This window comes from Miscanthus floridulus, unplaced genomic scaffold (assembly GCF_019320115.1).
Source record: "Miscanthus floridulus cultivar M001 unplaced genomic scaffold, ASM1932011v1 fs_190_2_3, whole genome shotgun sequence".
In the NCBI taxonomy this organism is placed as follows: domain Eukaryota; kingdom Viridiplantae; phylum Streptophyta; class Magnoliopsida; order Poales; family Poaceae; genus Miscanthus; species Miscanthus floridulus.
In genome coordinates, this window is record NW_027096358.1 from 1 (window position 1) to 60000 (window position 60000).

Here is a 60000-nt window from a genome sequence, read left to right on the forward strand (position 1 = left end):
GTCAGGGTGCTGCGACACCGTCTTTTGGTCCGTTGGACCGTGTATCGTGTTTGGGCCCATTAGGGGGCGCGTCCAGGGGGGTGACGTCCAAGACTCTATGAATACCAGCCGTCGCTCTCCTTAGGGTTTAGGTTTAGTTTAGTTCTTGATTTCCTCATGAAACAGACATCGTTTTGCTGCAACTGTCGCCGCCAAGGCCGTTTGCTGTGAACCAGGGCCCCAGTTCTTGATCTTGTTCGCCTATGGCGATTAGTCCTTTTGAATAAAGACTTAAACTCTTTCTCGTTATTATAAGCCTCATATTTATTTGCAATTTCAGATTGCGTTCATCTCGTTCTTGCTTGCGTTCTCGATTCGCTTGCAGGAAAGCCTTCTCGGCGAGGTCAATCGCGTTTGCGTGGTTGATAACCAACGGAGCAGCGGTATAATGGTTGCGGGGGTCTGAATCAGTCTTGGTTCGAAGCCTAGATCATGAACGTCGAGTCTCCACCAATCGACGCTATCATACCTATCGGAAGATCGGGCCTAGTCTACATCAAAACCCGATTGGTCTCAAGTTTCAGCCGATCAGGGAAAAGGGAGACAACCTTTTTGTCGCATAATTTGGATGTGCTGGTGATCTGGAGAGGGTGTTATCCGGGTCGCCATGGATGGTGGGGAGATATGCAATTCTACTGCAGAATTATGATGAAAAAACTCAGCGCGTCCGAGATTGCCTTTGATCGCCTGGAACTTTGGGTACGTATCCTCAATCTACCCTTGGACTGGATGAACCAGACGAGAGGTTCTCGGGCCATGGGTTTGATTGGGAGTGTGATCAAGATGGATGTGGATGCGGATGGGACGAAGGCCAGCAGGGCTTACTTGCGTGCTCGTGTGGCCATCAAGATCGACAAGCCTATGAGGCGTGGGGTGCTTCTCCTGATGAGCAAAACGGAGGAACCACACTGGTTTCAGGCGCAATATGAGAGGCTACCCTACTACTATTTTGCGTGTGGCTTGATCGGCCACTCGGAGGTGGAACGCCCAATTCCAGTGGCGCATGATGAGTATGGGAAGCTACCGTATGCTGTTGAACTCCGGGCTCCTAAAGATCGAAGGAGACGTTTACAGACCTTTGTGGGAGCTGCTGTGGAGCCTTTTGGCAGTGGTTCCTCATCCAGTTTCAGGGCTCAGAAGCAACATAGCAGGTCGGATGATAACTGATCTTCAAAGAATGATGATGTGTCGCGCTATTCGGCGAGTGTTGTTGGTGATTTAGATGACCCAGAGGACCAGTCCCCTCTCAAGCATCTGGGGGAGACTGCTCCCCTGGGGGAGGCAGTGGATGGCTTCGGGGTGAGTAGGAAGCTGGACTTGCAGGATGAGGGGTGCCGACAAAAGCTCCCTCGGAAGCGCAAGTCGAAGGGGGCCACCCCGGCCACCCAGAAGCTGGACCTGAACATCCCGGTCGATGGGTTAATGCCATTGTCCTAGCTGGCTTGGTGACTTCAAGAGTGAATCAATTGGACACCAGTGCGGACAGCGGCGGGATCAGTATGATTAAGAGGATGAAGAAGAGAAAGAGAGGTACCAACCAAAATGTAAGATTGGCGGCGACTGCGATGGACAGCCCCTGCTGGGCACAATGAATCTCCTAAGTGTGAACTGCCGGGGCTGTGGACTCCGCCAGTTGGTGGAGGAGAAAAGGCCCGCGGTGGACAAGGATGGGAGAAGAGCGTGCCCTTGGTTTGAAATAGAACCTTGGCTTTCCTAACACCATAGTTGTCAAGTCAGAGGGGCTGAGTGGAGGCCTGATGCTACTTTGGTGTCGGGATGTGGTGGTCACGGAGTTGACCAAATCAAGGTCACATATTGATGTTCATATGTCATGTGATAGCTTGAGGATCTCGCAGTTGCGGCTAACGGGCTTCTATGGGGGAGCCTAGAAGGGAGAGGCGCAAAGAAAGTTGGTACCTGATGAGGTTCCTAAGAGCGCAGTCAGCTCACCCTTGGCTGTGCGTAGGGGACTTCAACGAGGTGTTGTCGGCGGAGGAACAAATTGGTGGAAAGGAACGTGAACCATGGAAAGTGGCTGCGTTCTAAGATGTTGTGAATGATTGTCGGTTATCTGACCTTGGCTACCATGGTCTCCCATACACACTGCTGGATACAGGAGATTTGCCGAGTGCCGGGGGCACTCGGCGAAGTCCCAAAAACACTCGGCAAACGACACTCGGCAAACTTGTTAATGGCAAACGCTAGTTTGCCGAGTGTTTTCTGTCGGGCACTCGGCAAAGAAGTTGCCGAGTGCCAAAAAAACACTCGGCAAACTTTTTTTTCAAAAAAAAATAAAAAGGCACGCCGACACCACGCCCGCACCACCAGCACCGCCACCACCATCCACGTCGCCGCCACCACGCCGGGGAAGAAGGGAGGGCCCCACCACGCCGCACCACCACCACGCCGCGCCACCACGCCCAGGCCGCCGCAACAGCCACGCCCGCCACCACCACCACGCCCGTCGCCGCCGGATCTGGAGAGGGAGGGCCGAGAGGGGGGCGGTGCCGCCGGATCCGGGAGAGGGAGGAGGGGAGGGAGGGGCCGCGTCGGAGAGGGAGAAGGAGGGGGGCACGCCAGATCCGGGAGAGGGAGGAGAGGAGGGGGCGCCGGATCTGGGAGAGGGAGGAGGGAGGGGCCATGCCGGATCCGGGAGAGGGAGGAGGAGGGGGGCGCGCCCGATCCGGGAGAGGGAGGAGGAGGGGGCACCGGAGAGGGAGGAGGGGAGGGCGGGGCCACGCCGGCGCCGGAGAGGGAGGAGGGGAGGGAGGGCAGGGGGCGCGGGATCCAGGAAAGAGAGGGATAGGAGGGGGCGGCCACGCCGGATCCGAGAAAGAGAGAGGGAGAGGATGGCGAGGGGCGGGCGGCCGGCGGGGGAAGAAGGGAGGGGAGGGGGTGGGCCGACGGCGGGGGAAGAAGGGGAGTGGGCGGGCCGCCTGCGGGGGAATCAAGAAGGGGGAGGGGGAGGGGCGTCCACTGGGGCCGGTTAAAAATGATTTTTTTTCTAGTGTCCTAGATCTGGGCATTCGGCAAAGTTTTTTTTTATTTTTTTTCTTCTCCTTTCCCAGAAAAAAGATTTTTTTTCCTTTGCCGAGTGTCCTAGATCTGGGCACTCGGCAAAGTTTTTTTTATTTTTTTTTCTTCTCCTTCTTTCTCAGAAAAAAAGTTTTTTTTCTTTACCGAGTGTCCTAGATCTGGGCACTCGGCAAAGTTTTTTTTCATTTTTTTTCTTCTCCTTCTTTCCCAGAAAAAAAGATTTTATTGATTTGCCGAGTGTCAAAAAAAATACTCGGTAAACCCTCTCTTTGCCGAGTATTTTTTTTGACACTCGGTAAACATCCTCTTTACCGAGTGTTTTTAGCGCAGTACTCAACAAAGAACTTATTTGCTGAGTGTTCAAAAAAATACACTCAGCAAACATAAAAACACTTTCCGATAGTGACACTCGGTAGGTGTTCCATATCCGGTTGGCAGAGTCGGATCATTGTGGGCTGTTGGTGGAGGTGAGGAGAGGGTACTGGCGAGTCGGAGGCGTGGCCGCCGGAAATCTAAGCCCTTCCGCTATGAAAACATGTGGAAAAGTCATGGGGACTACATGGAATTTGTTACCAGAACTTGGTACCAGGTCGGGCGCCCTTGACCTATCTGCTGCCTCTCGGCTCTGATGTCTCTCCAAAGCTCTTTGAAGACCTAGGACAGGGAAGTGTTCGGGTCCGTTAAGCAGCATGTGAAGGATTTGCGGGGGGAGCTGGAGGCGGAGAGGAGCAGTACCTTGTACCGGGGTCCGACGGACAAGGAACGGAGTGTGGTGGCCAAGCTCGCTGATGTGCTGGCCAGGGAAGAGACGATGGAGAGACAGCGGTCGAGGATTTCTTGGCTCAGGGATGGTGATCGTAACACGGAGTTTTTCCAAGCAAAGGCTCGTGCGAGGCATCGCACAAATAGAATCAAGGTCCTCAGCGATGATGCGGGTAACGTGTTCACGGATCAGGAGGACCTTGAACGTTTAGCTTGTGAGTTCTATCACAAACTGTTCATGGCACAGGAAGGTCTACAGCCAGACTTGATTTGCCGCTATGTACTGAGGAAGGTTACAGCTGCTATTGGTGCTATGCTTGAAAGGCCGTTCACAGAGGAGGATGTGGAGTCGGCGCTTTTCCAAATGGCGCCGAACAAAGCTCCTGGAGTGGATGGTTTCAACGCTGGTTTTTTTCAAACACATTGGCAGCTGATTAAGCCGTGTGTGGTGAGTGCAGTCCTGGGGTTTTTGAATGGAGGTGAAATTCCTGAAGACGTGAATAAGACCCTCTAGGTGCTCATTCCGAAGGTTGACAACCCGCAGGATCTATATTAGTGTATCCACTACCTGCGGAATAAGAAGGGGAAGACTGGTGGACGTGACATCAAACTTGACATGGCAATGGCTTATGATCGGGTTGAGTGGGAGTACCTGAATGCTATTATGCAGGCGTTGGCAGTGGCGGATGCACGATGCGGGATAAGGGGGGGCTAAAACAATGGAGATATTGATTTGCATGAAGATTTAAGGGTGAAATCAAGCTTTTGCTACAGTGATTAAGCTTGAAATCAAGAAATTAGGGGGGGCTGGAGCCCCCCAGCCCCCCCTGTGAATCCGCCGCTGGGCGTTGGGCTTCCTAGCTTCTTGGTGCTCACTGGTGATGAAGTGCATCTCATCGGTGTCTTTCTCTGTCAGAGTTAACGGGGTTTTCTCGGACAATTTTAAGCCGACTCGTGGAATCAGACAGGGCGACCCTATTTCGCCATATCTGTTCCTTTTATGCTCTGAAGGCCTCTCATGCATGGTGAATAATATCGGACCTCTTTATGTTTCAAGAGGGGTGCGGGTCAGCAGGCATGCACCATGGATTTCTCACCTCCTGTTTGCGGATGACTGCCTGATCTTTACTCAAGCGTCAAAGAAGGGGGCTGATCGGGTGGCTGCAATTCTTGATGATTACAATAGGGGCTCGGGACAGCTGGTTAATAAAAATAAGTCCGCAGTCTTCTTTAGCCCAAATTGTCAGCGAGATTGCAAGGAGGAAGTGCACTCGAGTTTGCAAATTCCCAATGAGGCCCTAGGGGAGCGGTACCTGGATCTCCCCACTACAGCTGAGCGAGGCGTGGCTGATGCGTTCAGCTATGCCGGCTCGAATCAGAGGTTTTGTGGGTGTGGGGGGGGGGGGGGGGGGGGGGGTTTGGGTTGGGCAGAAAAGAATTTGAGCTGTGCGGCTCGGGAAGTGTTGTTGAAGGCAAACGCTCAATCAGTGCCAACTTACCTAATGTCGTGCTTCAAGTTATCGCCGACGGTGTGCCGCAAGCTAACCTCGGCGGTATCCAACTATTGGTGGGGGAGCTCTTTGGACAATCACAAAATTCATTGGTTGCGGTGGGAGAAACTAACCCGGCCAAAGATTCAAGGTGGCATTGGGTTCAGAGATTTCTCGCTGTTTAATCAGGCTACGTTGGGGAAACAAGGTTGGAGATTGCTTATGCGGCCGGACTCGCTATGTGCCAAGGTTCTGAAGGGGAAGTATTATCCATTGGGCGATTTCCTTTCATCATCTAAAAAGAGGCGAAGCTCGGCGACGTGGAGGTCAATCCTGCAAGGACGAGATGTGCTGAAACATGGTCTTATCAACCGTGTCGGCCCGGGCGAGATCAACGTGTGGGAAGACAATTGGATCCCAGGGTCTCGATCGGTCCCTTAGACCATTTGTAAGAAGGCTGACTGCTGTTGTTGTGATGGTGCGCGACCTGTTTGTCCCTGGCACGCGTGTGTGGGATGAAGAAGCCGTGCGCAAATCGTTCATGGCATTGGATGCGGTGGAAGTGTTGAAGATCAAGCAAGTAATCGACAGGAGAATGATGTACTTGTAGTAGAACCATCCGAAATAACACGTTTTTGGAGGTGCTCGTCTTTTACTGGACACTAAACACCCTGAAAGTTAGCTACATCGGATAGTTCTGTCGAGCACACCCCACGGGAGAACTCGAAACAATCCACGTTTTACATCCAGAATCTAATATTAAGTACGAGCTTACAATACTTAGTTCATTTCATACGACAAGAGTTCTTGCAAATTATTTATTACAATACCATGGTTCAGAGTGCGATAATTAAACAGCGGAATGAAAATAAACATCTAGCGGAAACGATATAAGGATCCGTCTGTGTCCACCATAAGAATCCTCCACACAAGAGCTACTCCTCAAGCTGCACCTGCAACAGGGTAAAATAAACCCTGAGTACACAATATACTCGCAAGACTTACCCGCCTAGTGGGAATAGTTTCCCGACTCTAAGAGGTATGATAGGCAATATGGATTTGTTGTTTTCTTTTTGTTTGCGAAAAACATTACTAGAAGTACGTCCTTAAGATCAAGTTCAATTAGCAGTCATAATTACTTCATTAGCTAACCATTCTAGATAAGCACATGTTCTACTTTCAAGCAAAGGTTGAGCAATCAGAACCAATTTATCATCTTTCATATTCTAGTTCTTACTACAGTACTAGACCATAGCCAAGTCGTACCGTCTCAGGAAAACGGTGATTCGCGAAACAATGTATCCCAGCTGGGTACCCCAAAACACATGCCCCGTTTGTACCCCAGTCACAAACAAGACCAACCCATTCTAATTCTGTCACGGGGTCTAGGTCCCTGTCTAAACTTGGACTCTAAGCCCCCACACTTGAGACCTGGTCTCAATATGGTGCTTAGACCTCCACATTTCCCCGCCTCCAATCAGTCGGTCTAGAAAGAGCCGGAATCCACGACAAGAGCGTAACAAGCCTTCCCGCTCCCATAGGCAAGTATGTGCTTAGGATAAAAAGTCTATGATCGAACTACCATCCACAACAACGGACGGTCCTAATCGATACAGACAGGGAAAACAGTGTAACCAAGCTAAGCCCCGTGGCCACGGGACACAACTCGTCACACCCACTATAACCCATATCATATCTCTGCCCGGTCTTCATTTTCCTTTCATCATTTTTATCATGAGAGTAATTATAATAATCACCTATTGTGAGTAACGATAGGTTACTCACGCTACCGAAAACCTAAATATAGCAGCTACTCGAACCTGTACTAGTAGGACTCATATGACAGTTATTTCTATGCAGGTGATTTTCATAACATTCATGTAACATAAATACATATAACATATATATACAATGATTATAAAAAATAAGGGGTTATGCCCCGGGGCTTGCCTTGGGCAAACGTGGTGTCAACTGCGTCAATCAGTGGCTCCGGGGCCTCCTCCTGCACGAGAATCTCCTCCTCGTACTCCTCGACGATCTTCTCGAACTCGCGATCGTCTGTGGTCTCTATGTCCACCAATTTGTTCTCTATATGCATGCGATGACGATGCAATACTTAGCATTTAGGCAACAGCAACTCTTAAAATGAGAATACACATATTAAGCTACTAAGCTAGCTCTAATGACTACGGTACTAAGCTAACTACCATCTTCATCAAGCAAAGTGTTGGGTTCAACTAACAAACCCTTAGCTTGGCAATTTAAGGATATATCTTTATTTCTACTACTGATTTAATGTATATTGAAACAGAGTGCATCTAACTATTCTAAAGCTTAGTCTATTCTAAGGCTACAAAAATTATAGTGAACACATAATAATACAATGAAACTACCAACAAATAGATATTGAGCACATAATATTTCCTACAATATTTAACTTAATAATATTGAGCACTCTCAAATAATTTCATAGCCCCTAGTATCAATATATATATGTATACATTAATTACACCAACAGATAGATCACAATTATAGGAACCTAACAAAATTTGTTTCACAATTTGTGGGCATCTACAAGATTTTATATTAATTAAACAAAACTGGCTCTCGAATAAAAATATAAAGCTATTTCTAATTCTTTACAAAAAAAAGAGAAACTGAACTGGCCTAGCGTGCCCACGGCGAGGAAAGCGGCCCACAACATGGAACCCCCCGCGCGCTGGCGTTTTAGCAAAAAAGCCCCCGCGCTTCCTGCTATTAACGCGGCCACTATGCGTCATATTCCTTTAGTCAGCGATTATGCGCGAACGCCCCCGAAAAGACTCATCTTCGTATCGGGGAGGTCCCCGAAGGCCTCGCGCTCGCCGGTGCAGCGTTGGCAGGCACGGAGCCACTATGCCAACCAACTGGGACCTACGCAGACCTAGCTAGGGGGTCAATGCTCACCTACAGACCGACGCGAACGCTGGGCATCGGTTAGAAGGCCGGAGATGAAGTAGGGCGACTTCTCCACGTCGGCGGGCAACCTGCGGTGGCAACGACAATGTTCCGGTGAGCCACGGCGCTAAGGGAGAAGTAGAGGTAGCAAGCGAGCATTAGCGACTCACCAAGGACCTGGCTGAGGCGATGGTTCGGGCAGCAGGGGCGGGGGCAAGCCCTCATGCGCACAGCGATGAGACGAGCAACAACACGGCGCAGTACTAGCAGCGGCGGCATCATAGCAGAGCGGCAGGTATAGCGAAGCAGCGGCGGGGTGACCAGCAACGCAGCATGGCGAGCGGCGACCAGGGCGCAGGGCCTGCGGTGGCAGCAGCACCGTATAGCTAGGGCAGGCGGCCAACCGTGGACAGCCACGCCTAGCCATGGCCAAGCCAGGAGCAGGCCTAATCGGCATGGCCTCGGCAACACGCGCGATGCCAAGCTTCGGAAGGGGCGGTGATCGCGGCCCTCGGCCAGACAGCCCAAGGCCGTTCATGTGCACGAATTTTAAAGCATCAACCACGACTAAACCAACTCGATTGAGTCACAACCACCTAGACCATACCAAAGAGGGTACATTGGACTACCATTAGGAGCAATAACATAGCACTGGCCTTTAGCTATGTTTTTCAGAATTAATTCCCCAATATGGCACTGCCATTCTATTTTTAGACTTAGGAAATTTGCTAAGTCTAGGGCTGATTTTTATTTCAACATCAATTTCCAAGCTACTAAAAATACTAGCCAGCAATTTTATTTTTCTCTAGCAAGAGTTGCTTTGTTATCTACAAAGTTTGTATTTTAAACTTTATTTAAGTGACACAAGTATGTTTTATAATGTTTTTGCCCAATAAAAATCAGTTTTGAACCTCACTTGATACAACATGAACTATTGGATCAACTTTCCTTTAACACTTTTATCAACCATTTTAGGTTACAAGCAATTCATTTACACTCTTTATCACATGCAATGTCATATAAACATGATGCTCATGACATGATTTAGCAGGTTGTTTAGGGTGTAACACCGAGGGTGTTACAGCTCTCCCCCCTTAAACAAACCTGAGATTTTGTGTGAGTGCCTAGTGTGGGAAAAGGGAAAAGAAATAAATTTCAATCTACATAATTACCTTGGTGAACTAGAAAGGAGATGGGGTTACTGTTCTAGAATATAATTCTCCTGCTCCCAAGTTGCTTCGTCCTCCGAATGATTTTGCCACTGGACTTTATAAAATTTTACCACTTTGTTCCTAGTGACTCTCTCTTTTTCATCCAAGATTTTGGCGGGATGCTCAATATAAGAAAGATCAGGTTTGAGAGGAAGCCCTTCAATTTCCACCGCTTCCTCAGGAACTCGCAAACACTTTTTCAGTTGAGAAACATGGAACACATTGTGGACTGCTGACAAGATCTCCCGTAGCTGGATACAGTAAGCAACAGGACCACACCGTTCCAAGAATTTGTACGGTCCAACATAGCGAGGAGCTAATTTATCATGGACCTCAAACCAATGCACACCTCTCATTGGAGATACCGTTAAATACACATAGTCACCAGCTTCAAATTGCAAAGGTCTTCTCCTCTTGTCCGCATAAGTTTTCTGACGATTCTGAGCTGCTTTCAAATGACTCTGAATAACACTGACTTGTTCTCTTGCTTCTTTGATAAAATTAGGCCTGAAGTAACCATGGTCACCCACTTCCACCCAATTAAGTGGTGTTCTACACTTCTTGCCATATAGAGCCTCAAAAGGTGCCATTCGAATGCTTTCTTGATAACTATTGTTATAAGAAAACTCAGCTAAAGTCAAGCATTCATCCTACTTTTCTAGAAAAGAAATGACACAAGCTCTCAACATATCCTCAAGTACTTGGTTAACTCTTTCTGTCTGACCATCAGTTTCCGGATGATAAGCTAAACTTCTGAGGAGGTGAGTACCAAGGCATTTCTGGAGTTGCTCCTAGAAATGAGAGACAAAGACTGACCCTCTATCGGAAACAATGGTAAGAGGAACTCTATGTAGGGTCACAACCTGATCAAAATACAACTTGGCACACTTTTTGGCTGAATACCTTCTATCCACCGGGAGGAAATGAGTGGACTTGGTAAGGCGATCCACAATGACCTAAATAGAGTCATACCCCTTTTGCCGTGTGGGGCAAACCCACAACAAAGTCCTTGAAAATATCCTCCCATTTCCAAATAGGGATAGGCAAGGGCTGTAGAAATCTAGCGTACGCATATGGTCCGCCTTAACCCTTCCACAAATGTCACATTCTGAGATGTATTTAGCAATGTCATGTTTCATATTTGGCCACCAATACAAGTGACGCAAATCATGATACATCTTGTTACTTTCCGGATGAATGGATAATTTGGAGTTGTGAGCTTCATCCAAAAATTTTCTCCTAAGCTCTTCACTTGAGGGAACCACCAATCGGTTCTTGAACTTCTAAGTTATATTCTTTGATTAGCTCAAGCCACCTCCATTGTCCCATGTTCAGCTCGGATTGAGTGAAAATATATTTGAGACTCTTGTGATCCATGTAGATATGCACTTTATTTCCCAACAGGTAATATCTCCAAATTTTTAGAGTGTGCACAACTGTAGCCAGCTCTAAATCATAGGTGGGATAATTCAACTCGTGTTTTTTCAGTTGACGTGAAGCATAAGCTATTACACGTCCATCTTGCATAAGCACGCAACCCAATCCAGTCCTAGAGGCATCACAATACACATCAAATGGTCTTTCAATATCTGGTTGAGCAACAACAGGAGCAAAGGTAAGAAACTTTTTCAGGGCTTGGAAAGCTTCTTCACAAGCCGGACTCCATATAAACTTGACATCCTTCTAGAGCAACTTGGTCATTGGTTGAGCTATTTTGGAAAACTCAGGGATGAAGCATCGATAATAACCAGCAAGACTAAGGAACTGATGAATCTGATGCACTGATTTTGGAGATCTCCAATTTAACACATCCTGCACCTTGCCAGGATCCATAGAGATGCCTTCGGGGGTTAGGACATGCCCTAAAACTACACTTGATCCAACCAAAACTCACACTTGCTGAATTTGGCATATAGCTTGTGTTCCCGCAATCGAGTCAGGACTATGCGAAGTTGTTGTGCATGCTCTTCATTATTCTTGGAATATATCAATATGTCATCAATGAATACCACTACAAACTTGTCTAACTCTGGCATGAAGACTGAATTCATGAGATACATAAAGAATGCAGAAGCATTGGTGAGACCAAAAGACATGACTAGGTATTCATAAAGGCCATACCTAGTTGAGAAAGTTGTCTTTGGTATATCTTGTGGCCAGATCTTAATTTGGTGATACCCAGAACGAAGATTAATCATTGAAAACACCTTGGCATCAGCCAACTGATCGAACAAAGTATTAATACGAGGTAAAGGATACTTGTTCTTAATGGTTACCATGTTGAGAGGGCGATAATCCACACACATCCAAAGAGTGTCGTCCTTCTTCTTCATGAAAATAGCTAGACAACCACATGGTGAAGAACTAGGGCGGATAAATCCCTTCTCCAATAATTCTTCTAACTGTTTCTTCATCTAAGCCAGTTCCTTTGGAGCCATGTGGTAAGGACGCCATGAAATAGGAGCAGTACCAGGTTCTAACTCAATGGCAAACTCTGCATCCCTATCCGGTGGTAACCCAGGTAGATCCTTGGGGAAGACATCTAGAAACTCATAGACCACAGGAATAGAAGCAAGATCAGGAGAAGCTTCAGCATGAGCAACAACTGGCAAGGCGGGGGCTGAAGGCATAAGGAGAGACATTCGATCCTCAGAAGAAGGAAGCTTCAACTCAACAATTCTTTGCCTAAGGTTCAAGACTACCCTATAGTTTTTCAACCAGTTCATTCCCAGAATTACATCTATGTCTTACCCAGGCAGCACCATGAACTGGAGACGATAAGAGTGAGTTGCTAGCACTAGTCTCACTATGTCCGTCCGAGTGTTAACGCATAATTGCGCACCTAGGGTTCTGATTCTATAGGCAATAGAAATAGCCATAGTAGATATATTGTGCTTTTGTGCAAGCCCTATACTCATGAATGAATGTGATACACTAGAATCAAATAATACATATGCTAGGTGGGAATCAATGGTGAACATACTAGCCATCACAGGCTCTCCCTGCGGGATCTCCTCAGCCTCAGTGAAGTTAACCTATCCTGAGCGGCTCATGGGCACCTTCTTTCTGATGATAGTCCTCTTGACTAGATGAGAGTTGGCTGAAGGCTGAGAAGACTGACCAAGATGGTTCTAGGGGCACTCACGAGCATAGTGGACTTCCTTGACACACTTGAAACAAGCACCCAGCTTGTTCCCCTATCCTTGATGAGACGGAACTTGCTGTCCCTGAGGCTGCTACACCTGCTGAGTAGGTGTACGGTATTGAGTGGAAGGTGTCTGGTGAGTCTGCTGAGTCTGGCGAGAGACTGTCCACCCGGAGAGTGATAGGACACCCTTCTCACAATCTATACCTTCTGAGACTATAGGTGACTAGAAGACCCAGTGATCACCCTCTTGCGCTTCCACTCAGCCTGAGAGTCATGTTGAAGTCCCTCCATAGCAATGGCAGCATTCATTAAAGCACCAAAGGTCTGATAGCCCCCTATATATAGCTTCTCTTACAAGATGCAAGAGAGACCACGATTGAAACAGTCCATCTTCTTCTCATCAATATCCACATGAGTCCCAGTATACTGTGCAAGGTGGTTGAACTTGTTCACATATTCCATCACAGTCATGTTTCCTTGCTTCAGCTCCAGAAACTCGAACAACTTCCTATTTAGCAAACCAGCAGGAATATAGTATTGGCGGAAAGCAGTGATAAACTCCCGCCAAGTCACATGGTGGTCCATGGGTTGCATGGCATTGAAAGTGTCCCACCAAACACTGGTAGATCCCAGAAGCTGCTATGCAGCAAAGTGCACCTTCTGCTCATCAGTCACAGTGAGTAGCTAAAACTTCTACTCCATAATACGAAGCCAATGCTCTACGTCCAGAGGCTCAGCAGTCGGCGTGAACATGGGCGGGTGTGTCCCCATGAAGTCCTGAAAGGAACAAGGCCTCTCAGGACCGCGGGCACCACCCCCGTTCTCGCCGTTGCCACCAGGGCATCCACGGGCAAAGCCACCAATAGCCTATGCCAGCATCTCCAGGGCACGGGCTGACTCACGATGAGCAGCCATCATCTCTACATGGGTCATCAGAGGTGGTGGTGGCGGCGGAGGAGGAGGACCAAGGAGTGGGGCCTCGTGGCTCTCCCCGTTGGCATTGCCATGATCATCGCCACGACCATTTTCGCCTTGGTCTTCACCAAGACCATGGCCCATCCCAGGACTAGTGCTCCCTTGACCAAACCTCAGGTTCATCTGTAAACAGATAGGAACCCACCGTTGGGGACCAGGCCTCCATACTTAGAAACAAACGGCTAGAGAGATGACAAGGCCCAATAAATGGTTACAAGCAAGAACTTTTCCTTAAGAGTTAAAGCATTTCTCTTATTTATTAACCTATCATATTAACTACCCAAAAATTATATGTGAAGGGGAGTTTAGCTTAAACAAGATTCTCTTTTCATGATGCTTGGATCGACCTATTCGTTCGCTCAAGCCAGAATATAGCGGCATTCGCATATAATTTTTGGCACAGTGCACACTCACTTCCCGTACGCTAAACGATTCTTACACAACATAAGTTAGTGTACCTACAGAAGATTGATTAGATAAAACTAGTGCCACTATCCTAGATAGACCATATTAGGGCTTATACTTACTTACGTAATTTATCAGCATCCTACTTTTCGTCAAAACTTTTGTTGTTCAAATTTTAGGTTTTGAAAAGAATTTTTAAACTCGTAGACTCATTATTGGCTCTGATACCACCTGTGGCAAAACCACATGAAATAACACACTTTCGAAGGCGCTCGTCTTTCACTAGACATTAAGCACCCCAAAAGTTAGCTATATCGGACAGTTCCATCGAGCACACCCCACGGGAGAACTCGAAATAATTCACGTTTTACATCTAGAATCCAATAATGAGTACGAGCTTACAATACTTAGTCTATTTATACAACAAGAGTCTTACAAATTATTTATTACAGTACCAGGGTTCAGAGTGTGATAATTAAACAACGGAATAAAAATAAACATCTAGCGAAAATGATACAAGGATCCGTCTGTGCCCACCAGAAGCACTCCTCCACACAAGAGCTACTCCTCAAGCTACACCTGACAACAGGGTAAAATAAACCCTGAGTACACAATGTACTTGCAAGACTTACCCGACTAGTGGGAATAGTTTCACGACTCCAAGGGGTATGATAGGCAATATGGGTTTGTTGTTTTTTTTTTGCGAAAAGCATTACTAGAAGTACGTCCTTAAGATTAAGTTTAATTAGCAGTCATGATTACTTCATTAGCTAACCATTCTTGGTAAGCACATGTTCTACTTTCAAGCAAGGGTTGAGCAATCAGAACTAATTTATCATCTTTCACCTTTCAGTTCTTACTACGATGCTAGACCATAGCCAAGTCATACCGTCTCATAGAAATGGCGATTCGCGAACCAATGTATCCCAGTTGGGGTACCCTGAAACACACGCCCCGTTTGTACCCCAGGCACAAAGAAGACCAACCCATTCCACTCCTATCACGGGGTCCAGGTCCCCATCCAAACTTGGACTCCAGGCCCCCACACTTGAGACTCGGTCTCAATATGGTGCTTAGACCTCCACGTTTTCCCACCTCCAATCAGTCAGTCCGGAAAGAGCCGGAACCCACGATAAGAGCGTAATGAGCCTTCCTGCTCCCATAAGCAAGTATGTGCTCAGGATAATAAGTCTATGACCAGACTACCATCCATAGCAACGGACGGTCCTCAATCGACACGGACAGGGAAAATAGTATAACCAAGCTAAGCCCCGTGGCCGCGGGACACAACTCGTTACACCTACCAATACCCATACCATATCCCTGCCCGGTCTCTATTTTCCTTTCATCATTTTTATCATTAGAGTAATTATAATAATCACCTATCGTGAGTAACAGCAGGTTACTCACGCTACCAAAAACCTAAGCATCGCAGCTACTCGAATATATATATGCATGTAGTTTCCATAAAATTTCTATAACGTAAATGCACATCACATATATACATATAGTGATTATAAAAAATAAGGGTTATGCACCGGGGCTTGCCTTGGGCAGGCGCGGTGTTAGCCGAATCAGTCGATGGTGGCTCCGGGACTTCCTCCCTTACGAGGACCTCCTCCTCGTATTCCTCGATGATCTCCTCGAGCTCATGATCTTCTGTGGTCACTATCCCCACCAGCTCGTTCTCTACATGCATGCGATGATGATGCAACATTTAGCATCTAAGCAACAACAACTCTTAAAATAAGATTACGCATATAAAGCTGCTAAGCTAGCTCTAATGTCTAAGGTACTAAGCTAACTACCACCTTTACCAAGCAAGGTGTTGGGTTCACTAATCGATGTTTAGCTTAGCAAACTAAGGATATATATCTATTTCTACTAATGATTTAAAGTATATTGAAACAAGGAGCATTTAACTACCCTAGTGCTTAGTCTATCCTAAGGCTGCAAAATTTACAGTGAGCACATAGTAATACAATGAATCTACCATAAAAATTTCAGAACTAAAGCTATCACCAATTTACCATAAAAATTCCTACACTGATTAACTTAATAATATGAAGTACTTTCAAATGATTTAATAGCTCCTAGTGTCAACACATACAAACTTGAACTAAATATACCAACAGATAGATCACAATTTTAAGAACCTAACAAAATTTGTTTCACAATTTTTGGACACCTACATGATTTTATATTAATTACCAAAGATCAGCTCAGAATTTAAATTAGAAAACCATTTGCTAATTCCTTATGAAAAAGAAAATTGAATCTCTCGCGTGGCCCACATGCGCAGCCCATGCGACGCAGCGCGCGCACGTGAGTGCACGGTGGCCCATGGATGAGGGCCCACGTGAGGCCGGCCTGTAGCGCGAGATGGCCCGTGGCGGAGGAACCTCGCGCGTGCTGGTGTTTATGCAAAAGAGTCCTCGAACTTACTCCAAATCACAACTAAGTACTAACACTATTTCCCCCTCTCACAGGCCTTCTCACTTAACCCCCCCCCGACCTTTCCCTAATTCACCCACGCGCACCGCTAGTGACTCAGCGCATGGCGGCGTGGCGGGCGGTCACACGGCGTGACCGCACCGGCCCCCATAGGCTTGCACTGGCCCGTAGGTCGGGTCGACCTTCAACTACGGTCCAACCGCCTACACCAAACAGCAACGCGGGGCGGCAAGACATGCTGGAGTGAGCTATAGCGACGCGCGGCCATCCGCAGCAATGGCGCACCCGCTCCGATGAGCTAGGGCTGCTATGGACCTAATTGGCTCGCGCGTGAGCATTAGGAGGCTACCATGGACTAGGAAGAGGTGATGATGAGCAGGAGAGGGGGCAAGCCCTCGTGCGCACAGCGAGGAGACGAGCAACAACATGGCGCAGTACCAACAGCAGCGGCATCGTAGCAGAGCGGCAGATATAGTGGAGCAGCGGCGGGGAGGCTCGCAGCGCGGCGAGCGGCGGCCAGGGCGTAGGGCCCGCGATGGCAGAAGCACCGCACGGCCAAGGCAGGCAGCCAACCGTGGATGGCCACGCCCAGCCATGGGCCCATGGCCAAGCCAGGAGCAGGCCCGGCCAGCATGGCCTCGGCAACACACGTGATGCCAAGCTACGGAAGAGGCGGTGATCGCAGCCCTGGCCAGACAGCCCAAGGCCATTCACGTGCACGACTTTTAAATCATCAACCACGACTAAACCAACTCGATTGAGTCACAACCACCTAGACCATACCAAAGAGGGTACATTGGACTACCATTAGGAGCAATAACATAGCACTGGCTTTTAGCTACGTTTTTCAGAATTAATTCCCCAACATGGCACTGCCATTCTGTTTTCAGAGTTAGGAAATTTGCTAAGTCTAGGGCTGATTTTTGTTTCAACTTCAATTTCCAAGCTACTAAAAATACTAGCCAGCAATTTTATTTTTCTACAGCAAGAGTTGCATTGTTATCTACAAAGTTTGTACTTTAAACTTTATTTAAGTGACACAAGTATGTTTTATAATGTTTTTGTCCAATAAAAATCGGTTTTGAACCTCACTTGATACAACATGAACTATTGGATCAACTTTCCTTTAACACTTTTAGCAACCATTTTATGTTACAATCAATTCATCTACACTCTTTATCACATGCAATGTCACATAAACATGATGCTCATGACATGATTTAGCAGGTTGTTTAGGGTGTAACACCGAGGGTGTTACAGTACTGGCTTGGGCGTTTGAAAGGAATGGGATCTACTGAGTGCGTTCGGTGCACAGGCTGCTCAAGGAGGATCAAATAGCGGCGGCAATGGCTGCTAGGGGTGAAACTATGGCCTCGGGTGATGAACGCGCCCCTGGAGTGCAGTTTGGAAGCTTAATGTCCCTCCGAAGGTTCATGTTTTTTGGTGGCGGGTGTTACACAATTCCTTGCCGTCGAAAGCTGAGCTGAAAAGGAGACATATCGCCATGGAAAGTTTTTGTGAGACGTGTGGTGACCCGGATGAGTCCATGTACCATGTGGTTCTCTTATGGCATGTGGCGAGAAGATTTTGGGATGAAGTCCAGAAGCTGACAGGGTGAGAATTCCAGACCTTCACCCTTGTACGTGGGCGACGGACGTTCTTCATGCAGATATTTGCCCCGCTTCTTCAGCTGCTACACTAATCTGTGGCGCCGGGACTTTGTGGACTGGGCGGAATGCTCGTCGTCATGGCCGCAAGGTTTGGGAGACGGGGGCGACAGCTCGGTACATATCATCAATGTTGGAGGAGCTGTCCTCGCTGAAGTGGCAACGTCCGGATGAGGGCTGGATAAAGGTGAACACTAATGCGGCCTTTGACTCCAATACTTGCACTGGTCGAGCGGGGGTAGTGACTCCAATACGGCGTGGTGGCTTGATGATGTGCCGGATGCCTTGACTAGACTATGGCGGCGAAGGAGGGTTTGGAGTTAGCAGTGGAGAATGGCTACGATCGTGTTCTTTTGGAGGTTGATTGCCGAGGATTGCAGACCTTACTTGATGACCGTTCTAGTGTGAGGTCAGCTATTGGAGGTCTTTCTTTTGATATCACAGAGTTAGGCAGGAGTTTTGTTGATTTTAGAGTTAAGTGGGTGTGTAGGGAAGCCAACTCGGTGGCCGACTGTTGTGCAAGCATAGTGTCAGCCATGGAGCGCTCCCTTTTTTGGCTCGACAACGTCCCCGATTGGTTGTTGGGGCTAGCAGATTGTACTCCTGTTTCTGATTAATTAAAGCTGTGTTGCTAAAAAAAAGCCTCCATGGAGTTCTCAAGCTTGTCAAGGAACATGAAGATGAAAGGCAACTGTTCTTTCTCCTGCACGTGTGGCATCACTTGGATGCGTCTTTTCCTCGTCGTCAAAGTTTTAAGATGATCCCCATCTGAAACACAAGTTGTCTGTGCACAAAACACCCCCTACATGACGCGCCAACTATCGGAGTTTTTGACCCCAGCAGTAAAGATCAACATGGCAGTGAAGATCAGCGTATCGCGCCGCGCAGGAAATCAGAATGGTAACACCCACACTGAGACAGATTTATACGGGTCACAAAGTCCTTGCTGAATCAGTTTTATCCGTTGCTACTGAAGTCTCTTAGGTCCACTACCTACTTGAACAGTGAACAAGACCAGCTACCGTGTCTTGATTTCTTGAAGACAACACTATATAGCATGAAATTTGAAGGAGCAACATCCTTCCAGGCTTTCACGCAAGTACACCAATGTACCAAGCTCCAGTTTAGACTTGACAAGCACAGCTACAACATCAAGGCATCAAAAATATCTACATTGAATGCGGAAAAGGTTTCCAGGTGCCGGTTTGCCCTCAGAATGGCAGCAAGATGTCAAGAAGCACCAAAGGAAAATAAACTAAAAGAAGATTAAGGCACAACCATCCCATACCATTGAGAATTATTCAGATGGCAGATGCTCTGGAGCCAAAGAGCTTCAAAAACTTTGAGCAAGACTTCACCGATGCAAAACACAGTTAGTTTGGAGGGATCAATCTTCTGTGATTCGCCATCTTCTCAAAGCCTTCTCAAGTGTCTCAGCTCGTTCATGGACACGTGCTGCTTCATCTTCCACCCAAGTCCTGAAATAAGCCGGTAGATGTGTAATATCAGTTCCAAAAGAGACTTTTTTCCCTTTTCAGACTACCAGTACAACAATGAAGTGTGTTTGAACTTATAAATGCCCCAGACTACCAAGGCTAGACAAATAAATGCTCTACAGTTGGTATGCAGCACCGACAACACATTTAGAGAATATCAATAGCATAGTGCTGACACTGAAACAACACGTGTAACAGTAAAGTCATTGACCATCTTGATAATTTCTTCAAAAAGACTGTTGTTAATGCTAAGTATATTATTTTTCGCATTAAAATTGCATCATGAGGCCCCTATTTCCTTTAATTACCACAAATGTAGATGAGTAGATTTACCAGCATAAAAGCTTGCTTTGGTTTCAATGTAAATAGTAATTAATTCTGAAGTTTTGAAATATGCAAAAAAAAAAAATGTTTGTATTTCATGTTTTAGAAAACTGAAAACTTGTAACATCTGAAATTCAGAAAAAGAAACATGAAACTATGAATAATAGAAATACAGGAATTCAAATTTTAAGTTTCAACAACTAAATTACATAACCAAATAGCATAATTCATAGTTCAACTTATAGAAATTTACGAAAAGAACAAAAAAAATCAACTTTTTGTTTCATGATATTGGATTTTCTGCATTTTTCGAATTGTGAAGTTAAATTTGAACTTCCAAGAATCAGAATCCACAAATTTCAAATGTAAATAGTTAGGCCTCCAACTACAATTTAACCTCTGACCAGCTAGCCAACCCAATAAAAAGAACATAGCCAAATTAACTATAGCTATAGCTTGGCTTTCCTCCATGTGGCTTTTCAATGCAGCCAACAAAGAAGTTACAAACCAGACAATCATGCACAAATGCACAATGAATTGGTGTGTCCACATCGACCGATGATTCACACATTTTTCCTAGGGAGCGTCCCATGCAACCATATTGAAGTTGTTTTCTGCGATGACCAAAACAGTAAGGTTGTATAGAATACATACCTTAGCATCGTAAGAGCTTCCTTCTCAGCTTCAAGATATGATTTAGCTTCATTGACAGCTTGATGCTTGCTGGTCAAGTCAGTCAACTGGTTTTCCAAAGTTTGCTGATCAGCCATGACCTCTTCATTCTCAGTTGCCAATCTATCATACATGCCATCAACTTCTGACCTTAAATTTATGAGTTCCTGATTCTGGCGTTCTAAATCTGCTCTTTCTTTCAACAAGTCTGCTAGTTCCTCTTCTCTGTCTGTCCTCTCATTTGCAAGCTCATGCAACACATGTTGAAGATTATTGTCAACTTCAAGAACCCGTTCTTGCTCCTTTTTCATCTTTTCCTCCCATTGTTGTTGTATATCTCCCCTACTAATTAACTCTTCCATTATTTCAGCTGTAACAGAAAGATGGGCTTGGTTTTCTGCTTCAAGTCTATTTAACTCTTCCTGAATTGCTTCCTTCATTCGACCACTGGTTAACGCAGCAGCTGCTTGCACTTTAGTTACAGGTTTGTCTGGTTGAAGGCGTCTAGTATTTCCTGTAACATTCCATGATTGTAGAGAGAATAAAGATAGCAAGTTGAAACAGACATAACTAATACTGTCGTATGTCATTGGCATTGCCAAGATTGTAAACCATAGTCATGAGCTGCCAGAAGAGGGTAAGGCCTACTAAGAGCAACAGATCAGGTACTGCTTGGTAAGTTCATACATGCCCAAGTCAGATCAAATCATTTTATTCCAGAAGAAATTTTTTCAAGAGAATGACTAAAACTAACTAAAAATAGCTAGCATGGCAGCCTCAAGTATATGCAGAAAAAGGTATGAGTTTGACATTTAATGTCAAAGCAATCACCTGAACATTGAGGCCAAACCAATGCAACATAAAATACAAAGTATTTAGAGAACAGTTCTCAGTACTGCCCCATTCATTTGAATAGAGGACAAAAAAGCTCATGTGAACAGAAAAGTGAAACATATTAACATAACTTGAAAAACACCACTAGAAGAAACCAAAATAAGTTGTTTCTAATCACTATAATGGTCAATCTAAATATTAAAAAGGAGGTCCTCCTGTTCTTACTATTTCTGTTGCAAGTTAACTTGCAGAAAATTACTTGCATGTAACTGAAAAACACAGATAAATACTAACAGATCATACCAAAAACTCTGCTGATGATGCTGTTTTCACCAGCCATTAGCTCTATGAGCATGGATGGAGACACATCTGGGCAGGCACGCAGATCCAAAATGCAAACATTTTGACTCAGCATCTGGACTGTAACCAGAGTCAGGATTTCCAAAAAGAATGAAACAAAGCATCTAACTAAAGTTGCAGGACAAAATATCAAATAAAAGATATGAGTACCTTTTGGTCTATTTCCAATGCAAATGGATGCTCAACAAGCACTTTCCAGTTGACAAGATCGAAACGAGAGAGGTAACTACAACAACAACAAAGATCAAATAACTAAGAATTGCATTCCAATTATCAAATTGAACAGTAAAAACAATCAAATTTCATATGTCAAGCTATAGTACCTATCAGGTAGGAACAAGGAATTTCCCTTGGAAGGAGAGCCACTTGTCAATGTTCCCAAGGAGTTTGACAACTTGCTGGATACGATACCAGATTCTCCTAAAGCTTTCCATCACCAATTTAGAAAATTAGATATTTACAGTGTCAGCTACTCAAATAACATAATCTGGAACTTCAAGGGAAGCTAGTGCAAGGAAAAAAGAAAAGAAAATGGACAATATTGTAAAAGTTTCACTACATGTTACACTGGCAAATGCAATGCGGAATAGTTAGATCGGGAGGATTGTTTCTAAAACGTAGGAAGACCTTCTAGACTTCCAATATGATAAACAGTGAAACTTACATTGGATATATAGAAAGTCTGGGTCATCAATATTGACATCATCAAAGGCACATTGGACTGCGCCAGAAGTTAATTTACTAGGAACAATCCTTTGCATCCTTTTCCTACAAATTGCAAAAATAAAGATGTAACATAAAGAAACTAGCAAACGTCATGCATAGCTTTTAAATATATTTTATACTCTCTCGCCCCATTACCTCTCAAATTTTGAGCATAACTTAACAAACCATCTTGCAAATTCCCTCCGTGTACAAAAATCACTGGAGCTAACATCTTTCTCAATTATCTGATCAAGCACAGTATATGAGGAAAACATAATTAATACATTGCTTTCCTAATAAATATTGCCTACAGTATAAAATTAGGAATGAGTCAGCATACATGAAACAACATAACCATTGAAACAGCCATACATTGATAAGTGCAGACCACTTTTAATATATTTAAACAGCGATATGTTGTGTGTATAAACAACTTTTAACAATCGTGCTAGCGAGCTAGTTGACCTTCATGCAATTGAATCTCAGGAACCATAAGAAAAAAAAAACTGTCATTAGATCCTGGTCAACCAGTCACACAGGTCAGTCGGGATCGATGACGTCCTGAATAGTGGGTTCAAACCGATAAGCCAGTGGCAGAGGACTCAATATGGCTAGGTAGCGTCTCTGCCATACCTTGACTTTAGTGCACCATATTTCCCTCTTTTGCATCTCGGTTTTCCCTAGCAATGTTTTCTGATCATCCGATTAATCACGATTAATCGTCCTTATCGGTACTTAGCACTTGATTAGGCCCTCCGATTCGATCAGAGCGATCAGAAACCTGATCGTCCGATTAATCGTCGATTACTCGCGATTAATCGTCCGATTAAGTCTCTTTGCCGATCAGCACTAAATAGGCAGATGGGCTACTTCAGTTTACTGGGCTATATTTATTTGGGCCAGGCCCATTAGGGTTTCTCTTATATACCTCACCCCCACTCTTTCTCTCCTCAGTCCTCAGTACTCCTCACTACCGCTGTGTGTGCAGCTGAGCTCCATCTCTTCCCTGCTGCGTGCATCTCACTCCCTCCTCCCTCCCTTCCAGTTCCAATCCAAGCAGCCCATCCGTTTACTGGGCTGCTGAATGCTGATTGAATGGCAGCTAGTGTTATCTTAAAAACTCTGAATGTTGTTTGCAGTGTTTAATTATTTAGTTTGTAGTATGTACTCAGTACTCGTACTATATTAAGTAAGCTGTGGACTATGCTAGTTTTCTTAATTCCTACTTTTCTGGATCTGGATTATGTGCTGCTGTAATGCTGTCAGTCTGTCACACTATTCTTTTGCATCTACTTACTCAAGTTATCTATTATTCCTGCAGAAAATCAGCAAACATATGGAGGCTGGGACAAGAATATGGAGTCAGATCTCATAGGTAAGTAACCAACTAACTAGAAATATGCTCGATGTCTACTATATAAATATATAGTATATGGTATATTATATATATACCATACATATATGATATATACTTATATAGTCCTGCTATATGCTGGACGATTATATGGACGATTAGACCGATCAGAGGTCGATTAATCGTCCTGATCGTCCTAATCGGTACCAGACCAATTAGGAACGATAAGCCGATCAGAAAACATTGTTCCCTAGTATTTTTCCATATGTCTCCGCCATAAATTGAACTATGGAGCTCTATCAATGTAGTTGTGCCACACCTTAATTTGTATCCGCCCTCCACCACTGTGACAAGGGTCGCTGGTTGCCGCACCATTACTATGGAGGAAAATGCTGTTGCTAAGATCTGGGAGGCACCAAGCATATAAGAGCACCACCGGCGACAGATAGCAGTGCAGCCACAGTCGATACGGAGGTCTCCAGCGAAACCAAGACTACTGGAGCGAAGACATGCACAAGAGCAGCTAATGTTACTAGCCATGGAAGACCAATTTGGACAGCACTGAAGTGCTGGTGGTGCTGATGGAGTTGGGAGCAGAGAGAAACGAGGAAGACGGAAACTGTTGGCAGCATGCATATGCAGTGAGAGAGAGACTAGAGGTTCTGGGCTTAGGGCAGAACGTTAGGTAGGCTGTATGGGCCAGAGCACAGAAGCCCATCTAGGGCTGTTTGGGAGGGCTTATCCCAGCTCCAGCTCCCTACAGTATCTGGAGCTGCCAGAGCTAGTGCTAGTTTCATTTTGGAGCGAGCGAGAGAGAGAGAAACGGCTTCATGCGACAATGCACAAGATTGCATAGAAACTGGGGCTGTTTTGGGTGGAGAAGCTTTTGTTTACAGCATCTGGATCTGTTTTGGTCAATTTGTTTACAGTTCCATGTACAAGTTTGAGTTGTGATCAAAGGCAGATTATGCTCATTGGTCTTCAGCTCATTTACAACATTAAGTCTTCAGCTCATAATTTGTTAACTAATCAAACAGTGAGCGGAAATGTCCAATATTGTGTAAAATATGACGTGAGAATAAGTCCTAGGTTATTAGGGATATACATGTCAGATATGGTTAGAAAGGCCTCCACTGGGGTGGTAAGATCACCCATGAGAGCATCCAGGTGATCACAACATGTAAAATGCAACCAACCAAACACAATCTTCTGTGTTCAACCATACAGCCCAGCCCTTATGCACCCAATTAAACACATGCTTACTCAGTGCAAAATGCCCTATGCAACCCAACCAAACACCACCATATTACATACAGTAAGACTGGCTTGGGCTAGCCTGAATTAGCCCTTATGCAGGCTTCGAATTTTCCAAGGAACCATTCACACCCATTATGTACCCAATCCTTTTTTTATAGCTTTGTATTCATCTTCTGTAACTACTCATTCGTAGCATATCAAAAGCCATAGACCCAGATTAGTTGAAACCACTCAATCTGAACTAACCCCTTCGAAGTGTGTTTTTAGAAACCCGGTACCCACATCCCACTCGCGCATGTCCAGGTTGACCTAGATTTCTGGTTAGTATAGGCAAGGTTATTAAGGCATCGCCTAGTCCAAGCGATTTTTGAATCGCGGCATCCTACTCGCCGCGGCCTCCTTGCGTATGGCGTCGCCTTGGGGCAAAAGTCGTCGCCAAGGCGTCTGTGGACGCCACCGGGCAGAAAAGGCGTGCGCGGGGAAAAGGAGGGAGCTGCACGTGTGGGAAAGGGAGGGAGTTGTGTGGGCGAGAAAGGGATGGAGCTGCGCGCGAGAGAGAGGTAAAAGGGAGGGAGCTGCGCGCCGAGTTGAGAGAGGGAGAGGGAAAGGGACGAGAGAGGGAGAGAGAAGAGGGCGGGCCGCACACCTGAAATCCGGCGGTGGCACCGGCGCCTGCGACCGCGACTCCCGTGCCCATCCGCAACCGCGACTCCCGTCCCCATCCGTGACTGCGACATCCGCCCATCCACGACCGCATTCGGGAGTTAGGACTTCTCTGCCCGTCCGCTGCCTGCAGCCCTCCCTGATTCGTGTCGTCAACTTCCTCTGCAGGTTCCCTCTCCTTCCTCTGCTCTTCCTCCCCTCCTCTTAATTCTACGGCTCTGCTCCCCCCCCCCCCCCTCCTCTTTGCACTGCAGCTCTGCTCTTCCTCCCCTTCTTCCTCTACTCTGCTCTGCTGGTTGCTTGCTATTTGTGGCTGCTATGGATGCATAAGTCCATCTTTGCTTTTACAGCTGATAGATGATAGATGAGAGATTTGCTATGTTATGTTATGTCACTAGAGTCTAATTTGCTGCTATTGAGAGATGAGAAATTTCAGATTTGGTATTTTCCTACTTTATGCTGTGCCCTGTTACTCTAGCAGCACTATTTATTATGGTATTATATGGTACGATTTGCTTTTGATTTCTAGTGGTATTATATATTAAGATGTTTGTATGCAGTCGCCTCGCCTCGCGCCTTAAACGCCTAGGTGTCTGGAAGGGGGTAGCTCGCCGCACCTTGCCTTACCGCCTTAATAACCTTGAGTAGGGATGAAAATGGTACGGATATTTTCCGACCGTATTCAAAACCGAATCTGTTTAGAGGGGTTGAGATCTGTCCGTATCCGAGTCCGGATATCCAACATCCAATACCGTATCCGTATCCGAATACTCAAATCGCATATTTATGATGTCGATATCCAATCGTATCCTATCCGACATAGTTGACACTATCCGTATTCGAATCCGAATCCGGACAGAAATATGAAAACAAAAGTAATATCGGTGATATCCGTCCGTATCCGATCCGTTTTCATCCCTTACCTTGAGTATAGGTCAAACTAACAAGAATGAATAGTACCTGTAGCTTCTTCAATATAGAGAAAGCCTCCTCATGTACAGGATCTGTAGGAACTCCAAATGGAAAATGGCTGGCAGTTGCTATTCTGCAGTTTTGCCTTGAATCATCGGTTATTCCTTCAGCCTTCTTATCATGCGCTGCACTAGAAACTTCAATTTCATCATATTCCCTGTCATCTGCATCCTCCTTGATTGTCTCTGTTGACTCCATTGTTGACATTTTCTCTTGAACATAGTGTAATGGAGCAACAATGAGTTGCTGTATACCTGAAAATCAGCACCATTCCCTAATTCATTTTGTTCTCTTTACAGAACAAATGGCGATTGTATTCCAAATAGAACCCAAATTCTCTAACAAAGAAACAGACTTCCCTAAACTGCAAATCCAAAAGGAAGAACAGCTACCACCATTATTGCAATACAAAAAGGTTTTCAAAAAGGAATAAATTGTAACATTGCACACATTTATAAAGATTGTTACAACATGAACGCTCTTTGTACCCTACAAATTTTTGGTTTCTTTCGAGAGTACAAGATACGATGAACATACCCCACTCACATATGCATGCACATTCTATGTTTCCTGCTACACACGTCAAAGGCTGTGGAGTCATGTTTCGACCTCATTGAAAGTGAACATGCACACATCATGCACACAGACATGTTGATTCTGAGTAAATGAGGCACGCTAGTGACCAACCGAGTCCAAGGTACATGAAACCTAGTGGACCAGAACTCCGACAACTAGGTCCTGTGCCCATCCACATATCCACTTGATATTAGCTGCTGCAGATATTTCTTAATCTGTCACAGCTTTACATCCCACTACAAAATCTAACTAGAACTTCAATTAGTGTCTCTTGTAATAATATTTTTCAAGACGATCTGAAGAAGTGAGCAGTAAAAGGATTATGCCATGATAGAAGCACAGTGGTAAACCAACTTCAAATATGGAACATGGATCCTGGCAATGTGAGAGTTGAGTAATCTCAAATGCTATCATTTCACAGGTGGACTAGATGATACATTGCAAGTAAAAGTATCACAACCTTCAGAAAATTTAGAAATAGATTAAAAGAACAAGGACAGCAATCTAAAGTTGAAATTTCAGAACCACATGGACGCAAACAGGGGAATGAATATAGTGAAGCTACAGAAGGTAATGAACTCACGCTTCCTGGAGGATGGGAAGCGCCACGCCAGCCCAGCCAAGGCGATCGCCACAGAAGCTCCCAGCCCAACCACGACAGCTCTCCCAAACCCTACAAATCAACAACAATCCCCGCAATAAAAACAGAAAATTTGCTCGAGGGAGAAAGATTTGACCATCTACTTGTCTAAAAACGATAAGTCTACCAATCCTCCTCCTCCCCTGTTTCATCGGCTTCTCGTACTCGGGAAACCACCAGCCGCCGACCCCGTCTTCGGAGTCACCGGCGGCGGGAGACCAGCTGGTGCCGCCGGCAGCTACCCGAGCGGACACGCGGCAGCGTAGGTGAGGCCGCAGCTGTGGGAAGAGCATGGCATCGAGCCGCGGCGGCGGGGAGAGGCGGAGAGCGTAGGGGCCGACAGCCATGCCGGGGAGGAATCGAGGTCGCTAGGGTTTTGTGAATCGGGATTTCATCGCTAAGTGTCCATTTCGGGTCGAGTGTATATCATCCGTAGAACCTTTTTGATCCATTTGTGCTAGCAACATGTTAGGCTAGAAAAGTACCGAGCACATCGGGCCACATTGGTTACGTGTACAACTCCTTGTCCACTCTCCATGGTCCACGCTCAACATGGAAATGGGCCGACCCGGCACCGTGGCCTCAAGGCCAATTTTAGGGGTCATAGGTCGACCCATTTGCCATAGATGCTATAGCCTCCATGACTCATCGAGTGGTATGAGTCGACCAAATATTTTTTCTACAATCTCCTAAAAAAAGTATTTTTCAATCATAAACTATGGATATTATCAACACTTTTAGAAAAGATAAGATACAAGATTAAAAATATCATAATAATATATCAAAATTAAAAAAATATCATAATAATATATTAATATTATTAGTAATGCATCAAATTAAAAAAAATTGCAAGTGAACCATGATTTTAAATTTATCAATTTTACTTCAAAAATATGATATTCCTCGTTGTACTTCCAAGAACAAACGGTCTTACAAGTTATGACGAATCGTGTTTGTTGGAAAAAAAAATAAAGAACACCAATAAAGTAAAGAAAAATATTATTAATATGACGAGTGGGTCGACGCATAGTACCCATTGGGTCAATTAAATCGGCGTCGGTAGCATCGACAGTCCTAACATAGTACCCATTGGGTCAATGCAACAAGGGACGTGTTGATGGTCATTAAACATCAGTTTTGACCATCAACATTGCACCAAAAGTGATAGAATAAGCAACACCAAAATTAACATGGTTCACTTGTACTTGGAAATCTTTGCCTATGCTGGCAAACTATGCGAATACATCAAAAATCAAGCACTAGAAGCAAGTGGGACAAAGCAGGGCCATCAGGGGCCACTTGGTGGGGTTGGCCAACCCCACCACACATCACCCGACGTGGTCCCACCAGTGCCACCTCACCAATCCGTGGCACAAGCCAAGAACACACTCAAGCTCATCCCACCATTGGTTGCAAGTCCGTCCATGATCAAAGGCTCAAAAGAGGATATATATATATATATATACACAGAGAGAGAGAGAGAGAGATACATACATACATGGATTGTTGGTCCCATCATGCTTATTTCGGTGCTCAATTGGACTTGGGGGCTTCATACCCATACTCCCGTGCACCCCAGGGCCACCACACCGAAGGAGGAGGGCCTTAGTTTTCTATGCCTTTGTTTATAGTGTGAAGTTTGTGCTATTTCCATTTCATCCATTTTCTTTTGCAGGGACACTAACATCTCTAAGCTTGAACAACCAAATAAAGAAGCCCAGCAGTGGAGTGTGGAAGAAGAAATCCTTGGTCCCAACACCTAAGCTCGCCCGCGTGTCACGCAGTCGATCTCTAGCCTTGCAAGAAACCAGCTAGACCCCCTTACACAATATCTCCATTAGCTGGTCCGTGTCATGCTAGGGAACCACCGGTGTTTGTCTAAATGGAGTAAACGGCTAGTAAACGGTGGTAAACTATTTTGTTTAGGGGGTAAACGGAAATTAAACGGTTGACCGTTTAAACGGTCAAAAAACAAAAAAAAGCCTAAACGGCATAAACGGAACGAAGATAAACAGCATTAAACGGGCTAAACAGCTGTTTAAACGGTCATTTAGGCGAACACGAGGTAAATCTAGTTCAGTTTTGTATGGATAAATTTGTATACTTAAGTTTATTATATTTATAAATGTGTACACTTGATATGTTATATGCATAAATATCTATATTTGGTTCTTTTCACATGCATAAATATATATAGTTATATACATACAAAAATAATTGATTTTTACTTGGATAAATATGTATAAATGCTAGAATACTTGATTTTTTACATGCACATATATAATTATATGTATTTTTTTAAAGTACAAAACTGTTTAGACCGTTTAACTTCGTTTAAACACCGTGTAAACAGTCTAAACGCTAAACGAAGGGCGACCGTGTAAAGACCGTTTACCGTTTAGGAAAACATTGGGAACCACACAATTTAACTAATGGTTTGAAGGTCTTTCTATATTTGATGAGAATTTGTAGAGTAACGCCTGCTACTATTGCAAAAAAATCTTGAATTACTATTATTGGAGCGCCTATAATAATGTTGTTAAATATTGGAGCTAGGTAGTTATTAAACATTGGAAACTAATATACTATTCACTTATTGATTTGATAAGATGGAAAGGTATAATTGCTCAACACTTAACAAATCTTACTACTCCATTTCATCCTCTTCTTGATGAGACTTTGTAATGTATGTATGCTCAGTATTGCAAAAATAGTCGTGAATAAATCCGATGGTTCAATGACTCTATGGCTGAAAATACTATAGCATGCAGTTAAAGGTTTGAGCTAGGCAGTTAGTAAACTTTAGGTGTTCTATCTTCTTCCTGATATGAGCACATATTCGACAGAAGCAATCACCTCTTCCGTTATGTATACCTATGCGATTAACAAAACCAAGCCTTTCAGTTTCAATTTTGTATTCCATGTTTCCAGCTTGAAATTTGTGTTGTTTCCGTTTCATATCTCACTTGCTTTAGCACAGACACTAACGTCTCAAATCTTGAACAACCAAAGAAAATAAAAGCCATGAAGTATAGCATGGAAGAAGAAATCTTGGGTCCCAACACCTAAGCTCGCTCATGTGTCGCGTAATCGATCTTCAGCCTTGCAAGATAACCAGTCGGAGCCCCTTACACAATATCTTCATTAGCTACTCTCTGTCATGCTTGGGGAAATTGTGGTAGTCCATCAACCACACAAATTAACAAATGGTTTGAAGGCATTTCTTTATGTGTTGAGAATTTGTAGAGTAATGTCTGCTACTATTTAAAAAAAAACTTGAACAAATTTGATGGTTCAGTGACACTATTATTGGAGCACCTATACTAATGTTGTTAAAGATTGGAGTTAGGTAGTTATTAAATATTTGGAATAATATAATATTAACTTTTATTTATTTTGATAAGATGGAATGGTATAATTGCTCAACACTTACAAATTTCACTACTCCATTTCATCCTCTTCTTGAGCACATAGTGAATAGAAGAAAACAACCCCTTTAGGCCTTATTCATTTCATCCCCAAACCAAGGGGCTTCGAGGGGATGAAACGAACAACGCCTTGGTTATGTTTACCTATGCATTAGACAAAAGCAATCCCCTCTGTTTCAATTTTCTATGCCCTGTTTGCAGCTTGAAGTTGTTGTTTCGATTTCATCTCACTAGCTTTAGCAGAGACACAAAACATCTCTAATATTAGAGGTAAGAAGTTAAGCTTGCAAGGATTTAAGAAGAAATCATGGGTGCCAAATAGCATGTTTTGCCCGCATGTGTCATGCAATTGAAGGTAACTAGGCCTACCAGAGCCCCTTACACAATTTCCACTAGCTACTCTCTAACATACTTGGGACAATAAGGCGAGCGACAATCAACACAACAACTTCATATATGGTTCAAAGGCCTTTTATTACATGACGAGACTTTGTAATGCATGTATGCTCACTATTGCAAAAATAGTCTTGAATAAATCTACTGGTTGAAATTACTATAGTAAACTCTAGCTAGGTGTTAATGCATTATGAGCATATGTTGATTTGAAGAGATGAAGTATATAATTGTCCAATACTTCACATTTTTCACTATTCTATTGTATGTTCCTCTTGATATGAGCACATATTCGACAGAAGCAACCGCCCCTTCAGTTATGTGTATCTATGCGGTCGACAAAAGTAAGCCTTTCAGTTTCAATTTTATGTGCAGTGTTTCCGGTCTGATTTTTGTGATGTTTCCATTTCATCTCACTTGCTTTAGGAGAGATATTGAAAGTCTCTGAGCTTGAACAACAAAAGAAAAGAAAAAAAAAGCCAAGCAGCAGAGCATGGAAGAAGAAATCGTGGGTCCGAACAGCTAAGCTCGCCCAGGTGTCGCGCAATCGATCTGCAGCCTTGCCAGATAACCAGCCGGATCCCCTTACACAATCTCTCCACTAGCTACTAGTGTCTGGCATGCATGGGACAAGTGACAGACAATCAACAGCAGCACCATCATCACCATGCATACTTATCTTTCTCATAGTCATCAACCAAACATGTCCATGTCATCCTTCCACCACCACCCCCCTCCATCTCCAGCTTATAAATACTCCGTGACCCCTGCTCACAATCTCCACTCTAGCTAATATCACACAGTAGCTCCCGATCAGGTCGACTGAGCCATCAGCAGGGAGTTTGTGTGTCCAGCCATGGCTGCCCATGTGGACCCGCTGGTGGTGGGGAGGGTGATCGGCGACGTGGTGGACCTGTTCGTGCCGACGGTGGCTATGTCGGTGCGCTTCGGCACCAAGGACCTCACCAACGGCTGCGAGATCAAGCCATCCATCGCCGCCGCCTCTCCCGCCGTCCAGATCGCCGGCAAGGCCAACGACCTCTTCACCCTGGTCAGTCCTGACGGTGCTCTTATTTATTTTAGCATGCAGCTGGTTGGTAATGATAAACTAAACATTTACGAGGCGTGGTACTAATTCCGATCCGCGCGCACTGCGCGTGTGTTTATCTGTACGTGTGATCAGGTCATGACTGACCCAGATGCTCCGAGCCCCAGCGAGCCAACGATGAGGGAGTTGATCCACTGGTAACCTCTTGCTTCCTTGTCATGGTACTGCATTCTACTTTCTGTTGCTAATTTTTCCGTCTACTTTTGGGGATCGACCTCCTGCGTGCAAATTAAAGGCTGGTGGTTAACATACCAGGTGGAGCAGATCCTTGTCAAGGTAAACAACATATGCACGAAAACGACTGCTGGCATGCTTACAGCTTACTTGTGTGTGTACATCTATGTGTTACGTCAGTTGCTTTTGCTTAATCTTTGATTGATTCAAAGTAGTACAAGCATTAGAAGTCGATTGGGCTGTTGTCTAGAGAAAGCCGCAGCAACATTTTGCGGCGATCCATCGAATGTACTCCTACATAGCTGCAGGCCGGTCGACAGTAGTAGGTGCGAGCTGGCGGCGGAAACCTGTCCAGCCCCGGAAGCACAGGTCGTGGCGGCGGCGGGGGCCGGGACCCCCCGTCGGCGCACACGTTACCTGCTGGCCTCCTCTCCACTCCACTGTGCACGATGCCGCCCACGACGCGTGTCGACCGCGGCTCCGCACCTCGTCATCCTCAGCAGCCTTGCACAACAGGCCACCAGTCGGTGTAACACACGCATGCTCAGTTGCTCACCTCACCCTGGCTATCTAGCGTCCTTTTGGCCGGTACCTGTTCATCATCTCATTATATTAGACTGACAAATCAGCTGACCATCTCGTCGGAGCTCACTTAATTCTGTGCTTCATGCATGTCAGTGATCACTTGGCGTCAGTAGTCATGCTTTAGTACTCGATAGTAGATTTTTTTTCCCTTCTTGTGAGTATTTTTTTTATTAATTTCGTCATCCCTTTTAATGAATTACGATGTATTGGCGATGGAGCTTATTATGACACTTCCTTTTAGAATCAATAGCGAACGTGGAATTCACGATTTTGTTTATTCTCTGAATTATTGTCAAAAGATCGAGTGCGTGAAGCTGCCTTGGTTTTCCCTAAAACAAAAAGAATAAAAAAAAAGAAGCTGTCTTGATGGCGTTATTTTCGTAAAGTTCCATGTTTCCCTGATCGGTAGCTCCACCAGTCTACACGTGTCCGCAGCACGCACTCTTGTTTATTTGGTCGTTGCTGACGCGTTCTTCCGCATTATCTTCAGGTGAGACGGTGGTGCCGTACCTGGGCCCGTGCCCGCCGGCGGGCATCCACCGCTACGTGCTGGTGGTGTACCAGCAGAAGGCCCGCTTCATGGCTCCGCCGGCGCTGGCGCCCGGGGCGGAGGTGGAGGCGTCGCGCGCACGGTTCAGGAACCGCGCCTTCGCCGACCGCCATGACCTAGGCCTCCCAGTCGCCGCCATGTACTTCAACGCGCAGAAGGAGCCTACCAACCGCCCCCGCTACTACTGAGGCTTAGGCCACCCCGCTGGAGAAGAAGACAAGCAGCCTGTTTGGGAGGCCGTAAACGATCGTGGATTATTTACTGCTAGCTGGTTTGGTGTGAGAGAAAAACACTATTCCCAGCTGGAAATTTACAATCGTTTATGAGCAAGCGAACATGCTGAAGTTTCCTAGTCGTTGTTGTCACCTAGTAGTACCTTTAATTAAGCCGAACCCGTGCGTGTGCGTGTGCGTGTGATTGGAACTTGTCGCTCTTTATTCAATATACACCCGCTCAACCAGTACTACAGATATTATTTGTAGGGATGGCTTAAAACTATTTATAGGAGCGGTTTGGTCAGTCGCTCCTATTAAATCGTCTCTACAAATCATATATTTATAGAAGCGGTTTCTAGACCGTTTTTACAAATCGATTTGTAGGGGCGGCTGTAGTACCAGCCGCCCCTATAATACGTGTTTGTATGGGCGGTTCAGTCTAGAACCGTCCCTACAGTACGTTTTCCCGCAAAAAAAATTAAATTTATAATTCAAATTTGATCAGAACCGTCATGTTTGTTTCCGCGTATTCCAGCGTTCGCGTTGCGAGTCAGCGATCAACGTTCCGAACCGTGTTCGCTCAACGTCCCACTGAACGTCCCACGACCAACGTTCCGAACCACGTTCGCTCAAGAGTATTATATAAACTACAAGTACAAGAGTATTATATAAACTACAATTACAAATCCAATTCACAAAAATATATACAATCAATCATTAAATAGACATAATTCACAAGGTAAAACCAATGTTAAATTCCATACACATTGTTATCAATGTCCTAGAGCTAGCATTTCGGTCTCACGAAGGTGTTGGTACTAAGGATTTCTACCTAAGTCAGACTCTCGATTGTAGGTGCCTTTGACGTGTACAATCCGGTCCAATATGAAGTTGCAAAGGTCGCCGACGAGCTCTAAGAGTTGGTCATCCTTGTATGAGTCTCTTTTCATTTCTTTCTCTTCTTTTTACTATAAGCTAACAAGTTTTGGTTTAGTATTTTATACCATATATAAAGTTTTTATACTATAGGTGAAGAGGTTCAAACTTACCCTTAAGGGGTGTCTCCTGTAGGCACCGGTGTTACTCATCATAGAACATACATAGTATCCACAATGTACACTCCCAGACTTATGCTTGGGGCACTATGTGTTTTGCATATAGAAATGTTAAGTAATGCTTTTAACAGCCATGTAATGGAGTACTGAAGAAGTAAGTTACACTTACCGCACATAGTGTTTTTATAGCCAGCTTTTCCTTCCTTACTAGATCATGCCTTCCGTGACGTTTAGTGACATAGAACCTAAATGCTCTGTTTGAATTATTTTAGCAAATACAACATGTTAGTATCCAAAAGTGAACGTTACAAGTATGTATACAAACATATAAGCTAATGAGGATTGTCAATATGTATACGTCTTGAGAATCGATATGAAGTCTTTGTATGTCACTGGGTCCCTATCTATTGAATCAAAGACCCATGCCATGCTCCTCTCGACATCAACGTCTATATAAATCCAGTTGTTGCTGCATGGATTTAATCATAGAACTAGATAAGCTCCTTTGCATTGAATAAAATATATCGAACAAAGCTTTAAGTATAGAGTTGAATTTACTCAAAGTTGTATAGTAGCCATATAGTAGAGTGCTGTTGGAGAATTTTAAAAGTCAGGGCAATGTATGCCAAAACCTTAAGGGACTCTTCCCTTAGTTTCGCCGTACAGATGTACTCTTTCTCCCGAATGGTCTTTCCAGCAGCTAGCTCTTTGTCATCCACTTTCCACTATTTAGGGTAATTAAAATTTATCTATGCTATAGCTTGAGGGTCTATATACCCGGCTTTCACACTTGACATTTGTTTTATAATGTGCACTTGCATTTTACAAATCACGGCGTGGGTTAGTTACAACAAAATTCAAAGATTACATTCATATCATATCGGGAGGACAAGGACTTACAGGCACCACGTGCGAATTAGATTAATCTCTATTGCTCCGAGGTGAAAGCATGTCTGCATGTCATTGAAGTCAAAGACAATTTTTCTGGATGGGCTTCCAAATGTGCCGGTGGGGAAGCATGCTTGTACGAGGTCAATGCTCATTGGGAGAACATGCAAGTACCAATCATGGAACCTTCTTATTCCAAGTGGTAGGCGCTGGATGTCCCGGTTTGGTAGAAAGGGCTTGCGTCTTTCATATGTTTTCAGACAATCCTTTGACCATTTGATGACATCAACATTTGTATATTGCTTTGCTATTTGGTGGAGTTTGCTAGTGACGGCCTCCTCAGAAGCCCACGATGGAACTTTTTTAACTTGGTTCTCAGGCTTGAACTGGTCATGGGAATACCACTTGGACACCGATGAGACGTCTTTCATCGGAACATAAATTGGTCTTATGGTGATTAGATGCTTCTTTCGAAGTTCCCATTCAGGCACGTCCTCATCTTCTTGTGCATCACCTTCTTTAAGAGGCACTTGTTGTTCATGTATCGGCTGTGCTTATTGAGAAGACCGTGGCATCTCATCATGCACTTGCTCGGTATGAGCTGGAGAAGGTTGTGGCTTATCAGGCACATGCTCGCTAGGAGGCGGGGGAAGAATGTGGCATCTCAGGAATGTGGTGGTCATGAGACGGTGAAAATATGTCCCCGACCTCAACAACTCGCTCCAAATTTGGGAGAGGGGGATGCGGCAAAGAAACAATCAATATAATATTCTGTTTGTGCTAGAGGATGAACTGCCCTATTACGTCTCCGAGTAATACCAGCTCCTCGGGAGTTGCATAGTCTATCCTCCACTGCATGAACTCGGGCTTCACGGTATGCACCTCGACCCTAGTGTAGTCCGGTGGTATCTTATTATTGTGGTGTAAGCCACCAGGAGGATGTGCCACACCCGTTGCCACCTCCATCACAATGTTCTGCCGACCACTGAGAAACACCAAGGTGCAACTAGTTGGTTCCCATATGCGATCGATGGGGGTTGTGGCTGTAGTGGAACCCTAACTGCTAGGAACTTTTAGAGGGCTGCCAACTAATGCCAGTTCTCCCAATGGAGTCATTAATATCCGTGGCTCCATAGACAGTCCTTGCTCCTCCAGCGCCTTCGCAACTAGAGCCTTCACTTGGAGCTCAAGATTAGTCTCCCGGTCTCTGCCATATTTCTTGTACATATGTCTGTCCTCTTCGAATCCTTGCTTCCAGGTCATCCTTTTTCCTAGCCCCCTAGTGCGGCCTGTGTGCTCCTTGTTTCTCAAGCCAAGGTTAAGCTCGTCCCTCTCTCTGGAAGGATTGAATGAGCCTTTCTCCTTGTCTTCAGCATATTTCAGTATCCTTGATACTGCCTCTTGGGTCTCCAGCTTATCAAACTTAAGATTACTGCCGGATGATTCTATACTCCTCGCATATATCCAATTCCTTGAGCGTACCTTCAAATTCATCACATCAATATTCCCAGCAGCTGTGGCCTCTTCATCCATCTTCCTAAACTGCTCTTCCTTGGCATAGTAGCCACCGGGGCCTAGATGGTGCTGGTGTTTGTTCCTCTTTGCCAGCTCGGTGTTATGGGCACTGAGCTCCAATGCCTCCGGTGAAGTCTTCTGAGCCACAAGTTTCTCCCATTGACTAGGAGTTATGTTGCCAAACTCGTTGAAGGGAGTTAACCCCTTTTGGATATACTTCTTGTTGAGCTCCGACCTCCAGCGTCGGAATGACTCTCCCATCATCTTGAAAGCAATTTTTACCAATTCGTGCTTACCCTTCGGAAATCTAAAATTGAGCTTCAGCTACCTATCCCATAGTTCATCCTTTTTCTTCTCTGGTACCTCTTTCCAGTTAGGGATTGCTGGGTTCAATTTATCTCGAACTAGGGCCCCGATCGCATTACGGAATTGTCCTCTTAATTCCTTTGGCTCAAGGATCTCCCCTACTGGCTCGACCTCCGTTATCACATAGCATGCCTTATCTAGATATTGATTTGCTTTTCTATCCCCTCGTTTCCTCTTCGGCTTGGTAGTCATGGTTGTGTCTTGAGGTTGTGGAGCAGAGGCCTCAATGTCCGCCTCTATGGCTATTGCCTCTGCTCTCCTTTCCTCTACTCTGTCTTGTCCAACGAGATGTCACGAACGTCGACGTCGTCTTTTCTAAGTTTTAGGAGGGACCTGTATATACGATAGGTCAAAGTGTTAGCAGAGGTAACATAGCCAAAGCTTTAGTAAAATTTACAAGCTGAGGCTTTTTAGGAGCTACCTAGTGCTAGATTTAGCAAGTGTGCATCACACCTAACTCACTAGACTCACCTAGATCAAGCTACTCATCCATACCCCACTTAATAGTACAACCAAGGGAAAAACAAAGTCCTAAACCACTCTAAGTGTCTCCTCAACTCCAATTGACACTTAGAACTAGTCCATCCTTAACCTTGTCGTCCATCCTTTGAAAACCGAAATGATTTCCATCGTAGGGGCATGACCACCATGATTGCCCAATCGATCTCCATTACCATGACCTAACTTAATTGCCTCTACAAAACATACATTAGTCATAGTAACCATGTATTGTCATTAATCACCAAAACCCAACTAAGGGTCTAGATGCTTTCAATCTCTCCCATTTTGGTAATTGATGACAATACCACCTCGAGTATGTGAAAGAGATGAGGTTTTTAACATGCTTGATTCATATAAGCTTTTGACAATAAGAACAAAAGTGTTAGGCAAGCTTATATGACCCAAGCCAACATGATGTACTCAAAAGATATGAAATAAGCAAGAGTACAAGTACTAAAGCTCATTTGCATCGGAGTAAAACGCAGAAGCAAAGCAAATGAGCATAACACAAGTGATATGACATATAAATAATTCAAAGTAGAGAGCACACATGTCACATATCACATAAATATCACGATCACATTAATATCACGATTATGATTACACTTAGTAGTTCAATGCATAATAATAAACATGAGTGCAAAATGTATCACACATAAAACTCCAAATGTAATAGATAAGCTAATAGATAGACTCCCCCTAAAAGTAGCGCTCCCCCTAAGACTAACATACTCGATCCCTCTCCCCCTTTAGCATCAAACACCAAAACCTAAGGGTCGGTCGGCGGGGCTGCAGCAGACGAGTCAGACGCTGAGGTGCGAGGAGCGAGCTGGAACCATGTGCCATCATCATCTGATCCTGAGCTCTGAGCAGTCTGACCCTCTATAGCTGGAAGCAATGCTGAAGTGGTCTAGGTCGGATCAGGGATATGTGCGGCCTGAGACTCTATAGGTATGACTATAGCAGGCGGCTTTGATGATGCAACTGAAGAAGGGAGCATCTCTGTAGTCCCGGTAATAGGTGCAACTATGGAAGGACCTAGGACATGTAGCTCTGGTGGAGTCGGCTACCCTGTCAACTCACTAAATGAAGCACCAAGGCTTCTGGAAACTGGGGTGAGCACTAACGAACTCTGAGGTAGAGTAAAGCCCGTATGAAGAGGAGTGAACTGCAGGGCTGGCACTGGCGAAGCAAACCACTGGGACACCTGCTCTGTAGGTGAAGGAAACTGTGGCGCTAGCTATCCTTGACTTTGAAGCCCACTGGGTTGTATAACTAGAGTCATAGAAGTGGTGGCAGGCTGACCAAGCTAGGGTGAAGGCTGTGGCGGTGGAGCCCCAATAGCTATCACTACATGCTGCATAAACCCAAGTAGCTGCTACTACATGAGAAGCTGCTGCTGATGCATGGCCTGCTGCTGCTGCTAGATCGCCTGCTGCTACTGCTGGAACTCATCCTGCCGAGTCTGAAACTATGCAAATGTAGCAGCGGTCTCCTGAGCCTAGCGAGCCTGATCCTGCCTCATTCGCTCAAGTATGGCAAGTAGAGCAGGGTCTGTCTACGGTGTAGGTGGAGCTAAACTGGAGCTGCTGGCCTCATGGTCATGTCGTCGTGGAGGCATCTGAGGGATATCACGGTAGTCATCATCTAAGCTGTCACTAGGGTCGCTCTCGACCATCCTCTCCTGCTGAGCATCTAATTGCTCCTCCTCTGTAGCTGCTATGCCCCTAATGGTCTCATCCTACTGGGCTATAGTCTCTAGCACCTCTGGACAATGGCGCGGCTAGCTGGGTGTCCTCACTACACTATGGCAGATCATCTAAGTCATGGTGTATGCAAGGAACTCTGTAGTAGCACCACTATACTCTGCCAACATCTCAGGTGGCCTCATAGTAACTGCCCTATGGATCAAGAATGTAATCCAGTGAGCATATGACAGCTGCCTGTGACCCCTGAACTCCTCTGCAATAATATCCTCCATCTCTGATAGAAGGAGATCCCAAATATCAAACACAGTCTGCTGCATCAAAGAGTTTAGTAGCCATAGCTATATGCGTATCAAGCCTTCACGATACCCCATCCTCAGAAGTAGGGTCCTCCTTATAATAGCATCAAGCACTCTAGCAGTAGGAGTGAGATCACTGGGTGTCCTGCTCGACCCTTTGCCAAAAGGCTCTATGAAGCAATGATGGACAAGATCTATAGGGGGCACCATACCACCATGAGGGCATCTAGGAGGCGTTGTCTTTCCATAGCAAACCTCATGAAGCTGGACTAGCTGCTCCTGAAGCCTGAGAATCTCTCTGACCCTTGAGCTCATCAGTTTGTAATCTCTGCCTCTAAAAGCAAAGTGAATGAATCTGTGCTGTAGGTCAATCCAGAGTGTAGCATAGAACTGATGGACCCAAGATGGAACATATAAGCCTATCCGTCTAAGTAAATCGGTCAGCCCTGGCAGGTAAGCTAGGTAAGGGCGAATATGCTCTCCAGCTGGTGCTACAATAGACTCAATATTGCACACCCTCTGAGATCTGAATACTGCCCCACTGTTGAGATATGCATTATAAAAATCTTCCTGCAGTGGTGTGCAGAAACCCTCTAAAGCTCGGTCATCTCTCCTTGGCGGGAACCACTGCTCAAAGTCCACAAATCTGAGCTGCTGCACCTGTTTGCCCATGGCGGCCCTCAAATCCAAGTGTCATTGGAGGCAGACCCTGTGGTCTAGGCGGTGGACGAGAGCCCCTCCGCTGTGTCTCTAACCTCGGTGTGACTGGAGCACGCGACCAGAGCGGCGAAGCTGTGGCTGACGTGCCTGCTCTATCTCCTCGGCCTGCTCTCCCTCCTGAGTCTACTCTACTGACTGTGGCTACTGCTGTGACTCTTTCTGAGGCTAACTCTCATCAATAGCCATACGCCATCCTCCAACCATGACAGTCCTAGCTGGACCACCATGACAGCACTCAACCTGCTCAAGTGCAGCCCTCGTAGATAGAGAAGCTGATCTATAATAACAACACCACTCCTAGCACCTCCTCTCTCTACGCGCTCTGCTACCTCTACAACTACGGCTGCTCTCGCTGTATCTACATCAAGGTACTTGTGCTTCTTTATCGCTAGCTTCTTTGTCGCCTTGCCTTTTGCATCTGTAGGCTAGCGAGGCGGGGGCCTCAGATCCTCATCACTGAGACCACCTCCGACATTCTTAACATGAGCCATCTGATGAAGCTAAGAAGAACAACTACCGTTGACAAGAATCAACTGCCAACTGTCACTTCCGAGGCTTGGCCTCGATCCATACTCACGAGCTTGGCCCCGAGTTAACTGACAACTGCCAATGGGACCCCAATGACACCGATTCACTGCGTGATAGAATAGATAGGATATACAAATAAATATAATATATCTAGAGATACAAAACCCTAAGAAAGCAAGCAATAGATACAAAATAGGAAATGAGGGCTTGCTACCTTACGAACCAGTGAATCGACAAGAAGAGGAATGAATCAGGGAACCACCGGATCGGCAATGCGAGGCTAGGGTTTGGCGAGACAATGTTGCGCTGGATCGAGCATGGATCAGCGGCTAGGGTTCCAGTAGGGCTCAGGATGCAGCACTAAGGCAGGGCATGGGCACGGCAGCACTAGGGCACTGGATGCAGCGCTGAGGTAGGGCATGGGCATGGTAGCACTAGGGCACGGCATGGGTGGTGGCGCTAGAGCATGGCGTGGGCTCAACGGTGTAGTCAGGGCATGGCGACATAGGGCTGTGCAACATGGTGGCACGAGCACAACGCGTGCAGGGCGCGGCGGCACGACAGTGGGCAAGCGGTGCGGAGTAGGTGGCACGGGTAGGAGCGGCGCTGGCGGATACGGCAGCTAGGGCATGGTGCGGCGGCTCAGGATGGTGAAGTCAGCATGATGCAGGGCAAGGTCAAGGCGGCGCTGCGGTTATATGAGGTGGCCAACCATGACAGATAAGGAAACGGGGAAGAAGTCCTAAAACCGCACGTTTCTTATTGATCGGACGCTCCGGTGGCAGCGACCGAATGCTGCCACCTAGCGTCCAATCGATTCTAGAGAGGTCCAAAACCCCTAGAATCACGATTGGACGTGTCCGATCACAACTGACCAGACGCAGCCAGAGTCCGGTCCATCCTGTCTCCATCGTCTTCACTCGATCAGATGCAGGAACGTCATCTGACCAGACGCTGAACAGCAAAGTCCGGTCACTCCATCGCAGCAGGTTCACCTCCTGTGAACTGACCGAACGCTAGACTTCAGAGTCTGGTGCAGCATCCGGTCACTCTTTTTCCAGCAAATCTTCAAAGTCCTTCGTGCTGCCTATTCCCAATCAAGTCCCAACTTCAATAAGATCCAAATAAACACCAATTGGGATTGATGTGAGTGACCTCTCTCAAACCCTCAAAATTTTCAAAATATTTTGCCTTAGGCTATAATTCTTTTTAAGAAAATAGGCAATAAGAGGGCAATTGTAGATAAACGACAAAGCAACATTCATGCATATGTAATGCAATACTTGAAATTAAATCTAGTTGCTTGTCAAGTTTGATCCAAGGTTAAACTTCTTCACACGCTTTACGGCGGTTATCTTAACCATGTTAGACAAGCCCTATAAGCATTACCAAAAAGTAAGCATGTTGTATAGTACAATGCAATGTAAGGGACAACACAAGCTCATTTTTAGTGAAGTTACTAAAATCAAGCACATTGAGCTTATTCTGCAATCGACAAAAGTCGCCTCATCTAGCGGTTTAGTGAATATATCCGCCAATTGATCCTCGGTCCTTACACCTTCTAATGAAATGTCATTCTTTGCAATATGATCTCTAAGAAAGTGATGGAGGATATCTATGTGCTTGGTGCGAGAGTGTTGAACCGGATTATTTGTAAGTTTTACCGCACTTTCATTATCGCACAAAAGAGGTATTTTTTCTAGAACTACACCATAGTCTAGCAAAGTTTGTTTCATATAAAGAATTTGTGCACAACAAGCACCCATGGTAATGTATTCCGCTTCAGCGGTGGACAAAGCCACACTATTTTGTTTCTTGGAGGACCAAGACACAAGTGATCTACCAAGCAAATGGCACCCTCCGGATGTGTTTTTTCTATCAACTTTGCAACCGGCGTAATCCGAATCAGAATAGCCAACCAATTCAAATATAGCTCATTTGGGATACTAAAGGCCAATGCTTGGTGTGTGCTTATGATACCTAAGGATCCTTTTAACTGCAATCAAATGAGTTTCCTTAGGATTAGCTTGAAATCTAGCACACATACACACACTAAACATGATGTCGGTCCTAGATGCGGTTAAATATAACAAGCTACCAATCATAGAGCGGTAGATAGTTTGATCAACCATGTTACCTCCCTCATCTAGGTCGAGATGTCCATTAGTTGGCATTAGTGTCTTGATTGGCTTACATTCATCCATCTTGAATCTCTTGAGAAGATCATTTGTATATTTCTCTTGAGAGATGAAAATTCCTTCTCTCATTTGCTTGACTTGAAAACAAAGAAAGAATGTAAGCTCTCCAATCATTGATATCTTGAACTCCTTCGACATCAATTCACCAAACTCTTTGCAAGAATCTTCATTTGATGATCCAAAGATGATATCATCAACATATACTTGGCAAATGAAGATATATCCATCAAGCTTCTTGGTGAATAGTGTGGTGTCGACATTCCCAATAGTGAAGCCCTTCTCAATGAGGAAGTCCCAAAGGCGCTCATACCAAGCTCTTGGGGCTTGCTTAAGCCCATATAACGCCTTGAACAACCTATAAACATGATTAGGATATCTAGGGTCTTCAAACCCGGGAGGTTGATCAACATAGACTAGTTCATTAATAAAGCCATTTAAAAATGCACTTTTCACATTCATTTGATATAGTTTCATTTCATGATGTGATGCATATGCAAGGAGGATATAGATGGCTTCTAGTCTTGCAACCGGTGCAAAGGTCTCTCCAAAATCCAAACCATCAACTTGAGAGAACCCCTTTGCAACTAGTCTTGCCTTGTTCCTTACAACAACGCCTTGATCATCTTGCTTGTTGTGGAACACCCACTTTGTTCCAATGACTCTTGCACCTTGTGGTCACTCTTCAAGAGTCCACACTTCATTGCGGGTGAAGTTGTTCAACTCTTCATGCATGGCGTTTATCCAATCTGGATTTTGAAGAGCTTCTTCTACCTTGGTAGGCTCAAAACAAGAGACAAAAGAGTGATGTTCAATAAATGAAGCAAGTTTTTGTGAGTGAGTCATTACTCCCTTTGATGGACTCCCTATGATGAGATCTTGTGGATGAGCTTGAAGCAGAGGTGAATTTCTTCTATCAACCACTTGAGGGGGAGGTTGTGGAGCATCAACATCTTGTGCTTGTACCACCATTTGCTCATGGGAGACATGAGTGTCTTTATTTTCTACTCTCCCATCTTTTTCACCATCTTGTGGCACACTTGATGAAGAAGGTGGATTGATCACTTGTACATCATCTTCATCATCATTAGGCTTGATATCTCCAACTAGAATGTTTTTCATAGCCTCCCTCAATGGTTCATCACCTACATCATCAAGATTCTCATGTGCTCCTTGGAAGCCGTTAGATTCATCAAATTCCATATCATATGTTTCTTCAACCAAGCCGGTGGCATGATTAAATACTCTATATGCTTTGGACTTTGATGAGTAACCAATAAGAAACCCAATATCACAACATCTTTGTAACTTCCCTAGGTGTTGCCGCTTCTTGTAGATGTAGCATTTGCAACCAAAAAACCTAAAGGAGTCATCCGGCTTCTTCCCATTGAGCAACTCATAAGGTGTCTTGCCAAGAAACTTTTGAAGGAATAAACGGTTGGATGCATAGCAAGCGGTGTTGATAGCTTCCGCCCATTGAGCTTTGGGAGTGTTGTGCTCATCAAGCATTGTTCTTGCAGGAGTGATCAATGTCTGGTTCTTTCTCTCAACTACACCATTTTGTTGAGGAGTATATGTTGCGGAGACCTCATGCTTGATCCCAACTTCATCACAATAGCCTTCTATGTTTGTGTTGTCAAATTCTTTACCATTGTCACTTCTAATCTTCTTGAGCTTCACTTCAAATTTATTTTGTACTCTCTTGGCAAACTTCTTGAAGCAAGATGCAACTTCAGATTTGTCATGAAGGAAGAATACCCATGTGTATTTTGAATAGTCATCAATAATCATAAGACAATAAAGATTTTCTCCCAAACTCTTGTATGTTGTTGGTCCAAATAAGTCCATGTGAAGGAGTTCTAGCACTCTTATGGTTGACATGAAAGCTTTTATTGGATGAGTATTTGCAACTTGCTTGCCGGCTTGACATGCACTACAAAGCTTGTCCTTCTCAAACTTCACATCCTTCAACCCTCTCACCAAATCATTCTTCATTATCTTCTTAAGTGAGCTCATCCCAACATGAGCAAGTCTTCTATACCATAGCCACCCAAGTGTTGTTTTGGTGAATAGACTAGTCTTCAAATTAGCATCTTTGGAGGTGAAGTCCACTAGATATAGGTTGTTGTATCTAAATCCTTTGAATATCACTTGATCATCATCCTTCTTAGATACAACAACTTTCTTCTTGGTAAACAAGCATTGGAAGCCAAGATCACACAATTGTCCAACGGATAGCAAGTTGAAGCTCAATGAAGCAACATATAGCACATTTGAGATAGAATGATCATTTGATATTGCCACTTTGCCCAATCCTTTAACCTTGCCCTTTGAATTATCTCCAAATGTGATTCTTTCTTGTCCATCTACTTCTTCATCTAGTGAGGTGAGCATACGAGGATCACCAGTCATATATTATGTGCAACCACTATCAATAACCCAATGACTTCCACCGGTCTTGTAGTTCACCTACTATCGGTGTTTTGGGTCCGGCAGGTCCTCAACCGACTAGTGAAAGTGTACTACGTGCCCCTAATCCCGGATGGTGATGCAAAGAGACACAAGGTTTATACTGGTTTAGGCAATAGGTGCCCTACGTCTAGTCTGAGTGAGCGATCTTGTATTCCTTGCACTGAGGTGCTTGTAGTAGGGGCTTACAAGCTGAGCGAGAGAGGGAGCTAGTCCCAGGTCTTTGCGTAGAGTGGTGTGGGTTGCTTGAGATGTTGATCTCTTGCAGTGAGGGAGCGTGTGTGTTACAGAGCGTTGTGCGTTGCTTGCACATGTGAGTCCGATCTCCCCTTAGAAGCGGACCTGGTCACTCCCTTTTATAGTCGAAGGGAGGCATAGGGGCGGTACATGTATTTGCTACGTGGCATTTTGTGAGCAGAGGTGGTATGTCTGAGCCCTACAGCTCGTCACTGTGGCAACATGGTTGGTGGAGCGGTCTTGTCCTCGGTGCACTAGAGCAACGCGCCGGTCATGCCTGATCTTGTGCGACGTGGGAGCTCCTGTGGTGGCATGCGCGCCTTCTTCTGTTGGAGGCGTGCTGGTCACTGTATGTTTGACCGGTGCGGAGAGCCAAGGCTAGGTAGATGCGACGGCGTGGGTGCGCTGATTCTGAGGCTACAGGAGCTTGGCCCTGTGCACGATGTGGGAGCTCCTGCAGCTTGACAAAGGGCATGGCACGTACTGCGGACAACGTGCCGGTCCCAGAGTGCTGACAACGTAGAGAGCCGAGGCCTAATCGGTGTAGAGGCTGAACCATTGTGGGGAGCTCGGTGGGCATGAGTCCCGAGGCTACAGGAGCCTAGAAGCGGATAGCCGAGGCTCGAAGGGTGCAGTTGGTCTTGTACGTCGATTCCAAGGCTATAGGGACCCGGACTTGACTTTCCACGCCGCGCTGTCCTTGGAGCAGGGGTTAGGCAGCACAGTGCAGCACGGGTGTCAGCCGTGGGCACAGTGCCGAGCACAGCGGCCTGTAACCCTTGCCCCGTCCTGTCCCGGACGACATGGCATCGATGTGACTCCCGTATCATCGGCCACTCCGCTGTATTGTGCCGTCGTTTGGCTGACATCGCGGGAGTGGTTGGACGTGTTAGTTGGATGTGACGTCCCAATAGAGAAGTCGGTCAAGGCGGCAGTGACGGGGTTGATGCCGAGCTGGCCTCGAGTGAGTCAGTAACTGGGTGCTCATCCAAGGCCTCATGGCGCGGGGCCTCGGGCGAGTCGGAGAATCGGTACCTCATCCAAGGCCTTATGGCGCGGGGCCTCGGGCGAGTCAGAAAACCGGTACCTCGTCCGAGGCCTCGTGGTTTCGTTTTGGGCCGAGCCTGCTTCAGGTGAGCCCGGATATTGTTCGAGGTGGGCTGGGTGGTCCAGCCAGGCCTCAGATAAGGTGGGGGTTTGCCGATGGTTGTCTCTTGGCTTTGATATTTACAAGGTCTAAGCGATTTTTTCGGTTCTTGCTTAGGGGACCCCTTTTTATGGTACCCAACAGTAGCCCCCGAGCCTCAGGGGGAGTGTGAGCACTCTCCCTGAGGTTTTGATGAGACTTGGCTTACGGTAGCTCCTGGCGGGATGGTGTTTCATACTCGAGGCTTTAGTGGGTGCGCGTGAGCACACCCGCCGGGTGTAGCCCCCGAGGCCCTGGAGGAGTGGATTTATTCCCCTAGGGGCTTTTTCATGTTGAGTGAGGGGTTTTATCGTGTTTGCCAAGGCCCCAAGTGTGAGTTCGGGTCACTGGGCCTTGGCTTGGTTGTAGGAAGAGCCCCCAAGCCTCTGCTCAGAGCAAGAGGGCGATCAGGAGTTTCCCTATCTTTTTTTGTGCGGCCCTCGCACATCCTTTTCATTTGGAAGGAGGGGTGGAGTATGCCAGGCTACCCTCGGTGGGCGAGCAGTGACACCTCCGGTGAGCTATTACTGGGTAAGTCCGAGTGGAGGCCCATGCCCCATTCGATAGGGGTTGGCTAGTGGTCCAGAGACGCACTCCAAAAGTACCAGAGGGCTTCTATAGTGGGTCCTAGGGCTGTTCGATTGGCCCTGGGGGCTCGGTGCCTCCCTACGGTGGGATCCCATTCAGAGACCTCCCTGCCGGTCTCGAACACGACTTAGGGCATCCCAAGCAATTGCTTGCTTGGGCCTCGGCCATGTACGGGCTCGCCCATAGTCATCCCTAACTCTGTTTGTCCTGGGGCAGCTGTCGAGACCCTCAGGGGCCCAGCCTTCGAACCCCTGGACTGTAACGGGCTTGGTGCCTAGTTCCTTAGTTTGAAAGGAATCAGGTGGGGATATTCCCTTCCCATCGGCTGACGATGGTGGGTGCGCCTTTAGAGGTGGTTCCTCAGGGAGATAGAACGGCGCCTACTATCGCTGTGGTCGGATGTGATGTGACGTCTGCGGATGGGACGTTACTGTGTGCGCGCGGTTAATAAGAAAAAGGTGGACACGTGGGTGGTTTGGTTGGATCCGGATTAACTGCGCTAGATCTAAGGGAAACTTTCCTAGTTTTGTCACCCGCCCATTTTGCCCTCTTTCCTCCCTCATAAATACATGATGAGCCGCGCCCCGCCCCTCCTTACCTTTTCTGCCTACATTCGCCCTTTCTGCCGTCGAGCGGTTGCTAAGAACAGAGGAAGAGAGTGCCGGGGAGAAGAAGGGAGAAGGGGGAGGAAAGGAGAGAGAGAGATAGCGAGAGCACACCTTACCGCTGTAGCCACATTCACCACCACACCCATGGCCAGTGGCGCTGTTGTCCTCCAGGCGAATCCTTGGGGTCCATCTGACATGTCCACGGTGATGCTACAGTCGCTCGTCGACGACGGTCTCCTCCACCCGATCATTGACCCTAACAGACCAGAGTGGATTGCTCTAGGGGATGAGCTGGAGCCGAGGCCACACGATGGCTACATCGTGAGCTTCATGGCCTTCCACGAGCGCGACCTCGGCTTGCTGGCGAATCGGTTCATGCGGGTGCTCCTGCATTACTACGGCGTGGAGCTCCACAACTTCAACCCCAACTCCATCACACAGGCAGCCATCTTCATTGCCATCTGCGAGGGGTACTTGGGCATTGCCCCCCACTAGGAGCTGTGGCTCCACTTCTTTCAGGCGGGGCTCACCACCAAGCCAGCGGGCACGATGGGCACACGGAAGGCATTGAGGGCCAGCGGCTACACTCTCCAAGTGCGTCAAGACCGACACCCTTCTACATTTCGGCCTAGCTCACGTCATCCAACCGCCACTGGTACAATAGCTGGTTCTACCTCCGCAATGATGACGGTGGGCTTCCCCCCTATACCAGGCGGGTCGTGGAGAGCCCGCCGAAGAGGTGGTAGTACAGCGTCCCATTGGCTAATCAGTCCAAGCTATAGCCGCTCTTGAGGGTGCTAGAGAGGCTACGTAGCCATGGCCTTACGGCGGCCATGGTCATGGCGGCCTTCCACCGCTGGAGGGTGCTGCCGCTGATGGCTCGGTGGCAACGCCTGTTCGAGATGACATTGGGTGAGCCGATCGATGGCATCCGGTTGTTCGCCATCGCCCTTTCCGACGAGGAGATTCTACATCGGGTGAGAGAGACAGTGGAGGTTCATTCAATCTCCTCTGACGATACTTCCTAGGGGAAGGAGGTGGCGGATGCTGAGGCAGCCAGCACCACGGAGCAGCCAGCTCTGACTTCTGGCGAGGGGAGCTCGACCCTCATCTGGGTACGACCTGAGCCCCATGGGTGGGATAGCTCGCGTGTCTTGTGGCAGAGCTAGGATGACCTTGAGGGGAAGCCTCTGTTCACCCTCGAGGACATGGACGTGGGGGCACTAGGGCTCCTTCGAGCAATTTCGCCGGCTGGCAGAGCGGTCGCTGCGGACAACGCTGTCCGTCGTGGCTAACAACCTACCTGGCGTTGCCCAGGTATGCACTTTCTTTTCTCATGCTGTGTCATCTTTTTCCCAAGTTTTCTCATAGTGCTTGACATTTGTTCTGCCTATCCAAGAGCTCAAGGCCCGGTCCCTCGAGAAGTCGATGTTCCTCCGGCGGGAGAGGGACGTCTAGGACTAGCTCTGGCAGCAGAAGGACCTGCTCGCCAATGCTAATGAGCTTCTATCGGCGTGGAGCGTGGAGGTGGAGGACCTCCGCCTTTGTTGTGCTGACATGAAGGCCGAGGCGGCCACGGCTCGGGAGCAGGCCGCCCCTTTGGCGGTGTGGATCCAGGAGCTGGAGGAGGAGCTAACCTAGGAGGCCGGCGAGCGGGATACCTTTAGGTCCCAGGCTGAACAAGAGGCGGCCTCTGCCAAGGCCATCGTCAAGCAGCTAGAGGCAGAGCAGGGCACGCACCTACTGACGAAAGGTGCCCTGGCAGAGGCTGTCAAAGTGGCCGAGGTCTCCCGGGTCAAGGCCTTAGCCTGGAAGGAAAAGGCCGAGGGTGAGTCCTGTTGAGCCACGCCCCTTGTTTTATTTGTTTTTCTTGCGTTCCACCCCTAACTCCCTGATGTGACGCAGAGCTAGAGAGGGAGGCTTCTAGGGCGGCCGAGGCCTCTCGGGTCGAGGTCTAAAACTAGAGGGAGAAAGCCAAGGGTGAGTCTCATAGGCTTGCACCCCCTGTTCAGCTTGTTTTCTTTCGTGCTTAACCCCATCCTGCTTGTCTTGGCACATGGTTGAAGAAGGAGGCCTCCCAGGCAACTGAGGCCTCCGTCGTAGTGCAGGCAGTGCTCGAGGCCAAGATCTAAGAGCACAATGCGCTATGGAGCACCGCCCGTACCGCCTGCGAGGCCCTGGAGGTCGGGGGGGGGGTCAAGTCGGGCAGCTCCCTCGGGAGCCGCTTGATCACGTTGAGAGGCCAAGTCCACAGTGGCTCTAGGGGGCGCTACATACGAGCGTCAAGCGCGCCCTAGCCATCGTCTCCTCGCACTACGCCAGCATCGACCTCGAGGCCATCAGCGATGGTTACGTCGTGGCTGAGGATGACAAGAAGGCTAAGGAGGTGGTCATGAAGCTGGTGGAGGCGACTGAGGCCCCTGGCATGGCACTGGCCAGGTTGTTCAAAGAGGAGGTGGTTCCTCCTACGCCGACCACCGACGCTAGCGACCCTGAGTTTTGACCTGGGCCAAAGGGGCCATGTAAATAGATTAGGACTTACATCATTGTACCATGACGCTTGTGGCTGTCGAGGCCTTTTAAAGTACTTGTGTGTATATGCTTTTTAATCGTTTTTATTATATTTCCGAGCCTCTGCCCTCTGTCTCGTCTTTGAACATATCTCTTACAAAAAACTTCCTCGGAGCCTAAGCTGCCCTTCGGGCAAAAGGTGGTGAGGGAGTTGCCGTAGCCCAGAGGTGTAGGCCGTCTCGTGGCTTGGCCGACCTTTTGGCTCTGAGACAGACTTTCAATCCTTAGGTTTTTTACAATCGATTTGTCAGAGTACGCGAGAGAGTTTGGTATAGAATTTTTTTTCGAAAAACGACTAAAAACGGTGTCTAGGACTTAGGGGGGGTCCCCCTTCTAGCCCCTGAGGGAGGCTCAGTTCTACAGAGGTAGAGCCGAGTCTCCCTTATAGCGTTATCGTAACGCCGATCCCCCATCGATGGGCTTGGGGGGTTTCTCGAAAAATTAGAACAACTAAAGAACGCTTCTTTATTGTATTTCGAGAAACAATGTATACAATGCTTGGGAATTTAAGGGTAGAAGCAACGTAGTTGTTCTATGTTCCAAGCATTGCCTCGGAGCCATGACTGGTCGAGCTCCAGGAGCTCTAGGGTGTTGGCATAGAGGATGTTGAGGCCGCTACCTCCGTCCATCAACACCTTGGTGAGCCGGGTGTTGCCGATGATCGGGTCAACAATGAGTGGGTATTGCCTGAGGTTTGGGACATAATTGGGGTGGTCATCCCGATCGAAGGTGATCGCCTCCTAAGACCAGTCGAGGTACCGGGGAGTGGCCACCTCAACCAAGAAGACCTCCCGGCGCTCCTTCTTTCGCTGATGCACCGTGAGGCACACTAAAGGCCCACCAAAGATCATGAAGGCATTGTGCACCTCGAGGAACCCGTTGTCCTTGTCGTTGTCCCTATCGCCAGCGCCCTTCTTCTTGGCATTGTCATTGGGGAGCCCGAGCTTGGCGTAGTAACACCGGAGCTTGGTGCACTCTTCGAGGGTGTGCTTCACCGAGCCCTGGTGGTAAGGGCATGGCTTCTTTAGCATGTCATCGAAGAGCCCAGGGCCTCTAGCGGAGCCTCGAGGATTCTTGCAATCTGCGGCCATGACTAGATCGGCCTTGAGGACCTCCTGCTTCCCCTGGTGACCCTTTTTCTTTTTCTTGGGGAGGTGGGGGGCCGAGGCCTCGGGGGCCTCGTCCCTCTGCTTCCCCTTGGCGTCATTATCGGGGAAGATGGCCCCGATAGCCTCTTCGCCCAAGGCAAAGTTGGTGGCGATGTCAAGGAGCGCAGCCACCGTGGTCGGTACGTTCTGGCCTAACTCTCAGACCAGGTCTTGGCAGGAGGTGCCAGAGAGGAACACCTGGACAATTTCCGAGTCGCCGACGCTGGGCAACTTGGTGCATTGCTTGGGGAAGCGTCGGATGAAGTCTCAGAGAGACTTGTTCGGCCTTTGGTGATAACTCTTGTGGTCCCAGGAGTTCCCGGGGTGCACATATGTGCCCTGAAAATTCCCAACGAAGACCTTTACTAAGTCGCGCCAGTTGTTGATCTGCAAGGGAGGGAGGTGTTTGAGCCAGGCTCGCGTTGAGTCTGACAGGAACAAGGGGAGGTTGTGGATGATGAGCAGGTCATCATCCGCGCCGCCTAGCTAACAAGCCAGGCGGTAATTAGCCAGCCATAGCTTGGGGTTGGTCTTGTCGCTGTACTTTGAGAGGTTGGTCGGTTGCTGAAACCTAGCCGAGAAGTGGGCGTCGTGGATGGCCTTGCTGAAGACTCGAGGGCTAGGTGGCCCAGGAGAAGGACTGCGATCCTCCTCACTATCGTAGCAACCACCTTGGTGCAGGTGGTAGCCTCGGGCGGGCCCATCATTGTCGTGGCGCCGTCGCCTATTGACCACATCGTGGTCGCCTTGCGCCTCATGTTGGTCGCTGAGGCGGTCGTGCGCCGAGGGGGCCTTGTTGGCTTTCGGTGCCCGAGCAGGCTCAGGATGAACCGAGGCCTCTCTTTCCTGCTGAGGCGGTGCCGCTGGTAGTTCTGAGGCGCCCCCGCACCGTCGAGAGGCGGAACTTTTGGCCTGCTATACCGCGGCGGTCTTGAGGAGGTCTTGGAGCTCGCCGTGGACCCATTGCCCCTCCAAGGTAGAGGGCTTAGGCATTGTCTAGAGTAGCATCGCTGCTACCATGACGTTCTTGCTAGCGCGATTGAAGATAGGGGTTGCTCACCCCCTTCATCGTTGTTGATGCGGTGGTTGACATCGTGAGCCCTCCGCCGGGCTGCTCCGCCATCACTGTGACCCCGCTGCTCTTGCTCGAGAGTGTCTCGAAGCTACTGTAGAAGGAGTTGGTCTTGTTTGACCTTGGCCTCAAGCTCACGGAGCTGCTCTAGGTCTAGGCATCGAAGTTCCTCAGGGGTGGGGTTCTCGTTCTATGCTGTTGGGGGCTCAACACGTGGAGGTGTGGTGTCGCCTGCCCCCTCATGGGGTGGGGAGCGATTGCCTGCCCCTTCGTCCTCATCGCTTGCGCTCGGCACCCTGAGCTCGACGTTGAAGCACTCACGAGTGGGATCATAAGTGTCTTCATCATCAGAGTCGGAGTAGCTGAAGCAGTAGTCGCTCGCGGCCATGAAGCGGCGCATGGCTTTAGGGTCATGAAGCCCGGAGAAGTCCGCTCTAGCCCACGCCTCGTCCTCCTCCGAGGAGTCAGCGTGGGTGTGGGTCGGGGTTGTGGTGATGAGGTCAAGGGCAAAACATTGGTGGCGTCCTGGGGGCTCTACGTGAGCGGAAGCGTAGGCGGCGTCGACATTGCCCAACCCGAAGGGGTATGGGGATGGTGTCATCGCCAAGCTCCGCTCCGCCGAAGTCGACTCCTCAAGAGGTGGCAGGGTAGAGCTTGATGATGGGGCGTTGCTGCACGCCACCAGTGTCTTTCCCTTGCCCAGGCTTAGGCTAGATAGGTCCCCAGCCAGGGACTCTATACCAACAGCCAGGTATGGGATACTAGCGGAGCACGGTGCGTCGCCCTAAGCTCGTGCAGTGTTGGGGTGGTCCCGCCCACGTCGTGCCTAGTGAGCGCGATGAGAGCGGTGGCCCGAGCACCGCCTATGCCTAGGCTGCTGGTGCGTGATGTCATCATCAGTCGATGGGGCTCTAGGTGGGAAGAGTACCATATCGTACTCATATCCTAGAGACATGAACTCTAGGCTCCCAAACCAAATCACCATGCCGAGAAGTAGTGGTCGCACGGGGTCTGCCATCCGAAACTTGTTGGGATGACTAAGCTGACACGTAGTATGGCCCCTACCTGGCGTGCCAACTGTCGGTGTTTTGGGTCCGGCGGGTCCTCAACCGACTAGTGAAAGTGTACCGCGTGCCCCTAATCCTGGATGGTGATGCAAAGAGACACAAGGTTTATACTAGTTCAGGCAATAGGTGCTCTACGTCCAGTCTGAGAGAGCGATCTTGTATTCCTTGCACCGAGGTGCTTGTAGTAGGGGCTTACAAGCTAAGTGAGAGAGAGAGCTAGTCCTAGGTCTCTGCATAGAGTGGCGTGGGTTGCTTGAGATGTTGATCTCTTGCAGTGAGGGAGCGTGTGTGTTATGGAGCGTTGTGCATTGCTTGCACGTGTGAGTCCGATCTCCCCTTAGAAGCGGCCCTGGTCACTCCCTTTTATAGTTGAAGGGAGGCACAGGGGCGATACATGTATTTGCTATGTGGCATTTTGTGAGCAGAGGTGGTATGTTCGAGCCCTGCAGCTCATCACTATGGTGATATGGTCGGTGGAGCGGTCTTGTCCTCGGTGCACTAGAGCGACGCGCCGGTCACGCCTGATCCTGTGCGACGTGGGAGCTCCTGTGGTGGCATGAGCGCCTTCTTTTGTTGGAGGCGTGCTGGTCACTGTATGTTTGACCGATGCGGAGAGTCGAGGCTGGGAAGATGCGATGGCATGGGTACGCTGATTCTGAGGCTACAGGAGCTTAGCCATGTGCACGACGTGGGAGCTCCTGCAGCTTGACGTAAGGCACGGCGTGTACTGCGGACGACGTGCCGGTCCCAGAGTGCTGACAACGTAGAGAGCTAAGGCCCACTCGGTGCAGAGGCTGAACCATTGTGGGGGGCTCGGTGGGCACGAGTCCCGAGGCTACAGGAGCCTGGAAGCGGATAGCCGAGGCTTGGAGGGTGTAGTTGGTCTTGTACGTCGATTCCAAGGCTATAGGGACCCGAACTTGACTTTCCACACCGCGCTGTCCTTGGAGCAGGGGTTAGGCAGCACAGTGCAGCATGGGTGTCAGCCATGGGCACAGTGCCAAGCACAGCGGCCTGTATCCCCTGCCCTGTCCTGTCCCGGACGGCATGGCGTCGATGTGACTTCCATATCGTCGGCCACTCCACTGTATCATGCCGTCGTTCGGCTAATGTCGTTGGAGTGGTTGGACGCGTTAGTTGGATGTGACGTCCCATTAGAGAAATCGATCAAGGCAGCGGTGATAGGGTTGATGCCGAGCCGGCCTTGAGCGAGTCGGTAACTAGGTGCTCATCTGAGGCCTCATGGTGTAGGGCCTCGGGCAAGTCGGAGAATCGGTATCTCATCCGAGGCCTTGTGGCGTGGGGCCTCGGGCGAGTTGGAAAACTGGTACCTCGTCCGAGGCCTTGTGGTTTCGTTCTAGGCCGAGCCCGCTTTAGGTGAGCCCAGATATTGTTCAAGGTGGGCCAGGTGGTCCAGCCGGGCCTCGGATAAGGTGAGGGTTTGTCGGTGGTTGTCTCTTGGCTTCGATATTTACAAGGTCTAAGCGATTTTTTCGGTTCTTGCTTAGGGGACCCCTTTTTATGGTACCCGACACCTACACACAAGAGATCAAGCTTTAGGAACCCAAACTTATTGAAGGGCCTTCACCTTCTCAACAAGTGACTTTTCTAACCAAATTTTCTTAGGCCTATTCTTGTTGGGAGTGACTTTCATCTTCCTACTAGAGTCCTTTCTAAGCATGTAATGAGCATTGATGGCAAAAGGTCTAGCATGCTTGGGCAAGGGTTGTGGTGATAGAGTTTGGCACTCATGGGCAAAGTGGCCTTCTTGTCCACAGTCAAAACATCTCTTTGGCTTTGGCTTTAACTTGTGTTGTTGTTGACCTTGAGCCTTCTTCTCTTGGTTTGCCAAGTACCCAATGCCACTTCTATCAATCTTCATGATGGTGTTCATTAGTAGTTCACTTGGAAGATGCTTGCCTCTTGTGAACTTGCTCAATCCAATCTTGAGATGCCCTTTCTTCAATTTGAGCTTCTTGTTCTCTTCCTTGAGTGCATCATTATTTTTCTCTTCCTTGAGCTCTTGTTCTCTTCTTTTAACTTCTCATTCTCAAGAATCAAATCACCATCATGATCAAGAGTTTCTAGCACTATGGTGTTGGTGGTTTTGAGCTCTTCAAGATCTTTCTTAAGCTTTTCATTGTTATTCTTGAGCTTGATATACTCATCACAACTATCGGTCTCAACCACTTGCTTGCCCTTGCTACTAGAACTTTGCTCAATGCTCTCAATGATCAAATCATCACATGATGTAGCTATATCAATCTTAACAACATTGTTAGTAGCATCATGTGGCTCATTGAATAAATATTCTTTAGTAATGACAAGATTATCATGATTAATCTTAAGAGTAGTATATTCTTCTTTTAGCATGTTGTGGCTAGTGATGAGCTCATTGTGTATCCTCTCAAGTTTATCACGTTTATCTTTAAGCTCTTTCTTAGAAGATTTGAGCTCCTTGAGTTTGGATGATATAGCATCATTTGCTTCTCTAAGCTCAACACTAGTCTTTTCGGCTATATCACATTTAGCTAAAAGAGAATCATTCTTAGCTTCTAGTTTTTCATTCTTAGCTCTACTCTTTCTAATGATCTTAGTGTATTGATTTAGCAATTTAACAAGATCATCATAAGAAGGTGATTCATATTCATCATCATCACTATCGCTATCATCATTGCTAGCATGTTCATCACCACTACTATCATCATTTGATACCTTGCGATCACCCTTGGCCATAAGGCATAGGTGTGTAGAGGATGATGGCGGTGGTGGCAGTGAAGATGATGAAGAGTCAATAACAATGGCGGCCACCTTCTCATTGTCACTATCATCATCAAATGAGTCACTAGATGAATCAATGTTTGTGAGCCAATCACCGATGATGTATGCCTTTCCACTTTTCTTCTTCTTGTGGAAGTCCTTCTTGCCATCTCTCTTCTTGTATGGCTTGTTTTTCTTCTTTTCATCTTCTTCTTCATTGCTTGAGTCATCTTTCTTGCCCTTGTACTTGTTCTTGAACTTTATCTTTCTTGGACTTGGTGCATTGATGTGCTAGATGACCAAGTTCTCCACAATTGTAGCAATCCATCTTGGAGATTGGCTTCCTTCTAGAGCAAGTGAAGAACTTCTTCTTGCCATCAAACTTGATGCCACTCTTGTTGAGCTTCTTTAGCATCTTGGTGGTTCTTCTGATCATGAGAGCAAGACTTGCATCATCAATTTCATCATCACTTGAGCTCTCATACTCAAGCCTTGCTTTGCCCTTCTCTTGGCTAGCTTTGAATGCTAAGTCTTTTTCTTTCTTCTTAGTAGAGGATGAGCCATCTTGTGGTGTGATGTGCATGTACATCTCATGAGCATTGATCTTTCCCAAGATTTGTATTGGTGTAGCGGTGGAAAGATCACCTTGATGAAGCACGGTCACAATATGCCCATATTTATCAATGGGGAGGACACTCAAGATTTTTCTTACAACATTGGATGGTTGCATTTGAGTGAGTCCAAGCCCATTGACTTCCTCTATAAGAACATTCAAATGTGAGTACATCTCATTAGCACATTCTTTAGGAAGCATCTCGAAAGAGTTAAGCTTTTTCATGACAAGATGATAGCGTTCCTCACGCTCACTCTTTGTTCCCTCATGGACCACACAAACGTCCGACCATAGTGCATGGGCGTCCTTGTGGTTTCTCACCCGATTAAACACATCTTTGCATTCCATTTCTCGTAATTCACCACATCGCCTTGTAGGTGTGTAGCATCCCAAGGTTTTGGGAAGCCTTGTGAGGCGGCTCTAAGTATTCCAACATCTAGAGCTTCTAAATATGCCTCCATGTGGATTTTCCAATATGGAAAATCATTCCCCTCAAAGACAGGAGGAGGTCCATCCCTGTGAGACATCTTTCTCTAGACGGTTAAGTCTAATTCATGAGCACGAGACTATGATACCAATTGAAAGGATCAAGATGCTCAAGAGGGGGGTGAATTGGGCAAATTCTAAATTTTCTTGCAATAATTAAGTCCTACGGTTAGCCCAATTAACCCCTTATGCCTAGAAAGTGTTTCTATTGATCTGCCGCATAAAAGTTTAGCAACCTATGTTCCAATCCTACTCTAGCATGGCAATTCTATGAATGTAAAGACAAAAATTGAATTACTCAAAGTAAATGCTCAAGGTAAAGAGAGAAGGAGGAACGCGGCGATGTTTTGCCGAGGTATCAGAGAGTCGCCACTCCCCACTAGTCCTCGTTGGAGCATCCGCGCAAGGGTGTAGCTCCCCCTTGATCCACGCAAGGATCAAGTGCCCTCTACGGGTTGATTCTTTGACACTCCGTCGTGGTGAATCACCCACAACCACACACAACTTGAGTTGGGTCATCCACAAGCTCCACCGGATGATCACCAAGCTCCCAATCACCACCAAGCCATCTAGGTGATGGTGATCACCAAGAGTAACAAGCACAAACTCTCACTTGACCATGACAAGCCTAATGAGAAGGGTGGATGCACACTTTGCTACTCTTGCTTTCACTAATGAGGGCTCTCTTTGGGATTCTCAAATCTCAATCACCTCACTGGGACCTTACTCTTCTTGGCACTCTCAAAGGTGTTTCTTAGCTATTGAAATGAGCAAAAGTACCCCCTCATACGAATGGAGGAAGTATTTATAACCTTGGCTGAAAAACGAACCATTATGTGCCTCTGCGGGGTGACCAGACGCTCCGGTCAGTTCTCCCCGAACTCCAGTGTTTAAGTTGTGACCGGACGCTGGACAGCGTCTGGTCATGATTTTCCCTCTCTGGAACCTTATTGGAGTCGACCGGACGCTGGGACTCAGTGTCCGGTCACTCA

At 46.9% G+C, this 60000-nt stretch overlaps 2 protein-coding genes across 2 annotated transcripts; one reads left to right on the forward strand and one right to left on the reverse strand.

Annotated features, from left to right (window-relative positions):
* Nucleotides 1–19063: 19063 nt before the first annotated feature.
* Nucleotides 19064–28431, reverse strand: LOC136530747 (uncharacterized). Its single transcript, XM_066523469.1, has 10 exons — nucleotides 28105–28431; nucleotides 27921–28010; nucleotides 26750–27015; nucleotides 22672–22760; nucleotides 22475–22578; nucleotides 22134–22236; nucleotides 21961–22036; nucleotides 21754–21865; nucleotides 20599–21130; nucleotides 19064–19602 (listed from the first exon to the last, which is right to left on the reverse strand). The coding sequence occupies exons 1-10, from the start codon at nucleotides 28322–28324 to the stop codon at nucleotides 19512–19514; spliced, it is 1683 nt and encodes a 560-aa protein (XP_066379566.1). The 5' UTR covers nucleotides 28325–28431; the 3' UTR covers nucleotides 19064–19511.
* Nucleotides 28432–32607: 4176 nt separating this feature from the next.
* LOC136530748 (protein MOTHER of FT and TFL1 homolog 1-like) lies at nucleotides 32608–34615 on the forward strand. Its single transcript, XM_066523470.1, has 4 exons — nucleotides 32608–32849; nucleotides 32982–33043; nucleotides 33142–33182; nucleotides 34156–34615. Exons 1-4 carry the CDS (start codon nucleotides 32655–32657, stop codon nucleotides 34401–34403), a joined length of 546 nt encoding a protein of 181 aa, XP_066379567.1. The 5' UTR covers nucleotides 32608–32654; the 3' UTR covers nucleotides 34404–34615.
* The last annotated feature ends 25385 nt before the right edge of the window (nucleotides 34616–60000 follow it).

Excerpts from the sequence above, each read along its gene's own strand:
- LOC136530747 (XM_066523469.1), bottom strand. The coding sequence starts at position 28,324 with ATGGCTGTCGGCCCCTACGCTCTCCGCCTCTCCCCGCCGCCGCGGCTC. Across the intron at positions 28,011-28,104 it reads ACAGGGGAGGAGGAGGATTG|GGTTTGGGAGAGCTGTCGTG; the intron begins GTAGACTTATCG and ends GTTGATTTGTAG. Across the intron at positions 27,016-27,920 it reads CTTCCCATCCTCCAGGAAGC|GTATACAGCAACTCATTGTT; the intron begins GTGAGTTCATTA and ends GCTGATTTTCAG.
- LOC136530748 (XM_066523470.1), top strand. The coding sequence starts at position 32,655 with ATGGCTGCCCATGTGGACCCGCTGGTGGTGGGGAGGGTGATCGGCGAC. Across the intron at positions 33,044-33,141 it reads ATGAGGGAGTTGATCCACTG|GCTGGTGGTTAACATACCAG; the intron begins GTAACCTCTTGC and ends TGCAAATTAAAG. Across the intron at positions 33,183-34,155 it reads TGGAGCAGATCCTTGTCAAG|GTGAGACGGTGGTGCCGTAC; the intron begins GTAAACAACATA and ends CATTATCTTCAG.